Genomic DNA, 72,089 nt, shown 5'->3' with positions numbered 1-72,089 from the left:
TGCTGAACTACTTCACCTTGATTACCTTTTGATGTGTTAAAGATAGGGTATAAATACTTATAACCTATTTTATCTTAATGATTAGTTTCAAGTGGTTCATAAAGTAATGAGTGTCACGTGTTCGTAAACTTGTTATCCTCAGATAAACAGGCATCAGATTTGTTTGCAGTTTTGCTGCATAGTACTACTGACCCTATAAAATTATATCTTAACTCTGAAGCTACGAACAGAGTGATGACTCGCTGAACCCTGCCATCTATTCGTGTAAGTCAATATAACTGATGAATTGAAGGTATTTGTAATAATAAGATGCACTCTCTCGTTCTATACAAGGATACAGCTATATGCTGTACTGTTTTACATGTCAAAGATAATTGAAGCGTAAAAAGAAAATCCTTTGGTAAGTTCCAGTCCCTGTTGTTCATTATTAAAGGTGTACTGGATTACTTAAGTCCCTTGAACTTGAAACAGAATTTGAGGATTATTTTCATCTCACCTGTTAAACTTTTTTTCTTGGGCGAAGTGTCATTAGTGACGAGTTTTGAGTAACATCTGCACCTTCAGCACTTCATTGTTAAATATTTTTTCTAAATTGACTAAACTCAATAATATATTTATATGGCTCTGCCATCCTGTTAAGCAATGGAAGTCATTTCCATAGAAGCCTTGAAATGTTTACTTTCGATAATTCTTTTAAATTTCATACCTATATTAAAAGCAAATTAAAGCGCGAAAAGAGCGCTTAAAGGTGATCCAGGGCTACGAAGGACGCCGAATTTAGCAGACAGCGCTGCCACCCCTGGCAGCAACAATAGCTCTAACCTTGCAAGACGTCCAGTCGACAGGCACTTCATATCACGTTTCTTCAGTTCTAATCGTAGTTCATCAGTTGAAGCGAGTTGCTAGTGGTGGAGGCAGTCTCTTGGCAGCCTACGGCCACGCCAGATATTTTCAACGGGTGACAGATCTGGAGAATGTGCTGTCCAGGTCAAAGGCTGAAATGCAACGCTTGCTGACGAACTAAATGGCTATGCGTACCAGAGGTGATCGTGTTGTTTAGTCAATGGCACCGTACACCACTACGCTAGGTTCTGGGACAATATGACGATGACGAAAGCAATTCGTCACCGTTCGTTCTCCTGCGAGACTACACGTGGAGATATATCCACCCTGATGCTGTAAGCAGAGCGAGAACAGATATGAAAAAAACGACGTGTGCCAGTCACTTGTTCAGTGTTTTCGCTGGGCGGACCACACACTGCGCATCTCTTTCTGCCGCCGTGTCAAGGAGAGGCGGAACTACGGTCGTCGTGTTGACAATCCCAATATGTCTGTACTCTCTGGCGCTAGTTGTGTGGACCGTTGAGCTCATGCACGTCGTTAAATAATCCATATTCGAACATTGTGGGTCCCTACCATCGTGAGCAGCAGTAACATGGAACGATCAACTGCATTCTCGATACATTGTTGCTCTCGAATTTCGATACATACTGGTCGCCCTTTCTCCTCCTCACACGAGGCATAACACGACACTGTCACAAACATTCTATATTTAAATGCTGTTTCTGAATAAGAAACTGGCTGTGTGATCTTTCATTATATACGTAATACACTCGGCATTTGTTACCCCTACGTGCCTTGTGCGGCAGCTTTACACTGCTGACCGTCTGCGTATCGAAGCGAGCAGTACACGTCAAGCAGGCTCGAGGTTCGTTGCGCGCCGCCTTCATGGTGCCGTGATTTTGATGGCCGGTTGTGCAACAAGGCACTATGAGTCAAAGCAACTGACTAATTTATTCAATACAGGTATAGCAGAGGGATAACCGGAAGCGACGTTGTTTAGAGTATCTACCATATACTGATGATATTAATTTTGGATGAATAAATTAGCACAGTGTAGAAACAAGTGAGAAGCAAAATACCAGTTGAATGGCTGGCATCTATAAAAGTAATAGTGTAGAGTAGTTTGTCAAGCATTGGCCTACTAGCCAATATCCGTTACAAACTGTCCTCGTAGTCGTTATAAATTACACTTTCTCTAGCATAAATACACGTTTTATCCCTCTGTGGATTAGTGTTTTCTTCGAGGTATTTTCTTCATAAATAATTGTTGTTGTTGTTGTCTTCAGTCCTGAGACTGCTTTGATGCAGCTCTCCATGTTACTCTATCCTGTGCAAGCTCCTTCATCTCCCAGTACCTACTGCAGCCTACATCCTTCTGAATCTGCTTAGTGTATTCATCTCTTGGTCTCCCTCTACGATTTTTACCCTCCACGCTGCCCTCCAATGCTAAATTGGTGATCCCTCGATGCCTCAGAACATGTCCTACCAACCGATTCCTTCTTCTAGCCAAGTTGTGCCACAAACTTCTCTTCTGCCCAAACCTATTCAATACCTCCTCATTAGTTACGCGATCTACCCACCTAATCTTCAACATTCTTCTGTAGCACCACATTTCAAAAGCTTGTATTCTCTTCTTGTCCAAACTATTTATCGTCCATGTTTCACTTCCATACATGGCTACACTCCATACAAATACTTTCAGAAACGACTTCCTGACACTTAAATCTATATTCGATGTTAACAAATTTCTCTTCATCAGAAACGCTTTCCTTGCCATTGCCAGTCTACATTTTATATCCTCTCTACTTCGACCATCATCAGTTATTTTGCTCCCCAGGTAGCAAAACTCCTTTACTACTTTAAGTGTCTCATTTCCTAATCTAATTCCCTCAGCATCACCCCACTTAATTCGACTACATTCCATTATCCTCGTTTTGCTTTTGTTGATGTTCATCTTATATCCTCCTTTCAAGACACTGTCCATTCCGTTCAACTGCTCTTCCAAGTCCTTTGCTGTCTCTGATAGAATTACAATGTCATCGGCGAACCTCAAGGTTTTTATTTCTTCTCCATGGATTTTAATACCTACTCCGAATTTTTCTTTTGTTTCCTTTACTGCTTGCTCAATATACAGATTGAACAACATCGGGGAGAGGCTACAACCCTTTCTCACTCCCCAACCACTGCTTCCCTTTCATGCCCCTCGACTCTTATAACTGCCATCTGGGTTCTGTACAAATTGTAAATAGCCTTTCGCTCCCTGTATTTTACCCCTGCCACCTTCAGAATTCGATAGAGAGTATTCCACTCTACATTGTCAAAAGCTTTCTCTAATGCTACAAATGCTAGAAACGTTGGTTTGCCTTTCCTTAATTTTCTTCTAAAATAAGTCGTAGGGTCAGTATTGCCACAAGTGTTCCAACATTTCTACGGGATCCAAACTGATCTTCTGCAAGGTCGGCTTCTACAAGTTTTTCCATTCGTCTGTACAGAATTCGCGTTAGTATTTTGCACCTGTGACTTATTAAACTGATAGTTCGGTAATTTTCACATCTGTCAACACCTGCTTTCTTTGGGATTGGAATTACTATAAATAATTACAAACCAGTATTCTTATTAACTTTTGACTTTGTAGCATTTCTGTGTCTGGGAACCACAGCGTTCACTTCCTAACGTCACTTACTAATGACAAGACGAGGAGTCAAGTACAGACAGTCTTATTTATTAACGTTTCTTCACATGTAATTCACATTTCATTGACAGTTGTAGCAGCGACCCTCAGTAGTAAGTTGTTATGCAATTTATTCAGAGTTTGTTTCATTATCTTCATTCTTTAACAACTTTAATATTGTAATTCAGGGGAAGCATTTCGTGCTCTTTCGGCGCGCTTATAGTGTGGGCTGAGCGAAGTGTTTGGGGCTGGCTAGTAAGGAACTGCCGGGTGGAGGCGAATGAGCACGCGGTTAGCACTGACTGCACAGTTCGGGGCAGGCAAGGCCTTAAGTATTAACATCTTATTCCCTCATCGATTATGTACAGAGTGCGGCTCTTAAATCCGAACACATGAAACTTTTTTAAAAGCAAATTTATTAAAATAGAAATGAATATCCTGTTACATATAAGTAGAGTTATCTTTCAGGAGTATCATTACTCAGTATAACCCCCTTCGGTTGCAATGGACGCCTCCAGTCTTGTCCTGAAGCGATCGCACGCACTATTTAAAAGAGGGCTGGCCAAATATCCGGACTATTCGGGAGGGGGGCTAGAATTCCTTCGACCAGAACATGTCAACGTTATCCGAGAGCCAGTTTTGGACTAAATGCCTCGTATGAGGTCCTCCTCTGCCATGCAACGCATTGCTTGCTCGCTGACATTCAGAACTGACGCCAGTTTCCTCGGTGTTTGCCCCGGGTCCTCCGAAATCACCGCACGAGCCTTTCCGATGACTGCCTCAGTTCGTGACAACGCGTTTCCTCGAATGAGGTTTCCTCGCCGGATTAGCGGAACCTTCCCCGGACTTCTCCGAAGCTTTATACTTGGCCACAACATTGTAAACAGTTTGTCTCGGGTATCCGAAGAATGTATTTCAGTGGGTGAACGCTCAGCGCGAAGACTTTTGCTAATTGCGGCTCTGCTTCGGTTGTATTCCGCACTTATCCGTAAAATCTCTGCCATTTTAAGGTTCTCACTGTTGACTAGATGCCTATGGCTTTCAATAACGTCAATCGCGGCCTCCGGCGGAACTACGATATGGCGGGAAATTTAAATTGAATTTGTCCAGAATTAAGCGCCTTACCCTGTAAATATTAACGTACCTCGACTCTGCGTGCAGTACGTAGCAGAATGAGTAAAAAGCAAGTAATTTTTGCCAAGTTACTTATGTAAAGTCTATGAACTAGTATTAACAGTGTTGACTGGGTGAACTGTATTAAGTGACTTTGTAGTCTAACATTCATCGTATTGGTAGTTAGTTGTCTACCGGATTGTCTGCTACGTCAGTCCATTTAATTTAAGCCGGTCGCTTCCCTCAACTAAATATGACTCGAATTAGTTGCGTTCAGCACCTCAGCCCAATCGCAATTTTCTTTCAGTCTCAAATCAAGAGAGCTGAACTCCGTGACTGTCGCTTCTGCGCAGGCTATTAGATGAACGCACCAGGTTGGTAGACAGTAAGGACTTTAGTGGTCTGCCTTGATGCAGCAGAGCATTGCTATGGCTCCTTGCATGCTCTGCATTCAGACTACAAATGTGAATAGGCGCATATAACCCGTTTCGGCACAGAGGAGGGAAGACGCAAGACGCTAGGATGCTAGTTCCACAGAACATTGAGTCTTGTTTCCATCTGGCTGCAAAGGTTAATTACCTCCCGAACAATTAGCTTTCTCTGCCTCGTGATGACTGGGTGTTGTGTGCTGTCCTCAGGTTAGTTAGGTTTAAGTAGTCCTAAGTTCTAGGGGACTGATGACCATAGATGTTAAGTCCCATAGTGCTCAGAGCCATTTGAACCATTTGAACAATTATCCCCCACACGATAATAGCATCCCCTGTCGTATCGTTTCGCCGTAACTTTTGCCAAATTTAAAAAGAAAGTTAACCATTCGCTTGCCTGATTGCATCAACATGATTCAATAATAGAAAAAAGCCACTCTTCGCTATGCTTGAGACAATGGCCTATTAAGGTGGATAAGAGTACTCTTTGTCCACGATAAGACGAGTTTTTACTACTGCTGCCAGTAGCGGGGAAAATCAGCACTAATTGGAAGATATTCATTTGTCTCTGAGCGCTGAGAGTGTTTCCGGTGTGTCACCTCTGCTTCCGTATAAACACAAAACAAGGTAATGGTGCCAGCACTGAGGAAAGAAATCTCCGCTCCACAGTCCTCATGCGTGGCCAAGACATGCCTCCTGCATTTCCAGACGGCCACCGCAAGAAGGATCGTCTTTTCGTTGCCAAACAACACTCAATTTGTCAACAGATCTAGCGACACAAGCGTGTGGGAGCAGTTTGGCGAGTAACGTTGTCATGTCTCGTAAGTTCTCGTTGTCCAACTGCGGACCTCACCTGTGATGGTGAGACACCACTTGCTCGTCCGGTGACGCCGACGTCTCCGACAGACGACAGCGACGCCGAGGCGAGCGCCGCCACCGAGAACGCACCAACCACCGTCATCAGCCACCCCGCTGCAGTCCTGCCAACACAACGCCACCAAATTAAGCTCATATTCACACTCAACAACTGGAACACATCTATACCCAGTTGTTATTCGCTAATGCAACACACTGCTACCTGCCTTAGCAGGGGACTGCTACTGTTACTAAAGTCACGACCTGCAATGTGATTTATTTTCATTCTCATAGAGGCATGATTGATCAATGTGTCAGCATCTCAATCCAAGTTTGCTTTTTCGAAAGCGAACGAGCCTGTTTGAGGGAGGCAATCGCGACCAAATGAGCTAGTAACTGCTATTACACCCGCAGTCATCGTTTTAAAGAGGAAGGGTGGAAATTTGTGCGAGTACCTTTCCGATATTCCTAGCGGCTAGGTATCGAGAACCGCGCACGCAGAAACTGAATAAATCATTTTTAAATTTATGAATTTGAAACATGTCCCTCAATGCGAATATTTTGCAGACACTAACTGTCTGATCCAAGCAGACCAAGTGGTGTTTTGAAGAGGTGTATGTGTGTGTGGGGAGGGGGGGGGGGGAGGGGAGAGGAGGGCTTTTATATATTTCAGAAATGAACATCTGGTTCTACCCATTAGCAGAAATTTGAAAAATATTTAAGTGGCTCATAGCAGTTACATGCCCGATAGGAAACACTCAATGTTGTTGTTAGATTATTGCACTAGAAGTTGCCTAGAATTGTAATTTTTTATACGTAGCTGACATGTGACAGTAAAGTACTGGATCAGAGTAAACAAAATGCACTTCACAAAACACAAAACATATGACTACAATATCAGTGAGCCAGAGAACCAGTGAGCCAGAGAACCAGTGAGCCAACTCCTAGACCTAGCTGTTACGATAATTGGATATGTGGAATGGTCATATAGGCTAAGACTTGGTTGGGTAAAATGCATGGGAGACTTCGGTTCATTGGTTGAATACCGGAAAAATATAGTCTACATATGACATTTCTTACAAAATACTCGTGCGAACCATCTCAGAAAATTGATCTGGTGAATGGGACTCATACCACATAGGGCAAACTGGGGATATTGATCATATAAAAGAACAAGCAGCACGAATGGTAACAGTTTTGATTGACCCACGGAAATTCTGGTAAACCTGTAGTGGGTGATACATCAAGATAAACGCCAACTGTCTTGTGACACTCTCTAGTGTTTTAAGAACCTATGTGAAGCTCTTGTAGACGTAGCTGCAGATAGTGCAATACGACATTTTGTTTTTTTTTTAGGCACGGAAGAGAAACATCCAGAGGCTGAATTTCTCCAATGGTTCCAGGTGGTACGAACTGCAATGTCGCACACTTTTCAGAACGGATAGTTGCTCTAAATGGGTATGATTTTTATACGCAGACCAGAAGCCAAGGAAAAGCAGGTTATTTCGACCAGCTATAGGCCAAAAGCACTGCTCATATCATAGTTTTAGTTCTCTTACGCCCATTTTTCCATACTTGCTTGGTATGACGTAAATATTCTCTAATGCCTTTGCAGGATCACGCACACGAGAACGAATCTTAGTGGGTAGAACACCTAACTTGTCACGGAACGATAAATAACTTTTCAACCATTTTACCATTCAGAGTAACAGTCAGCATAATTGTATACCCTTCTGTTAAGGTATTGTTGTTACTTTATTTTGATATAACTCACGGTACCTCTAATTTTAATAGTTCGTTTGGTATGCATTTTCTTCTATTGCCGACTGATCGGAGTTGAAAACAAATTCCTTACTGTGCGATGGGATAAGTTTGTTGTCTCATCAACAAATTTTTCGGGCTGATTTCGCAGTTTGGTGTGCATGTCAAATCGACGCTTTGTTAGAAATTTCGTCTTCCAATCCTGTAGCACTTAAGTTATGCAACCATCCACTGCTTCCCTTGAAATCACTGTAATGTATGTCGCTCGCAGTTTTATGCACATCCTTGAAACGTGCGAACACCAGTTTTCATAACACGTGCTCCCTGTCCTCCCCTGAATAACCGTATTTTTTCTTATGCACTACGGAGTCATACTGCAGCCGACTTATTCAAAATATGTTACTAAGCTGCGGATGATGTTTCATGTACGTAACTATTTCAGTACACGCTCCTTGGACAACGATTGCCCTCCACTATGTTTCACTGGAGACGAGTTTTGCGGTTCCTCTCCGACAAGGATGATTTTTTTTTTTTTTTTTTTGTTTGTGGTTTTAGGGCGCAAAACTTCTATGGTCATTAGCGCCCAGCCCGTGACGTAGAAAACAGGAAAAAAACGAAAGTTAAAATCAGCAGCAATGGGAACAAAGTCATAAAATTTGAGAAACTAAAGGCAGAAGGAATGCTTAAAAATCCACTATAGAAAGGGGTTGGTTGTCCCCCAAAAAAAAGGCTTCAAATGACTGACGTCATTTCACTGTCACTAATAAACTGTAGAACGCGGTCAGCTGAGCGCGTGTCATCTGCTAAAATCGACGAGAGATCGGGCGATAGCTGTAGATGGGAGCGTAACGGATTAAAATAGGGGCAGTCAATTAAAAGGTGTCTGACCGTCCACGGCTGAGAGCAGTGGGGACAGAGTGGGGGAGGATCACCGCTTAAAAGATGTCGATGACTAAAAAGACAGTGCCCTATCCGGAGTCTAGCTAAAATTACCTCCTCCCGACGACGCGATCGGGAGGAAGAGGTCCATGCGCAAGGAAGGGCTTTCACTTCCCGCAATTTATTATGGGGAAGTGTTGACCAATGCGCATGCCATAAATGAGCAACTTGGCGACATAAACCGCTCCGTAGGTCGGTAAACGGAAGAGACTGAATAGCTGGCCGAGGAAGAGAGACTGCAGCCTTGGCCGCTATATCGGCCGCCTCATTTCCACAGATACCAGCGTGTCCTGGGAGCCAGAGGAACGCCACTGAGACGCCCCCAGGTGGAGCAAGCGCAGACAGTCCTGAATCCGGTGGACCAGAGGGTGCACAGGGTAAAGAGCTTGGAGACTTAAGAGAGAGCTGAGAGAATCTGAGCAGATTACGTACTGTATCCGCTGATGGCGGCGGATGTAGTGGACAGCCTGGAGAATAGCGTAAAGCTCCGCAGTATAAACCGAACACTGGTCGGGAAGCCGAAAGTGATTTGGGGTGTCGCCAACAATATAGGCACCCCCTACACCTAACGATGTTTTCGAGCCATCGGTGTAAATAAATGTGGCTTCCGTCATTTGTGCACATAGAGCAGCAAATGCCCGACGGTAAACAAGTGTAGGGGTACCATCCTTGGGAAATTGACATAGGCCTCTGAGCAAGTCGATCCGGGGACGGAGCCAAGGCGGTGCTGTACCCCAAGTTGTCAAGAAGGTTTTAGGAAAGCGGAAGGAAAGGGAATGGAGCAGTTGACGGAAGCGGACTCCCGGGGGTAGTAGGGAGGAGGAGCGGCCTGCATACCCGACATCAAGGGAGGCGTCGAAAAAAAGGTCATGGGCTGGATTAGCAGGCATGGAAGACAAATGGCTAGCATAACGACTCAGAAGGGCTGCCCGCCGATTGGATAGCGGAGGTTCAGCAGTCTCAGCATAAAGGCTTTCCACAGGGCTGGTGTAAAAAGCTCCAGACACTAAACGTAATCCACGGTGGTGGATAGAGTCGAGACGCCGAAGAATAGACGGCCGAGCAGAGGAGTAGACTATGCTTCCATAATCCAATTTCGAGCGCACTAAGGCGCGATAGAGGCGGAGAAGGACCACTCGGTCCGCTCCCCAAGAGGTGCCATTCAGGACACGGAGGGTGTTAAGGGAACGCAGACAGCGAGCCGAAAGATAGGAAACGTGGGAGGACCAGCACAGTTTTCTGTCAAACATAAGACCCAAGAATTTAGCGACGTCGGAAAACGGAAGGTTGACAGGACCTAGATGTAACGAGGGCGGAAGAAACTCCTTACGTCGCCAAAAATTAACACAAACGGTCTTACTGGGTGAGAAACGGAAGCCGGTATCGATGCTCCACGAGTGGAGGCGATCGAGACATCCTTGAAGACGTCTTTCAAGAAGGCTGGTCCGTTGAGAGCTGTAGTAGATCGCAAAATCGTCCACAAAGAGGGAGCCCGAGACATCAGGAAGGAGACAATCCATAATTGGATTTATGGCGATGGCAAACAGTACAACACTCAGCACGGAGCCCTGGGGTACCCCGTTTTCTTGGGAGAAAGTACGGGATAGAGTAGTGTTCACCCGCACCCTAAATGTGCGCTCTGCCATAAATTCGCGAAGATAAAGGGGCAGCCGGCCTCGAAAGCCCCAAGAGAACAGTGTGCGGAGGATGCCTGTCCTCCAACAGGTATCGTATGCTCTCTCCAGATCAAAAAATATTGCTACCGTTTGGCGTTTCCGGAGAAAATTGTTCATGATATAAGTGGAGAGAGCAACAAGATGGTCAACGGCAGAACGATGTTGTCGGAATCCGCATTGGGCTGGTGTTAAAAGACTGCGGGATTCCAGCCACCAAGCTAAACGGTAATTCACCATACGCTCCAAAACCTTACAGACACTACTCGTGAGAGAAATGGGGCGATAGCTAGAGGGGAGATGTTTGTCCTTTCCAGGTTTCGGAACGGGAACGACAATAGCTTCCCGCCATCGCCTGGGAAAGGTACTGTCAGTCCAAATGCGATTATAAAGGCGAAGGAGGTAGCGCAGGCTATGGTTTGATAAATGCAGCAACATTTGGACATGGATACCATCCGGTCCTGGGGCGGAGGAGCGAGAAGAAGAGAGTGCATGTTGGAGTTCGCGCATGGAGAAAACAGTATTGTAGCTTTCGCGATTTTGAGAGGAGAAAGCGAGATGTCGCACTTCCGCTGCACGTTTCGTCGGGAGAAACGCTGGCGGGTAATTTGAAGAGCTCGAAATCTCAGCAAAGTGCTGACCCAATGAGTTAGAAATTGCGACGGGGTCCACTAAGGTATCATGCGCGACAGCGAGCCCAGAGACCGGGGAGAAACTAGGCGCGCCTGAGAACCGTCGAAGCCGACTCCAAACTTCCGAGGAGGGAGTGAAGGTGTTAAATGAGCTAATAAAGAATTGCCAGCTTGCCTTCTTGCTATCGCGGATGACGCGACGGCATCGCGCACGGAGCTGCTTGTATCGGATACAGTTGGCCAAAGTTGGATGGTGACGGAAAATGCGAAGAGCACGTCGCCGCTCACGTATTGCGTCACGGCATGCCTCGTTCCACCAAGGAACTGGGGGGCGCCGGGGCAATTCGGAGGTGCGTGGTATTGAACGTTCCGCAGCTGTGAGAATAACGTCGGTAAAATGTGTGACCTCATCGTCGACGCTGGGAAAGCGACGGTCATCGAATGTCGCTAGAGACGAAAAAAGTGTCCAATCGGCTTGGGCAAACTTCCAGCGTCGCGAGCGCATATATGGCAGTTGAGGCTGCAGTCGAAGGACACATGGAAAGTGGTCACTCGAGTGTGTATCATCAAGGGCGAACCATTCGAAGCGCCGGGCTAGCGGAACAGTACCGACCGGAAGGTCCAAATGAGATAAATTTGCCGTGGAGGGAGACAAAAATGTGGGGACCCCAGTGTTGAGGCAGACTAGATCCGCTTGGTGGAAGACGTCTAGCAATAGTGAGCCACGTGGACAAGGATGTGGAGATCCCCAAAGCGGGTGGTGGGCATTGAAGTCCCCAACCAGCAAATAGGGGGGTGGAAGCTGATCAAGAAGATGAAGGAGATCAGCTCGTGCCAGTGGTGTAGACGATGGAATGTATACCGTACATAGAGAGAACGTGTATCCAGAAAGGGAAAGACGGACGGCGACAGCTTGGAAGGAACTGTTTAAGGGGATTGGGTGATAATGGAGAGTATCATGGAGCAGAATCATGAGTCCTCCATGGGCTGGAGTGCCTTCAACAGAGGGGAGGTCATATCGGACGGACTGAAAATGAGGGAGAACAAAGCGGTCATGGGGACGCAGCTTTGTTTCCTGAAGACAGAAGATGACCGGCGAGTAGGATCGTAAGAGGATCGACAATTCATCCCGATTGGCGCGAATGCCGCGGATATTCCAGTGGATAATGGACATAGGGTCAACAGAAAATGGAGAAACGTGACCAAGGGCGCTGTCAACTCAACGACTGCTCAGAGCTTGCGACCGACAGCATGGAATGGCATTCAGTCGAAGGCAGAAGATCCTGATCCATAGGTTGGTCAGGAGCAGCTCCTGCCACCAACGATCGGCCAGTTGACCGGCCACCAGCAGTGCGCCTCGGCGACACGGAAGATGGCCGAGGGCGATTTCCGCCAGGTGGTGCTGTAGTTGGGACACGCCTTGGCGGAGAAGGAGAGGAACTGTGTTTCTTCGTAGCCTTCTTGGAGGTATGATGTTTAGATGAAGGAGGAACCGATGGTTGTGAAGTTGCAGTACGTAAAAACTCTTCTCGAGAATGCTCTTTTTTCGAAGACTTGGCGTCTGACTTTTGGGCTCGAAATTTAGCAGAACCCGACGAAGGGTGAGCCATAGAGTGGGCAGGCGAAAGTGGTGAGGTTGAACGGGCGATCTTTGCGCTGGCCGATCTGACGACCGTGGTACTAAATGTGAGGTCGCAAGTCTGCGTGGCCGCCTCCTTTGTTGGCCGAGGAGAAGCAAGGACAGTGCTGTATTTTCCTTTCTGAGGCACTGTGGGCTGTCGACTGGCGAGTAACTTTCGAGCAGCAAAGGTCGACACCTTTTCCTTCACTCTTATTTCCTGGATGAGCTTTTCATCCTTAAAAACGGGGCAATCTCGAGAGGAAGCAGCGTGGTCACCCATACAGTTGATGCAGTGAGGGGATGGAGGTGGACAAGCACCCTCATGGGCATCCTTGCCACACGTAACACATTTGGCTGGATTGGAACAGGACTGGCTGGTGTGATTGAACCGCTGACATCGATAGCAACGCGTAGGGTTTGGGACATAAGGGCGAACGGAAATTATCTCATAGCCTGCTTTTATTTTTGATGGGAGTTGAACTTTGTCAAATGTCAAGAAGACAGTGCGGGTTGGAATGATGTTCGAGTCAACCCTTTTCATAACCCGATGAACAGCGGTGATGCCCTGGTCAGACAGGTAGTGCTGAATTTCTTCGTCAGACAATCCATCGAGGGAGCGTGTATAAACGACTCCACGCGAGGAATTTAAGGTACGGTGCGGTTCCACCCGGACAGGGAAGGTGTGGAGCAGAGAAGTACGCAACAATTTTTGAGCCTGGAGGGCACTGTGTGTTTCTAACAACAGGGTACCATTCCGTAATCTGGAACAAGACTTTACAGGACCCGCAATTGCGTCGACACCTTTCTGAATAATGAAAGGGTTGACCGTGGAAAAGTCGTGACCTTCGTCAGACCGAGAAACAACAAGGAACTGTGGCAACGATGGAAGAACCGTCTGTGGCTGAGACTCAGTGAACTTACGTTTGTGAGCAGACATAGTGGAAGGTGAGGAAACCATTGCGGAAGAATCCCCCATGATTACCGGCGTCTCCGATGGCGCGCTCCTCCCTTGTGGGGGCCCTCACCGAGGGCACACCCGCCTTAGGTGATTGTTCACACCTCAGGTCACACCTCCCGACAAACGGACGGAGGGATCAATCGGCACTTTCGGAAGGTATCAGCTCGGGTAATCACCCCTCCCTGGGCCTGGCCTTTACCAGGGGGTACGTACGTGTCCTACCTGTCTACCCGGGGCGGGGAATTACGCGTTACCCCGTCACCGGCTACGCATGGAAGTGCGTGGGTCGGCCTTCAGACACGCACAGGGAGGAAGAAAGAGAAAGGGAAAGGAAAGAAGAGGGGGTCTCAAACGCTGCAGCGGAGAAAAGGGTAAAGAGAAGAGGTAAGGAAAAGAGAAGGACAAAGGAAGGAAGAAGACATACAAGCAAGGAAGAAGAAGAATGTGGTACATTTACAAGCGTCCGTCTCCGGACGTAGGCGCAAACCATACTCCCAGAGGGGGAGAAAGTGAAGGAAAGAACCAGTGGTGAGGGGGGGGGGGTGAAGACAGGGGATGGGGAAGGATGCGGAAAGGGAAGGTATGCAGCCCGGAAAGGAAGGAAGGCCACATTAGCTCGGGGCCCCGTGCTCGCTACGCACGTATCCACAAAAGAGTTGTGGATCCCCTGGGGGGGACGAGGATGATGAACTACGTGCCTCGACACCTATTTCAGTATCACGTTCACTTGTTAAGCACATATCGTCGTCATTGTACTGCTCACGTACATTGTCCGCACAGTCGAGCGTATACTACGACACACATTCCACTGACTGACCTCGCACAAATGCTAATATTTCATCTGATACTCCTCTCTCACTCTGCGAAATTCGTTTGGTTCCTTCCCGATGAAATGTCGATTTCAGCAACAGTTGTAGATAAAATGTAATGTATTCTCTGTTCATCGTTACCATTGTTCTGCCGTGTATCAACACCACTAGCACTGTAGCATTGTTATGTGTGGCTCGTCGACGAAGCATTTCAGATCCGCTCCGTAGCCCCACTCTATGCTCACCATTGATCCTCCAGTCCCGTCTCCTGTTGCCATTACAAGGTAACATTGCCGTTTAATTTTATCCATATTTTGCTGCTGCAAATGTGACTGTATTCACTACACTGGAATTGTAAATTAAAACACGCCTTCAGTCACAAATGTTCGTGTTTTTGAAGTATGCGATGCATTTCAGCTCCTGGCAGTCCATCGTCAGGTGTAAGTTCTCTTAATAAACTATTTTTGCTCGGAGGTGAAATGGATTTTCCTGTCATGAAAACGTTTGACGTTAGGTAATGAATTTCGAAGGTCAAATGCGGAAAATATGTGCGAAATAATGAAAATGAACCATGTAAACTTATCACATAATTCAAGAAAAGCGTTTTTCATTTTTTAACACTTTCATACATTGGTTTCTCCATCCCCTTCATGCATATCACTTCAATCAGAGGCACATTTGTGTACACATTTTTGTGCGGATAGATTGTAACAACTATGGATATTACCTATAATAGAAATATCTAACTTTTTCTGTTTTTACTTAATGTGACTTCTGCATAACGATGCTCTTTAATGTAACATCGGTGTAAATGTTTTATTCTTTATTTATGATAATTTATGTAATTGTAATTAATCTATGACTATAAATTCAAAAGTAATGCGCTGTAAAACAATTTAAAAGCTAAAAATTTAATTGTAATACAGGTTCATGCACAGGGGAAGTAGGTTTGTAATCATGTAAAACTTTGAAGTCCCTCCGCAACGGAACTGGCTAGGCGGGAATAAGAAAGGTGGATTTGGCGGTCGAACTGCAGGACTCCCGTGTCTTGTGAACTGAATGAGGTGAGAAGAACTCCAAGATTTTATAATATAGCCTCGGATGCGAAAGTAATGCGGCTTATGCGTGGCATACTTTGGTTTTACTATAAAAATCCGATGCTAAGGAGAGAATTTTCAGAGCTCTTCACATAGGAAGAGCCATGGATACTTTGCCAACCTTTTTCTGAATTGTGCAGGAGATCGACGCTGCCATCACCTTCAGCTCAAATTATCAGCCGAGTACTGTATAACTGCATGGACCAGTTATATGGTTCCGTTTTCAATAATAATTTTGTATTCTGTAAACTGTGTCGAACGAATGTATTTTATTCTTAGTCATTTACCTAATCAGGATCCTATCCCAAGTGCTAAGTTGAATCCAACTTTCCTATTTTACTAAAGTGAAAAGCAATTATCTTCTTTAAAAAAATTAATAAACTTTGCGGAGTTGTAAAGCAAGTAATCATTTAGTGAGCATAAGTTTTAAAATACTCTACGTAGTTTTCATAAATGGACAGTTAAAGTTTCAAAGTGTAACTACTAAGAGAAGATTTAAAGTATACAGTTCGAAGATTTTTTTATTGAAATAATTTACAGCTTCATGCGTTATGTACTCAGGTGTGTTTCCCATATTGTGTTGTGACTAAAGTGTTCAGTCTCTATCTGAGCCCACAGACAGATTAATTTATGGATCCCCATGCTAATAGTTAGATTTAAATGTCATATTACTGTAACATCAATCAAGAATAAATTCAAACTGTGCTAGATACAGGTAGCCACGGTCCACTTGAGTTAAATAATATAAGGAAGTGAATGTTTCTTGAGAATGCAAATAGTAATCAGTACAAAAGATACAACTACGTCACAACTATTTCAGTAGTAGCAATGTGCTATAGTTAAACTGACAAAAGAACTTGTCTAAGTCAGTAACGCTACGCCATTAGTAATCATTTACGTACAATTATGACCATCTTCCTACTGTAATGTGCAAATAGTAAGTGTTATTGAGAGCTAGCTATTGCCAAAACGCATTCATACTACTCCTGTGTACTTCAAGTCAAATCACTGGTACATCTCTTGCTACATTGAGCTACTGTCTTATCAGCAAAACGGAAGTGCAGTGTCAAGTAAAGTCAATACCAATAGTTAACTTTCTTTATGAACCATGCTAACACTGGGTACAGCCTTACCTAATGAGGCTGGTGACCGTTTACTTTTACGTAATTACAATTTACTTGATTACTAATAGGACCTTGGTTCGATGTCCATTTGTTTTGCTATTTTTCCTCTCAATAACGATCTTTCCAGAGTCGAAAAACAGTCTGATACCTCTCCATTGCACACAGTCACGGTAACAAAAATCCTTTCACAGAAATAACGTTATCGGTATACTGCTAATTTAGTAGTAACCGGCTGTGTTACAAGATGATGATGATGATGATGTACATGTTGTGATCGAAGATGAATTTATTCGTAGTTATTTGAGATCTAATTATTAAACAATTGACATATGCAAACTTTAGAAGAGGTCTTTAAAATTGCTAAAATGTGGCTTGCGAAATCTGTCTGTTCATTTAACATAGATTCTTTTTTTCTATTTTGTGGAGGTATATCTCCAGTTCTAATACATTTAGGTCTTAACGTTGGCTTCATTATGTAGTGCTACCAAATTGTTTTCTAGATTGTTGATATGTTCCCTTTCCAACATGATTTTCCGAAGTGGTTGAGACAAAGCATTTGTGTGTTCTTCAAAACGGATTTTGAAGTCTGTGCCAGTTTTTCTCTACATAGTAGGCAGGACTACTGGTGCAACTAAAATAAAAAAAATGTAGAAATTCTAGCAGGTGACGGGTTTGCGTCTTTTGATGTAACTAACCTATTTACGAATGAACCGACTGAAGAAAAAATGCAATCTTCGGAAGCTTAGAAAAACATACAAAATTGTCAACTGCAGAAATATCGAAGTCAATGATACGTTGCAGCTAATATTATCACTCAGTTACTTTAAATTTAAAGGGAACGTTTACCAACAAAAGAGGGTCTTGCCATGGGCAGCAGCATATCAGGTTCGTTGGCAGATATGTTTCTCAATCATCTTGAAGGCTCAAATGGCTCTGAGCACTATGGGACCTAACTTCTGAGGTCATCAGTCCCCTAGAACTTAGAACTACTTAAACCTAACTAATCTAAGGACATCACACACATCCATGCCCGAGGCAGGATTCGAACCTGCGACCGTAGCGGTCGCGCGCTTCCAGACTGTAGCGCCTAGAACCGCTCGGTCACCCCGGCCGGCAATCATCTTGAAGGTCAGATCCTTAAAGAAAACAATAGACTCGAAAGTAAAATAATGTAGTACTGGAGTTATGCTGTTGGTACCTTGTTGCTATCCGACTGAACAACAGAGGAGAGTGAAGAACTACTAGCATTATTCAATTCTTTCCACAAAAATAAAAAATTCAAATGAACATGAGGACAACAAAAGCATAAATTTCCTGGACCTTAAAATCACCAAGCAGCAACAAAAACGTTAGTTCAGCACACACAGAAAACACACACAGACATAACACTGGCCAACTCATCGTGCCATCCCACTACACGCCGAAATATGCTGTACTGTATTTATGTCCTCGCTTCACAGAGTACAACCACTTGATTTAGAATAAAACAACCTCAGGAATGAGCTAGATACAATAAAAAGGGTTGTCATGAACAATGGCTACACAGCCAAAAGAAACTGAATTTAGACAAATATACAAAAGTAAGACGACAAATGGTCACACTGAAAGAAGAGAGAATATTTACCATTATCCCATACCTGGCCTCATATCACAAAAAAAATCGCTAACCTCTTCAAAAAGACAAATACGAGTATAACAGCTGCATTCTCAACTAATAAGTCAGGAAATTTACTCGTCCATAACACAAAATCAAATCCACAAAAATTCAACAGCAGTGGAATGTACAAAGTATCATGCCCTTGTTGTCCAGCCTACTATGCAAGGAAAACAGGCAGAAACTTCAAAACCAGTTTTTCAAGAACACACGAATGTTTTCACGCTCAACCACTTCGGAAAATCAGTTATTGCAAAACCTATGTGGGAAACGAAACATTACCAGCAGTCTAGAAAACAATTTGATACTACTTCATAATGAAGCCAACAGTAAGACCCTAAATCTGTTAGTCACCTGGAGATATACCTCCAATAAAATAAAACAAAAAGTTAGAATCTATGTTAAATGAACATATTTGGCAAGCCACAGTTATTTTAGTAATTTTAAAGACCTGTTCTAAAGTTACCCTGCATATGTCGTTTAATAATTAGATCTCTAGCACTACTAAGAAATTCATCTTTGATCACACTACGTACATCTGTGGAGTGTTAACGAAAGTGTGACGAGTGAAGCTATATGCATGACAGGATGGAAAAACCAATGTATGATTGTGTTAAACGCTTTTCCTGGATTACGTGGTAAGTTTACACTGGTCATTTTTTCCACTGTTTCGCACATATTTTCCGCATTTGACCTACGAAATTCATAACCTAACATAACTTTTCATGACATGGACATACATTTCACCTCATTCACGAGTGAAAATAAATCATGTATTAAGACGACTTACGCCTGATGGTGAACCCACAGGGTCCGAAATGTATCACGTATTTAATAAAGCACGAAAATTTGTGACTGAAGGAGTTTTTTTAATTCATACCTCCAAAATTGTCGCTGCATGGTAGACAGTATTTGCGGCGTCGAGTGCCGTAAACACCATTGGCCTTTTGCGACCTTGCACTCAAGGGGTTCCTTGTTAGTTCTTTTCATTTCAAGCGACCAAATAAATTCGTGCCATTATCGTTTATAGAATTTCTATTAAAATTTACTGCACTGCTAGAAACCGAGCAGAACATTACATTTTCATAACTTTACAATTGCATTTTAAGCCATTTTTTCACAATCCTATCGTATACAGTCTAAGTGATACTGATTGTTTTTGAATACATAAAAGATTTATTTCTCCAAGATCATTTCTGAATAATTAAATGTCATGAATCAGCCTACATAGCCGAGGACACAGAGTGGAAAATCCGTGTGACACTACTGCCGCTCGAGTGTCAAAATCCACCAATTTCCACGTTTGGAAGGCGGTCATGGCCAAACACCAGCGTCAGATTTTTTATTAAACGAAAGAATATTGTGGAGTTCTGTTAAAAGAAAAGGCAAAGATTTGGATGCAATTTCTTTAAATACTATTTGTAAAGACGTAAGTAAAAATCAGACAACGCAGACCACGTTAGCTACCGAGCGAGGTGGCGCAGTGGTTATCACACTGGACTCGCATTCGGGAGGACGAAGGTTCAAAACCCGTGTCCGGCCACCCCGATTTACGGTTTCCCTAAATCGCTTCAGGTAAATGCCGGGATGACTCCTTTGAAAGGGTACGGCCGACTTCCTTCCTCATCCTTCCCTAATACGATGGGATCGATGACCTCGCTGTTTGGCACCCTCCCCCATATCAACCAACCATTAACGTTAACAAAGAAGGATGTGAGGGAAACACGCACTTTTTTGAATAGTTCAGTCGTTGCTCTTGTGCAGTGGATCCCAGCCTTTCTTAGACCATTTACCCACGAGTGCAATCCGATATTAGCCAGCACCCCCTCCCCTCCCCCTCCTCCACGCCCACACCTAACTACATATTAGAATGAAAAAGAATTTTATTTGAACAATTTTCGTTTTAAGATAACGAAAGATAAATGATATTTCGTTTTTGTAGGTGTTTTAGTAAACCACAAGCTAATGAGTCAACGAGACAATTGTGACTTCTTATTTGTAGCATCCTCTTTTTATCAAATCATGAAGCCATTATCTGTGTATCGCAAGCGCTACCTGCAACTATTTTACAGAAAAGAAAGCGAACTATCCACTTTGGGGGTAGACATTTGTTACAGAGCACGCTACCAGTGCTCCACTTGCTTCACTCATAGTCCCTCCCCCCCCCCACTTAAAATCACCCAGGTTAAGATGTGTTCACGATACTTACTCTTCGTAAATCATTTGATTACTGGTTCCTTCCTTCTGCAATGGCAGAAATTGAAAGACTTCAGGCTGTCAATGCTTTATTCCTCCTCTCCAGGGTCACTAATAACAGTAATACTGTGGGGGCCCCATAGCGGTATAGTAGCCGTTACATAATTACTGTTGTGTTGTGCTGTCAGCTTGTTCCTTAACTGTAGCGAAGTGAATAACGCAATTTTTGGTCCATCGAGGGAACTACTTACAACTCGGAGAAGGGATTTTCGTAAAATATATAAGCATATGAGAGATATGTCTCAAATTTACTGTCATAGTGACAAAGTACAAAGTATGTGTGCAGTGGTTAAGTACGTAGGGTAGATATTCGTAGATGTTCATATATTCGTTTCAGATTGGGTCACATGTTAATACTAGTATTTGCAAAAATTATTGATAGCTTACGTAATCAGTATTAAAATCTTACAAAAACGTGGTAATAGTAAAGAGCTTTTAAAAATAATTTAGCTTCGTGACGGAGAGAGTTTAACCCTTTTGTCTTTATCTCTCATAAAACGTCATTTTACCCCTCAAGGTTAAATAACCCCCAGGATGGGAACAACTGCTCTAGTGCAGGAGTTCCCAAACATTTCTCCTGACGGAACATTTTGAGAAATCTGCTACTCTGATGGAACACCTTATTTTGAAGGTTAATAAAAATTTTAAAATGGAAGACGCTTGTTTTATTGATTGATTAATTCAATTTTAAATCATAAAAAATAACAGAACACAGTTTGGGAAACCCCGCTCTGGTGTAACTGGTGTTTATGAACCATAAGTCACAAAAATGTACAATCTACCAGAACTGTGACGTTTTCTCGGCTTGGAAGAATTTAAAATGACCAAAGATACGAGCATTGTATTCACTCCATCTCGTCCGAGCTATTCGGAGTTGTGTTCATTTATTTTTTCGCGAAATCCTGTAGAACTATTCAAATCTGTACAGAGAACTCTAGAACTATAGTATACCTATTAAGAACTCTGAAAGAATGAATATTTATCCGAAGTCGGGCACCAGCTGCACTTGCCTCTGTGCGGCGTGTGTACCAGGAGAGCTGTGACAATCGCAGCCACGTATCGCGGAGTAACACCAGTAGTAGGAAGAGCCTAACCGACAGGAACCAGAGTCAAGCGTTACATCTTGTCAATGACAATCAACTTCAACCCTAAAGCACGGGTTCCCAGACTTTGTCACTGCCCACTACTTTACATTTTTAAAATTTGGAAGTATCGCCGTATCTTGTACACTTTGTGGTAGGTTGGGGGCGGGATGCGGAAGGACGACTGCCGCGAGGAATGTTATGGGAGGAATAATTTTCGCCATCTTGCTCAGTGCTGACAACATACAATACCGTATTTGCGCCATGCCGATCAAGAACTATGTATAGTAGAAATATGACAAGTAGTAAGATTTCATGGAAACACGTTTCACAGGGTCGTGCATGTTCACACGTGGTACTCGTTTGTAGGAAATAATATGAAAGTAAATTAAGGCGGTCCCAATAAAAATATTCATCGAGTAAGAGAGGTATAATATTTACAATATTTGTCAAACTTATACTTGCAATTAGGTGTTCGTTTAGATTTTTTAACTGCATCCCTGGAGGCAGGAACTTCCTGTCTTAACAATCGCTTCATGGTTAACTTTGAACACTTCCACATACGTCACACAGCCTAGTTTAACTTCACAATTGTACACTACTGGCCATTAAAATCGCTACACCAAGAAGAAATAGAGATGATAACTAACACTTGGTTTAAGAATCATGAAAGAAGGTTGTATACATGGAAGAACCCTGGAGATACTAAAAGGTATCAGATAGATTATATAATGGTAAGACAGAGATTTAGGAACCAGGTTTTAAATTGTAAGACATTTCCAGGGGCAGATGTGGACTCTGACCACAATCTATTGGTTATGACCTGTAGATTAAAACTGAAGAAACTGCTAAAAGGTGGGAATTTAAGGAGATGGGACCTGGATAAACTAAAAGAACCAGAGGTTGTACAGAGATTCAGGGAGAGCATAAGGGAGCAATTGACAGGAATGGGGGAAATAAATACAGTAGAAGAAAAATGGGTAGCTTTGAGGGATGAAGTAGTGAAGGCAGCAGAGGATCAAGTAGGTAAAAAGACGAGGGCTAGTAGAAATCCTTGGGTAACAGAAGAAATATTGAATTTAATTGACGAAAGGAGAAAATATAAAAATGCAGTAAGTGAAACAGGCAAAAAGGAATACAAACGTCTCAAAAATGAGATCGACAGGAAGTGCAAAATGGCTAAGCAGGGATGGCTAGAGGACAAATGTAAGGATGTAGAGGCCTATCTCACTAGGGGTAAGATAGATACCGCCTACAGGAAAATTAAAGAGACCTTTGGAGATAAGAGAACGACTTGTATGAATATCAAGAGCTCAAATGGAAACCCAGTTCTAAGCAAAGAAGGGAAAGCAGAAAGGTGGAAGGAGTATATAGAGGGTCTATACAAGGGCGATGTACTTGAGGACAATATTATGGAAATGGAAGAGGATGTAGATGAAGATGAAATGGGAGATATGATACTGCGTGAAGAGTTTGACAGAGCTCTGAAAGACCTGAGTCGAAACAAGGCCCCCGGAGTAGACAATATTCCATTGGAACTACTGACGGCCGTGGGAGAGCCAGTCCTGACAAAACTCTACCATCTGGTGAGCAAGATGTATGAAACAGGCGAAATACCCTCAGACTTCAAGAAGAATATAATAATTCCAATCCCAAAGAAAGCAGGTGTTGACAGATGTGAAAATTACCGAACGATCAGCTTAATAAGTCACAGCTGCAAAATACTAACACGAATTCTTTACAGACGAATGGAAAAACTAGTAGAAGCCAACCTCGGGGAAGATCAGTTTGGATTCCGTAGAAACACTGGAACACGTGAGGCAATACTGACCTTACGACTTATCTTAGAAGAACGATTAAGGAAAGGCAAACCTACGTTTCTAGCATTTGTAGACTTAGAGAAAGCTTTTGACAATGTTGACTGGAATACTCTCTTTCAAATTCTAAAGGTGGCAGGGGTAAAATACAGGGAGCGAAAGGCTATTTACAATTTGTACAGAAACCAGATGGCAGTTATAAGAGTCGAGGGACATGAAAGGGAAGCAGTGGTTGGGAAGGGAGTAAGACAGGGTTGTAGCCTCTCCCCGATGTTGTTCAATCTGTATATTGAGCAAGCAGTAAAGGAAACAAAAGAAAAATTCGGAGTAGGTATTAAAATCCATGGACAAGAAATAAAAACTTTGAGGTTCGCCGATGACATTGTAATTCTGTCAGAGACAGCAAAGGACTTGGAAGAGCAGTTGAATGGAATGGACAGTGTCTTGAAAGGAGGATATAAGATGAACATCAACAAAAGCAAAACAAGGATAATGGAATGTAGTCTAATTAAGTCAGGTGATGCTGAGGGAATTAGATTAGGAAATGAGGCACTTAAAGTAGTAAAGGAGTTTTGCTATTTGGGGAGCAAAATAACTGATGATGGTCGAAGTAGAGAGGATATAAAATGTAGGCTGGCAATGGCAAGGAAAGCGTTTCTGAAGAAGAGAAATTTGTTAACATCCAGTATTGATTTAAGTGTCAGGAAGTCATTTCTGAAAGTATTCGTATGGAGTGTAGCCATGTATGGAAGTGAAACATGGACGATAAATAGTTTGGACAAGAAGAGAATAGAAGCTTTCGAAATGTGGTGCTACAGAAGAATGCTGAAGATTAGATGGGTAGATCACATAACTAATAAGGAAGTATTGAATAGGATTGGGGAGAAGAGAAGTTTGTGGCACAACTTGACCAGAAGAAGGGATCGGTTGGTAGGACATGTTCTGAGGCATCAAGGGATCACCAATTTAGTATTGGAGGGCAGCGTGGAGGGTAAAAATCGTAGAGGGAGACCAAGAGATGAATACACTAAACAGATTCAGAAGGATGTAGGTTGCAGTAGGTACTGGGAGATGAAAAAGCTTGCACAGGATAGAGTAGCATGGAGAGCTGCATCAAACCAGTCTCAGGACTGAAGACCACAACAACAACAACAACAAACGGGTATTCATTGGACAATTATATTATACTAGAATTGACATGTGATTACATTTTCACGCAATTTGGGTGCATAGATCCTGAGAAATCACTACCCAGAACAACCATCTCTGGCCGTAATAACGGCCTTGATACACCTGGGCATTGATTCAAACAGAGCTTGGATGGCATGTACAGGTATAGCTGCCCATGCAGCTTCAACACGATACCATAGTTCATCAAGAGTAGTGACTGGCGTGTTGTGACGAGCCAGTTGCTCGGCCACCATTGACCAGACGTTTTCAATTGGTGAGAGATCTTGAGAATGTGCTGGCCAGGGCAGCAGTCGAACATTTTCTGTATCCAGATATGCGGCCGTGCATTATCGTGCAGAAATTTAGGGTTTCGCAGGGATCGAATGAAGGGTAGAGCCACGGGTCGTAACACATCTCAAATGTAACGTCCACTGTTCAAAGTGCCGTAAATGCGAACAATAGGTGACCGAGACGCGTAACCAATGGCACCCCACACCATCACGCCAGTATGGCGATGAAGAATACACGCTTCCAATGTGCGTTCACGGCGATGTCGCCAAACACGGATGCGACCATCACGATGCTGTAAACAGAACCTGGATTCATCCGAAAAAATGACGTTTTGCCATTCGTGCACCCAGGTTCGTCGTTGAGTACACCATCGCAGGCGCTCCTCTCTGTGGTGCAGCGTCAAGGGTAACCGCAGCCACGGTCTCCGAGCTGATAGTCCATGCTGCTGCAAACGTCGTCGAACTGTTCGTGCTGATGCTTGTTTTGCAAACGTCCCCATGTGTTAACTCAGGGATCGAGACGTGGCTGCACGATCCGTTACAGCCATGCGGAAAAGAAGCCTGTCATCTCGACTGCTAGTGATACGAGGCCGTTGGGATCCAGCACGGCGTTCCGTATTACTCTCCTTAACCTGCCGATTCCGTATTCTGCTAACAGTAATTGGATATCGAAAAACGCGAGTAACAATGTCGCGATACGATAAACCGCAATCGCGATAGGCTACAATCCGACCTTTATCAAAGTCGGAAACGTGATGGTACGCATTTCTCCTCCTTGCACGAGGCATCACAACAACGTTTCACCAGGCAACGCCGGTCAACTGCTGTTTGTGTATGAGAAATCGGTTGGAATCTTTCCTGATGTCAGCACGTAGGTGTCGCCACCGACGCCAACCTTGTGTGAATGCTCTGAGAAGCTAATCATTTGCATGTCACAGTATCTTCTTCCTGTCGGTTAAATTTCGCGTCTGTAGCACGTCATCTTCGTGATGTAGCAATTTTAATGGCTAGTAGTGTAGTAGGCGAGAATCAGCTCGTTGTAATACGCAGACTACCTTTCCAGACGCAAGCTCTTCGTATCACAGTGCCATTTTACGTAATACCCACCAAAGCAACAGTAACGACAATAAACCGCCCACTGCATAATTACTACTGCAGAGCCACAAATTGGTACACACGTGTAGGTTGGCAGCAGTTCCAAAGGGGGCACGGAAATTTTGGAATAACCACCGACAAGAACTGATCAAAATATCGCCGACGTTAAAAGAAGACGAATCATTTCCAGCAAGGGTAGCGACGGGGAGATTACAATCCGACCTTCTGTGTCCGGTCAATACCGACTCAAAGGAAGGCCTCGGCGCCTGTTGGTGACGTCACGTCAGCTAGGCACGGCGAACGCCAGGTCTGTTGCAGGCATACTCATAATGGTGGTGTCATATTGGTGCTCTTCTTTAGGTATCTTGGTTGACTATGGGGTGAGGAGCACTGAATGTTAATGAAATGTCTTGCGATTGTGAACGTTGGGGGAGGGGGTGGGGGACAGAAGAAGAGGCAAAATAAAGATCCTTGTTTTATCAAATAAAGTTTTTTTATCTTATAAACTTTCTCCTTTCAGTTACAAGAGGGGAATATTTATCTTTTCTAATGTGCATGTTTAAAAAAGTTTAAGCTCAGCAGTATTTTCGATGTATGAAGCTATTTTGTTTCGTGTTTAGAATTCCTTTCGTTGAAAACGACTGTAATCTAATGACTGGCAACAGTTGGACATTTACACATGTAAATTAGTTCACATTTCCAGTGACGATGCCAAACGAAAATAAATAAATGAAGAAAAGAAACGAGTTGATTGTAAGGGGGTTGGGGTAAGTTTCGATAACAAAATGGATCAAGTAAATATAGTTACTTGAATGTAAAATTTCAGAAGATTGCAATGGGGTAAAGCATCTTCTCATATTGATCTACGATTGTTTCGACAGGATTCAGTAATACAGAATTATGATCTTCATTTGTAGCTTTACGATAGTAAGAAAATCTTCCATCTAAATAAAACTGCAGAATCCAAAACATTACCAAACGTTTTGTCCAAAAATAAGAGATTTATAGTGATAAGCACGCCCAGGCGTTTCTGCCTGCAACAGACCTGGCGTTCGCCGCGCCTGGCTGACGTGACGTCACCAACAAGCGCCAAGGCCTTCCTTTGAGTCGGTGTTGGTCCGGTCCGTAACCAACATTCCCTAATAAATCCACTTTTCTTAACATTCTACAGATGCTCCCTTTACCAGTTTTGTCACTATCATTTTATTTTAAAAATAAAGCAAGAGAATAATCTGTTTACTTGTAGAGTGCCACCTGAAATGTCATGGCGTACTATGTGGTACACGCACCACCGTCTGAGAATCGATGCCCTACTGGAATTGCTTCTGTCGGTAAGTACAGGTCCAGCTCCAACAGTTTCCGAAAATTTCAAAAGGAACTGAATGGAATGGGCGTTTGGTGTCGGGAGAAGGTCTTTGAACACAGCATCACACAAAGCTGTGCGTCTCGAATTGTCCAAAGAAAACAAAGTGGACGGTAGCTGACTTGAGGCGGATTGCGTGCACCGACGAGTCATCATCATTGGCCTCTTTCTGTTGTGTACATAGCTCCGCGTAGTCAGCGCGTACACAACTTTCCCACTAGAGCGCGCCCCGCTAAGCACAACAGCGCAGGCGCAGCGCTCGTCCGTCTCCGCACTACGAGATGGCGCTGTCTTAGAGACGGACCAAATTCTGCTTCCGTCGATCCGCGTATTAATATGTAACGCAGCCAATGAGATTCCTGCTAACGTAGAACCTTTTCTCCTCGCGTATCACACTCATGCAGTAATACCTGAACGCACGAGGTATTATAACGAGTGTACAGACCTCCGATCAGTCAGTCTGCATTTGTCTGCACCAGTCTGTACCAGTCTATAGTCAAGTTTCAGTCTGCGCCTAATCAGATTACCATATTCCTGTACATAGCCATGAAGATAAATGAATAGACACTTTGTCAAGTATCAGAGATACGTGAGAATAAGATTAACGTACCAAGACCTAAGGAACTTCAGATTGTCAATTGTAAACAGCATCCAGAATCAAGTTACGTAATTTCTATGCTTTTTCTTATTTTAATAAATGTATGTGTAATCAAGTTCTGTTTAAAGTTGGTCACCGTCAATCTGCTACTCTAAGTGTGCAAGTGGCATTTCTATCGTCTGACCTAATGGCAGAAGATAAACACGCCACGATAAGACCACGAGACGTATTGCTGACACTCGCCTACTTCGTTAGAGCGACAAGTCAAATAATCTGATGGTGTGTGTACTGAAGGTCTTACAGTACGCACACCACACTTTCCAAATGAAAGACATCGAGTACATCAGCGGCCCACTGATACGTTCCAACTACAGTGTCTGGAGGACATAATTCTGGCCGGCGGTGATTTTGTGATGTTTTGAGTTTTTTTTTTTTTGTCCCGTGACTTGGTCCCACTCATTCAGGTTACCGTTGATATGAACCATGACGTTCATTTCAACATTCCCGCTCACCAAGTGTTCCCTTTCTTCTGGCAATGAACATACTCGCAGTTTGGTAGCGTACGGAATCTAATCATCAATGATGGTTTCGGCTGGATACGGTAAACCTAAAGACACTTGTACATACCTTCCCCCTCCGATATGCGACCATTACCAAGACTAGAGGCGGTGTTAGCATTCTGATTCTGTAACGTAGCGTTTACAGCAGTCAAATGAAATAAGTTAGAGAGTAATAGAAAATAATAGCCATTTTTGAAAAAAAGAATCACGCAGAACAGCAAATGGTAGGTCCAGGTAGAGAAGTTTGGTGAAAAATTTTTATGGTTTGACATCAGGATGGAGATTTTGATCACTAATGCAAGGGGAAAGGGGACAAACTTAACAAGTCACTCACGAATCAAATTAATGAAGGCGTACTGAGAGGCGAAGATAGCTTGAATGAAATATGGATAACAGCTCAGTAAGACAGCTAAGAACGTGTTGCATCCTACTAGGTGAGTTTGACAAATCACACCGTTAAATACCGGAAGTACTGGAAACCAGTACCCGGACAAGCAGCGCGCAAGCTGTGTACTTACATCTCACCGGCTATGGTGGAGCATTAACCGTCGAGAGCCCTTTTATAGCGACGTCCCCCATCCCCCGCCCCCTCTCAGTTAACTGGGAAGCCACCGGCGCTGCCGCTTGTTAGTGACCGAAGCCTCGCCAAATCAATTTCCGCCACCGGACCTTCCGCACAGCAAGAACGTTGCGCCTGTTCGTCGTCAAACCCTGCAAGACCAGCGATAATTGGTGCTCACCTACCAGTTAATGGAAAAACAAGAAGGTCCTCCAGAGCAAACTAGGGCAGTGGATCTCAAGTGTTTATTTTTCAGAATCTCCAAGAAGCAGCCGGACTTTTCTCCCTTCTGTTTAATGCAGTGATTCCCAATCTGGGGATAAATATATCCTGAGTGCAAAATGAAATTTTTTGAGGAGTAGAAACGGAAGGGTCTGACTGTGTTTCGGTCACAAACCTAATTTTTTTTAAGAAGATCGTTACACACTTTGTACTTTTTAGCGTGCATCTATGACAGTAATACTGAGACCTATACATCTCATACGCTTAAATATCTCACGAAAAAGCATTCTTCGAGTTGTAGGCAGCTTCCGCAGTCCAACAGAAATTGCTTCATTATTCGCTTCGGAAAGAGAGAACCATACTAATTGGCTGCACAACACAACAGCAACTATGTAATGGCTTCTACACAACTGCAAGGCCAACACATTATTATTATTATTATTATTATTATTATTATTATTTCCTTCAATTTCTCAGACGTTAAGTCCGGTTAAAAATGGAGTGACGCGGACCTTGATCAAGCATCACTTCCTTTTAACTGTACGGTATGTGTTATATTGCATTTAGGAACTTTCGGGTAATTGAACATGTATCAATAATTACGGATTTCTGTAGTTGTATATATATGTTTGGATGTAGCTGTATTGCATTGATGTACTGGTGGATATTGTGTGGTATGACTCCTGTAGTTGATAGTATAATTGGTATGATGTCAACTTTATCCTGATGCCACATGTCTTTGAGTTCCTCAGCCAGTTGGATGTATTTTTCAATTTTTTCTCCTGTTTTCTTTTGTATATTTGTTGTATTGGGTATGGATATTTCGATTAGTTGTGTTAATTTCTTCTTTTTATTGGTGAGTATGATGTCAGGTTTGTTATGTGGCGTTGTTTTATCTGTTATAATGGTTCTGTTCCAGTATAATTTGTATTCATCATTCTCCAGTACATTTTGTGGTGTATACTTGTATGTAGGAACGTGTTGTTTTAAAAGTTTATGTTGTAAGGCAAGCTGTTGATGTATTATTTTTGCGACATTGTCATGTCTTCTGGGGTATTCTGTATTTGCTAGTATTGTACATCCGCTTGTGATGTGATCTACTGTTTCTATTTGTTGTTTACAAAGTCTGCATTTATCCGTTGTGGTATTGGGATCTTTAATAATATGCTTGCTGTAATACCTGGTGTTTATTGTTTGATCCTGTATTGCAATCATGAATCCTTCTGTCTCACTGTATATATTGCCTTTTCTTAGCCATGTGTTGGATGTGTCTTGATCGATGTGTGGCTGTGTTAGATGATACGGGTGCTTGCCATGAAGTGTTTTCTTTTTCCAATTTACTTTCTTCGTATCTGTTGATGTTATGTGATCTAAAGGGTTGTAGAAGTGGTTATGAAATTGCAGTGGTGTAGCTGATGTATTTATATGAGTGATTGCCTTGTGTATTTTGCTAGTTTCTGCTCGTTCTAGAAAGAATTTCCTTAAATTGTCTACCTGTCCATAATGTAGGTTTTTTTATGTCGATAAATCCCCTTCCCCCTTCCTTTCTGCTTAATGTGAATCTTTCTGTTGCTGAATGTATGTGATGTATTCTATATTTGTGGCATTGTGATCGTGTAAGTGTATTGAGTGCTTCTAGGTCTGTGTTACTCCATTTCACTACTCCAAATGAGTAGGTCAATATTGGTATGGGATAAGTATTTATAGCTTTTGTCTTGTTTCTTGCTGTCAATTCTGTTTTCAGTATTTTTGTTAGTCTCTGTCTATATTTTTCTTTTAGTTCTTCTTTAATATTTGTATTAGCTATTCCTATTTTTTGTCTGTATCCTAGATATTTATAGGCATCTGTTTTTTCCATCGCTTCTATGCAGTCGCTGTGGTTATCCAATATGTAATCTTCTTGTTTAGTGTGTTTTCCCTTGACTATGCTATTTTTCTTACATTTGTCTGTTCCAAAAGCCATATTTATATCATTGCTGAATCCTTCTGTTATCTTTAGTAATTGGTTGAGTTGTTGATTTGTTGCTGCCAGTAGTTTTAGATCATCGATGTATAGCAAATGTGTGATTTTGTGTGGGTATGTTCCAGTAATATTGTATCCATAATTTGTATTATTTATCATGTTGGATAGTGAGTTCAGAGCAAGGCAGAACCAGAAAGGACTTAATGAGTCTCCTTGGTATATTCCACGCTTAATCTGTATTGGCTGTGATGTGATATTATTTGAATTTGTTTGGATATTAAGTGTGGTTTTCCAATTTTTCATTACTATGTTTAGGAACTGTATCAATTTAGGATCTACTTTTTATATTTCCAGTATTTGTAGTAACCATGAGTGGGGTACACTATCAAAAGCTTTTTGGTAATCAATGTATGCGTAGTGTAGCGACCTTTGTTTAGTTTTAGCTTGATATGTCACCTCTGCATCTATTATCAGTTGCTCTTTACATCCTCGTGCTCCTTTGCAACAGCCTTTTTGTTCTTCATTTATAATTTTGTTCTGTGTTGTATGTGTCATTAATTTCTGTTTAATGACTGAAGTTAATATTTTGTATATTGTTGGTAGGCATGTTATGGGGCGATATTTAGCTGGGTTCGCTGTGTCTGCTTGATCTTTAGGTTTCAGATATGTTATTCCGTGTGTAAGTGTATCAGGGAATGTGTATGGGTCTGCAATGTAACTGTTAAATAATTTAGTTAGATGTGAATGTGTTGAGGTGAACTTCTTTAACCAGAAATTTGCTATTTTATCATTTCCAGGGGCTTTCCAATTGTGAGTAGAATTAATTGCTTGGGTGACTTCATGTTGCAAAATTATCACTTCAGGCATTTGTGGTATCATCTTGTATGTGTCTGTTTCTGCTTGTATCCACCGTGCATGCCTGTTATGTTGTGCCGGGTTTGACCATATGTTGCTCCAGAAGTGTTCCATATCTGTTATGTTTGGTGGATTGTTTATTTTAATGTGTGTGTTATCTATTGTCTGGTAAAATTTCTTTTGGTTTGTGTTGAATGTTTGGTTTTGTTTCCTTCTATTTTCACTTTTTTTGTATCTTCTGAGTCGTTTGGCCAATGCTTGTAATTTCTGCTTCTTTTCGTCTAATTGCTCTGTCGCTTCTTGCTGTGAGATTTTACCTAACCTTTTTCGTTTTTTTCCGAGATTTCATTTCTTATAAATTGTGTTAGCTGTCCGATGACTTTTCTCAGTTTTTCTATTTTGATCTGTAGCCTGTGTTGCCATGCTGGTTTTGTGGGTTTCTTCTGTGTGTTGGTTGGTTCTGATCTCTGCCTAGTGTGTATATTTAGTGTAGTGAGTGCTCCTATATAAACCAGTAGTTGTAACTCTTCCATAGTTGTGTTTTCATTTATTTTGTTGTGTATGATTGTGTTGATAGTTTTTATTGTTGTCCGACTTGTGGGTTATTTGGTGGTCTATGCAAGAATGGTCTAATGTCTGTATTTGTGTCTTTGTATTCTATATATGTTAGCTGAAATTTTTCTTCTATATCTAACACCTGTGTCACTTCGTGTTCTATTTGTGCTTGTTCTGGTGGCTGTCTTAAGATTTCGTTTTCCTCTGATTGTTTAATTTGTGCGTGGTGTTCTTTGTTTGTTTGCTCTGGGATGTTTGAGTCCATTACTGTATTTTCTTCTTCTTCTGATTGCACATTATTTTGTTCCAGTATTTGTTGTACTTGTTGTTTGATGTTTTCTAATTCTGACTGGGGTATCCTGTTATTTTTTATTATTACACGGATCTGATCAGCTAGTCGTTGTTCTGTTAAAAATTTTAATTCTGGGTATCTGGTAATAAATGTTGTGTATACTTGTGATCTGTATCCAGTTGTGTTGGTTCCTAGGTTTATTGCTTGGTAATAACAGAACATGAGGTGTCGATTAACTTCATCTGACCATCTCATCCTCTGTCTTTGTTTTCCTTCTAGGGTGGTTGCAGGAAGCATATCCTGCAAAACACCTCTATTTGGATTTAAATCATTTTCCAGTTGGCTAGCAGTGTCTTTACCATTGTGGGCGGGCATAGGGTTCAAGCGTCATCCCCGACCATGACGGCGCTTGTCCGAGGCTTCTTTAGTTCTGTCCTGAACCAACTAATCACACTAAAAGGGGGGTTAGCCCTATTAGTGGTTTGTTCTTTTCGTCGCCTTTTACGACTGGCAGAACATACCGGAGGCCTATTCTTTTCCCGGGCCTCCACGGGGATTATTATTATTATTATTATTATTATTATTATTACTATTATTTAGTAGCACTGGTGTTGTACAAAGCATTTGCAGACTGAAGTCTCCCAATTCATGCCAATTCAGAAGTAGAGTGTCCAACAATCAAGTTGTGTACAGACAGCAAATATAGTCCACATTTTTAACCTGCTTGCTTTTAAATGGGGGCGTCCATGAAGCAAATGTCGCAAGGGAGAGGAATTATGCAGAGGAAACATGTTTTTTAACAAGTGTGTATCGTCAACATGTATAGTTAGCTTTCTTTTCTGAGGAGGATTTGTAGGCAGCTCTGGTGATGCATTGAGAATTGCTTCCTCTTTCCATGAAAAAGATGTTACTAGAAAACAGTAGCACCAATTGTCTCATTCACTCATTAATTTGCGGTTTAATAAATATGTACAAAACTAATATTAGTTTGTCTCTCGTCATTTTAAAAATAAAAGTGCTCAAAGAAAATGCGTTTTTATCCCAAGCATTACATCTACATCTACATTTATACTCCGCAAGCCACTCAACTGTGTGGCGGAGGGCACTTTACGTGCCACTGTCATTACCTCCTTTTCCTGTTCCAGTCGCGTATGGTTCGCGGGAAGAACGACTGCCGGAAAGCCGCCGTGCGCGCTCCAATCTCTCTAATTTTACATTCGTGACCTCCTCGGGAGGTATAAGTAGGGGGAACCAATATATTCGATACCTCATCCAGAAACGCACCCTCTCGAAACATGGACAGCAAGCTACACCCGCGATGCAGAGCGGCTCTCTTGCAGAGTCTGCCACTTGAGTTTGCTAAACATCTCCGTAACGCTATCACGGTTACCAAATAACCCTGTGACGAAACGCGCCGCTCTTTGGATCTTCTCTATCTCCCCTGTCAAACCGACCTGGTACGGATCCCACACTGATGAGCAATACTCAAGTATAGGTCGAACGAGTGTTTTGAAAGCCACCTCCTTTGTTGATGCACTACATTTTCTAAGGACTCTCCCAATGAATCTCAACCTGGCACCCTCCTTACCAACAATTTTATATTATCATTCCACTTCAAATCGTTCCTCACGCATACTCCCAGATATTTTACAGAAGTAACTGCTACCAGTGTTTGTTCCGCTATCATATAATCATACAATAAAGGATCCTTCTTTCTGTGTATGCGCAATACATTACATTTGTCTATGTTAAGGGTCAGTTGCCACTCCCTGCACCAAGTGCCTATCCGATGCAGATCCTCCTGCATTTCACTGCAATTTTCTAATGCTGCAACTTCTCTAGTGCTAATATTGATGATGACTGGGGCCCGGGGAAGGAAGGGGTGGGAATGGTGCTAGCTAATATCTAATTGCATTCCTTGACAAGGTATCAGAAAGGTTTAAATTACAACACCGAGAAGGCGGCCTGCAACAAAAGGAAAATTGGGCTGAAGCGCACTGTGAGCCTGAATACCGAAATTATTACAGTTTTTGTGCAGCCACACAGAGTAAATACTACGTGCACAACTGAAGGTTACGTGGCGTTATTTTAATTCAGAAATCGCATCTGAATATTTGTTGTTTATGAGAAGATTTTGTTATGCTTCATGTAACATTCAGGAACGTCTACCAGCACGTGCAGGTATTTGAAAGCGAACGGATCGTTTCCTTTCGATACTGCGGTTTGTTGTTCCACGATACTGCTGCTTGCGATGGTTGCAATCCCAGGACTGCCAAGCGAATATGGAATCGTCAGGTTCAGGAGGGCCATACTCACAAGGGGAGGCCGCCAATTGTGAAATTCAGATTCGATTCATACTGCGCATAATAAAAGCTCATGGGCAGAGGTGTAATGTGGCAAAGCACCAAGATGCACTTCTCAGCCGTTGTCGAGAAAATCGACAGTTAAAAGAAACCGTTGCGGTGAAATACTCTCTACGATTAATAGTTTTATACAGCGTCGTGGCGCAGCGGTAAGCGCTCGGGTTTGTAATCGGAAGGTCGGTAGCCGGATCGAATCTCGCGCCATACAACATTTTTTTATTATTAGTTTTTTGTAATTCAAATTATATATATATATATATATATATATATATATATATATATATATATATATATATATATATATATATACTATTAATGAATTGCTTATGCATTTTGGTGAAGGCGGATCGCTCTCCAATTGTACCGCCTCCATTTTTCCGTTTGTCTCAGGGTGTACCAAAGCTCTCACGTCCGCACTGATTTTCGACGATGTTAAAAGTTGCGCTAGGGACCGCATCTACCTTCTTTCGAAGTTAGCGGGCAACTACGCTTTTATGCGGCGGTTCGTTTCGGCCCATTCAACATCTGTCCTTCAAGTGTAACGAGCGAGTAACGGAGCTTATATTTCATACCTGCCACAGTAAATTTGTGTTCGTGGGGTTTCTATTCTAATTCGAACGTTTGACTTACGCTATACGTATCCGTTTCGGAATATCGTTTCTACGTCTTCCGTTAACTATACGTGGTTAACATTATGAAGACAATTAATAACATTTGTGAAATAAAACTTCGTTTGCGGAAAACATAAGCGGAAAACATAATGATGTTCGAAGTCGCCAGTTTTTCCACGACAAACGACCTTCAACAATTTATTATATGCATAATTGTTGCAACTGATTGCCGGGAATTTATATATATATATATATATATATATATATATATATATATGTGTGTGTGTGTGTGTGTATAGACACATTTGAATAACAAAAAACAAATACTAAAAAAATTGCATGACGCGGGATTCGATCCGGCGACCTTCGGATTACTAACCCGAGCGCTTACCGCTGCGCCACGACGCTGTATAAAACTATTAACCGTTGAGAGTATTTCACCGCAACGGTTTCTTTTAACTGTCGATTTTCTCGACAACGGCTGAGAAGTGCATCTTGGTGCTTTGCCACATTACACCTCTGACCATGCGCTTTTATCATGCGCAGTATGAATTGAATCTGAATTTCACAATTGGCGGCCTCCCCTTGTCAGTGCCAAGCAGGGAGTCAGTGGCTCCGTACGACTAGCGCACGCGAGGATAGAAATATTAAAAAAACGTAGAATTTTGTGAGGAGGAAAAATGCTATCGGAGCACAGGAAATGCGAATACGCCCCTGTTTAACAGGCTCTGACTGAAAAACGGGGTACCAGCTGCCTCACTCTACCGTCCTCAGCACCTTTAAAAATTTTCCCAAAAATTGTGGCATGCGAACATATTGGCGCTCTTTTTAACATGCAACTCACTCCCGCGAGCTCCCCTAACTACAACCGCCTCACACCCACTAGTCCATAGCTGATGTGGCTCACCCATTCACTCCCAATTACCCATTCTCACTACTCATTCAGCCTAACTCATTGTCATTATATATCTCTTAATACTGTTTCCTCTCACTGTCACTATCTCACTGCTAAATTCTCACTCACTTCTCCCCAGTAATGCTGTCTCTTCTCGTGGTCATACTCTTTCTCGCTGACCTTGTCATAGACAGTCTCAGTCACTGGCTCTCACCCACTCCCACTTTCTGCTTCTCTTTTTTCCTCTCCCACTGGCACAGTATCCTTCACTCTGTGTTCTTTCAGTGTCAACTACTTTCCACTACCTGTCTCTACACACTGTCTCCTCCTCTCTTAGAATAAAAAGCTAGAATATGTCCACTTACCAAAATTTTTAAAGTTACTGGGGTAGCTGGTACCCCACTTTTCAGTCAGGGTCTTTTAAAGAGGAGCATATTAGCCTTTTCTGTGCACCAGTAGGAACAGTTTTCCGCTGGTTCCCTTCTTTTCCCTGTCACAGCAGGGCATGACACATTTGGAAATAACCTTACGAGTCAGTAAAATTTTACATCTTAGGCCGGATTTTACGTGCACTAAAATTTTGTATGTGATTCAGTACTGTGAGATGGGGTTCCGAGAACCCTTCTGATGATAACTGAGACACTTTAGAGTGTATTTCTCCGTTCAGCGTCACTTTATAAACTACGTTTTCACCTCACACAGGATTTTACGTGCGTATTTTATGCGTACAGGTAGGGTAAATTTGAACTTTGTATCTCGGACACGGATAAAGATATCAAGAAAAGTTTCAATGTTGTTGGAGATTGGGATTTTAGAAAAGTATCGTAAAAAATGTCAGTCATCAGTTGTGTGTAGCCGTCTTGGAATCGCGTCTCGCTTCTGGTACTAAAAAATGGCAAAAAACTTTTAGGTAAGTTTGCTAAAGAAACGCCCACGAACTAACGGTGCCACCATAAGCTCCTAAGGCGCACCGTAGACCTAAGTAGGAGAAATTGTGTAATATTCATACTTTGTAATGTAGGATGGTGACACTAAAACGCCCTCCTGTTGGGTATGGTTGGCTGGTTTAAAAGAGGGGGAAAGGAACCAAACTACGAGGCCATCTGTCCCTTGTTCCTAATAAAATAATGCCACAAGTGTGAGAATAAAATAGACGAGACATATAACACAAAACGGAAAGAAAGGAGAGACCACAAGCACGAAGGAAAGGTAACGAACACTAAAAGGAACAAAAGAAGACAAGAAAACAGAGAGATGCAAGAAACAGAAGAGAATAAAACAAGGAAGCAGATTACAGTGGCTGGCCGACCACGAAAATAAAAAGGAAAAGCCAGCCACCCTGCAACACATTAAAACCTACACCCTAAAAGCAATAGGGTGGAGGACACAGAGAGACAAAGGACACGCGCTGAAACTCAGATCGAATGATATCGCTCTGCAATGTTACGTCCAAATATTTAATCGACGTGACTGTGTCAAGCGCTACACTACTAATGGAGTATTCAAACATTACGGGATTCTTTTCCCTATTCATCTGCATTAATTTACATTTATCTATATTTAGAGTTAGCTGCCATTCTTTACACCAATCACAAATCCTGTCCAATTCATCTTGTATCCTCCTACAGTCACTCAACGACGACACTTCTCGTACACCACAGCATCATCAGCAGACAGCCGCACATTGCTATCCACCCTATCCAAAAGATCATTTATGTAGATAGAAAACAACAGCGGACCTACCACACTTCCCTGGGGCACTCCAGATGATACCCTCACCTCCGATGAACACTCACCATCGGGGACAACATACTAGGTTCTAATACTTAAGAAGAGAGGTAATAGACACTGGGACATTCCCAAGACGATCACAAGCATGAAGAGCTGCAGATTGGGCAGCAGAAGGAGCTTTGGTCAACACGAAGCCCGACGGCATTTTAGTGAGATACTCCACTTCACCAAATTTGCCTTCGATATTCTTCACAAAAAACAATGGCTTTGTGGCGGTGAATGTGTCCCTGTCAGTCCTAGTACAAACGAGGTAGCAGGGCAAGTGTTTCATCCTGAGATGGCGAACCCGGCCCTCCTCCATGATGTAGCCAGGGAAGGGAAGGCTACCGCGTCAAACAAGGCAGCGTTCAGTGATCATTCACCATTCGAAAAGAGAGCCATTTGTGAACAGCCAGATTTTTGCGGCTTGATGTGCTTCATGTTCAAACATCCGTTCTGATATGACATGGCCGCCGTTGCTGGGATTTCCAATGCTGCAGGAAGATGTGTAACCACTCCTTAGCATACACGAGAAGGGAACAGCTCAGGTATCAGTAGTGTGATCCGTGTGGCTCAGCCAGATGGGTACACAACAGCCCCACCACATGGACTGGCTGCCCGTGCTGGTGACCTAGCAGGGTGGAGTGGGGTACGACAGGTAAGGAAGGTGGGAGAGGAATCCACACCTCAGACAATGGGAAGGGAGCCCCTCCCCAAACAGCTCACACTAAAATCAGAAAATTTAGAAGCAGTCAAACCTCAAGTGGAGACTTAAATGCCGAAAAGGATGAAAAAGAACAGGCTGGAGGAACAAAATTTCGAGCAGTGCAGGTAATCAGGAGTATGGCCAGGTGGATATAAATCAGAACACTGAGAGAGGGGAAAGAGGGCGCAACGGGGAAGGAGAGAGGATAGCGAGGGAGGGGCTGGGTGAACGAAATGCAGCCAGAAAAGGAAGAATGGGCTCCAATAGTTCAGTGCCCATGAGGGCCACGCACAAATTCATGAAAGAACGGTGAGCCCCCTGGGGGAGCTCTGGATGGCGTCCCATACTTTTGTAGAACAGGTGGAATGGCTGCTTGCCATGACCTTTCCTTGCTCTCCTTAATTATGTTCTTTCCAACGAGAGTGCAAGGGAACAGTAGAACAACCATAGACAACATTTTTGTTCATTCCTCATTACTAGAAGGGCATTCTGTTAGCAAAAAGGTGAATGGCCTTTCAGATCATGATGCACAAATTTTAACTTTAAAAGATTTTTGTGCTGCAACACGTGTTAAATATAGTCATAAGCTCTTCAGGAAAGCTGATGCAGTTGCTGTAGAGACCTTTGTAAACCTTATAAAGGAACAAGAGTGGCAAAATGTTTATAGTGCTGATACAGTAGACGATAAATATAATGCTTTCCTCAAGACTATTCTCGTGCTCTTTGAAAGTTGCTTTCCGCTAGAACGTTTGAAACAGGGTACTAGCACAAACAGGCAGCCTGGGTGGCTGACTAGAGGGATAAGAATATCTTGTAGAACAAAGTGGCAATTATATCAAAACGTTAGAAACAGTCAAAATCTAAATGCAGCAGCCCATTACAAACAGTATTGTAAGGTGCTTAAAAATGTTATTAGGAAGGCATAAAGCATGTGGTATGCAGATAGAATAGCTAAGTCTCAGGATAAAATTAAAATCATATGGTCAGTCGTAAAGGAAGTTGCTCGTCTGCAGAGACAGGTCGAGGATATAGAATCAGTGCGTAGTGGGAATGTCCGTGTTACTGGTAAGTCGCATATATCGTTCTTCTAAAGGATAATTCCGTGGTGAGAGTACAAACTTTGATGGACGAAGACGAAAAGTAAATGTATTAATTTAAGGTAAGGCGCTTTGGTCTGGGACGAAAGAGTCTAAAGCTGAAAGTGAAAGTCGTTCTGATTGATAGCTCTGTCGATGAATTATTTTTTTTTGTGTTTAAGGGCGCTCAACTACTGAGGTCATTAGCGCCCAGTCACAATTGTTAGAGCACATAGAATCTAGTAAAACTCAAGGGGGGGGGGGGGGGGGGAGGGGGGACACCAGAAAGTTCTGACAAAGATGCAGATAAAATAAATGAAAGAGTTAGATGGCTTTGGATAAGCCAGTCAAAGTAATAAAACGAAGAACACGAGCAACTGCTCGAGTGTCATCAGCTAAAATATACTGTAAAGTAGATGGCAGAGACAGGACAACACGAGATTGACTAAAACGGGGACACGACAATAAAACATGGTGCACTGTTAATACATGACCACAAGGGCACTGCGGGGCTGGGTCACCGGAGAGCAGGTAGCGGTGGCTAAACCGACAATGCCCAATCCGCAACCTGGTCAGAAGGACCTCCTCTCGCCGAGATGGTCGGGAGGAGGTTGTCCAAGCAGTTGGGAACGGTTTTACTGCCCAGAGCTTGTTTCCTTGAAGGGAGGACCAAGCATCCCACCACAACGACACAAGCCTCTTACAAACAACCCCACTAACATCAGAAGGCGGGACACAATGGGAGGCTGGCCGAGGCAGGAGGACTGCAGCCTTGGCTGCAGCATCAGCAGCCTCATTCCCAGGCACTCCTACATGGCCGGGAACCCACAGAAAGCTGGCAGGAGAGTTCCATCAGCAAAAGAATGGAGGGATGCTGGATCCGATGCACCAAGGGATGGACCGGATATGGAGCTCCAAGGCTCTGAAGAGCACTGAGTGAATCAGAGCAGAGTACATACGATGAATGGCGGTGGCGGCTGGCATACTGAATGGCCTGATGGAGAGCAAAAAGCTTGGCCGTAAAGCTGGAACATTGGTCGAGGAGCCGGTATTTAAAGGTGACGGCCCCGACGACAAAGGCACAGCCGACACCATCGTGAGTTTTGGAGCCATCAGTGTAAATAAAGGTGTGACTGGCAAGTCACTCACAAAGTTCGACAAACCGTGAGCAATACACTGCAGCCGGAGTACCCTCCTTCGGGAGCGAGCTGAGGTCGAGATAAATATGAACCGGAGCCTGGAGCCAAGGTGGAGTCGGGCTCTCACCCTCTCTGAAGGTGGTAGGGAGGGCAAAATCCAATTGTCGAAGCAGGCGACGAAAGCGGACTCCAGGGGGCAGCAGGACAGACACATACAACCCATACTGACGGTCGAGAGAATCAGCGAAGAAGGACTGATAAGAGGGGTGGTCGGGCATTGACAACAGCTGGCAGGCATACCGACAAAGCAGAATGTCGCGCCGGTAGGTCAATGGTAATTCGGCAGCTTCAGCATAAAGACTCTCGACAGGACTAGTGTAGAAGGCTCCGGTCGCAAGACGTAACCCCCTATGGTGGATGGAGTTGAGATGGCGTAAGAGGGATGGCCGAGTAGACGAATAGACGAGGCTCCCATAATCCAGCTTCGATCGGACTATGGACCGATACAAGCGAAGCAGGACAGTGCAATCCGCTCCCCAAGATGAACCACTAAGAACTCTGAGGACATTAAGGTAACGTGTACAACGAGCAGCCAAATAAGAGACGTGCGGAGACCAACAAAGTTTCCTGTCCATTGTGAGCCCTCGACACTTAGTTGTTTCCACGAATGGGAAACAACGGGACCGAGATGTAAGGATGGCGGAAGGAACGCTTTATATCGCCAAAAGTTGATGCAAACCGTCTTCTCTTCAAAGAACTGGAAGCCATTTGCCACACTCCATGAGTATAGGCTGTCTAGACAACGCTGAAGCCAGCACTCCAGGAGGCATGTTCTCTGGGCACTGCAGTAGATCGCGAAGTTATCGACAAAAAGAGAGCCTGAGACATTAGGTGGAATGCAATCCATAATAGGATTGATCGCTATGGCAAAAAGGGCGACGCTCAAGACAGAGCCCTGAGGCACTCCGTTCTCCTGGAGGAAGACGTCGGACAAGGCGGAACCCACACGTACCCTAAACTTTCGGTCTGTTAAAAAGGAATCAATAAAAAGGGGCAGGCGACCGCGTAGACCCCACCTGTGCATAGTGCGGAGGATACCTCCTCTCCAACAGGTATCATAAGCCTTCTCCAAATCGAAGAACACGGCTACCGTTTGGCGCTTTCGCAAAAAGTTGTTCATGATGAATGTCGACAAGGTCACAAGGTGGTCAACAGCGGAGCGGCGGCGACGAAAGCCGCATTGAACATTGGAAGTAGCCGTCGAGATTCAAGAATCCAAACTAACCGAGCGTTAACCATGTGCTCCATCATCTTACAGACACAGCTTGTAAGAGCAATGGGGCGGTAACTAGAAGGAAGGTGTCTATCCTTCCCGGGTTTGGGTATAGGAACAACGACAGCGTCACGCCAATGCATGGGTACTTGACCTTCAGTCCAGACATGATTGTAGGTACAAAGAAGGAAGCTTTTGCCTGCCGGAGAAAGGTGTGCCAGCATCTGAACGTGAATGGCATCTGGCCCCGAAGCAGAGGACCGGGACAGTGCAAGTGCACGTTCGAGTTCCCGCATAGTAAAGGGGGCATTATAATGTTCCAGATTCAGCGAGTGGAAGGAAGGTCGCCGAGCCTCTGCTGCCTCTTTCCTGGGAAGGAAGGCAGGGTGGTAATGGGCGGAGCTTGAAACCTCCGCGAAAAAGCGGTCGAAGGCGTTGGAGACATCCACAGGATCAACAAGGATCTCATTACCAGAAGTCAGGCCAGGTACCGAGAAGTGGGCCTTAATGCCCGACAGCCGGCGCAGGCCACCCCAGACGACAGAAGAGGGAGTAAAACTGTTAAAGAAGCTGGTGAAAGAGGCCCAACAAGCTTTTTTGCTGTCTTTGATGACTCTACGGCATTGCGCTCGGAGTCGTTTGTATCCAATACAATTCGCCAACGTAGGATGGCGGCGAAAGGTGCGTAAAGCTCGTCGTCGAGCACGGATAGCGTCTCTACAAGCCTCATTCCACCAGGGGACGGAAACCCGACGTGAAGAAGAGGGAGTACGAGGAATGGAACGTTCGGCAGCATTGATGATAACAGCCGTGAGGTATTCGACCTGACTGTCACAACTGAGAAAATCGTGGTCCGGAAAGGTCACCAGGGAGGAGTAAAGTCCCCAGTCAGCTTTCGGTATGTTCCAGCTCGAAGGACATAGGCATGGGGTGTGGTGTAGGAGACGAACGACACAGGGGAAGTGGTCGTTCGAATAGGTGTCAGAAAGGACATACCACTCGAACCGACGGGCAAGAGTGGTAGAACAGATCGAGAGGTCCAAGTGGGAGTAGGTATGAGTGGAGTCCGAGAGGAAAGTCGGGGCGCCAGTATTGAGGGAGACAAGATTGAGATGGTTGAAGACATCCGCCAAGAGGGAGCCTCTCTGACAGGATGCAGGAGAGCCCCAAAGGGGATGATGGGCATTGAAGTCGCCAAACAATAAAAACGGCGGAGGAAGCTGAACAATCAGGTGCATCATGTCAGCCCGACTAACTGCGGATGACGATGGAGTGTAGATGGTACAAACAGAAAAAGTAAAGGCAGAAAGAGTAATATGGACAGCTATTGCTTGGAGTGGGGTGGTCAATGGGATGGGATGGTAATAGACATCGTCCCAAACGAGCAACATGACCCCACCATGAGCTGGAATACCATCCGCAGGGGTGAGGTCAGACCGCTCCAAGGTATAGTGGGTAAAAGCAATACGGTCAATTGGGCGCAACTTGGTTTCCTGGAGACCAAGGACGAGCGGACAGTGCAGGCGGAGGAGCAGTTCTAATTTCTCCCGATTAGATCGAATACCTCTGACGTTCCAATGTAACAAAGCCATCGCTAGTCAGAAAAAAAGGGGGAACGAAACGGATGAAGAGCTGGTCACCTCGATGGCCGTGGAGGGCCAGGTTTCGAGGGAACAACGCTACAACCGGCGGCAGGCGGATCCTGTTCCATCGAGTCGTCGCCAGCTGTGGCCGCTTTCCCGCGTTGCGTAGGAGGGGCAGCATCATTCGTCGACGAGAGGCCAGCTGAGCGCCTGGCAGCAGAGCATCCCGGCGAAACTGAGGACGGCTGGGAGCAGCGACTCATGGATGGAGCATCAGACGAAACGCGCCGGGGTGGAGAGGGGGATAAAGATTTCTTCTTGGAGGCCTTCTTGGAAGTCCGATGAGGCACGGGGATGGTGGGCTGGACCCGAAGAAGGTCCTCACGCGCGGGGTCCGTTTTGGAATGCCGGACCTTGGAAGCCGGGGTCCGGAACGTTTCCCCGAAGGATGCCTGAGAAGAGGATCGCTTCTCAGGCGTCGGAGGGGGAGGAGGATGAAGGGTGGCCCCTGGGGCAGAGGGGGCAGGGGCCACGAGGGAGGAGGATTTGGAAGGGAGGGATTTGGGAGGCGGAGGTAGAGCCCCCGGATGGGGTGAGGAGGTGGAGGGGGGACAGGATAGGGGTGAGGATACTGTGGAAGGAGTGGACACGACTGAGGCAAACGAAGTTGTCAACGTCACGGGAAGGAGGCGGCCTCAGAATAAGAGAGATGATCCAAAGTTTTTAATTCTTCTCCTTCTGATACGCGGGGCAGTCTAAAGATCTAGGCGAGTGGATGCCAGGACAATTGACGCACCGAGGTGGTGGGGTGCATGTATGTTCCTCACGAAGAGGACATCCACAATCACCACAAAGGGGCTCAGCCTCACACCGAGACGACATGTGCCCAAAGCGCAAACACCGAAAGCAGCGCATAGGAGGCGGGACGTAAAGTCGCACGTCGCGCCGGTAGCACATCACCTTTACCTTCTCCGGGAGAACGTCCCCCTCGAAGGCGAGGATAAAGGCTCCAGTGTCGATGCGACAGTCTTTGGGGCCACGCTGAACCCGCTGGACGAAATGCACGCCTCGGCACTCCAGGTTGGCCCTGAGCTCCTCATCAGATTGCAGCAGGAGGTCCCGATGAAAAATAACCCCCTGCATCCTATTCAGCGCCAGATGTGGGACAATGGACACTGGGATGTCCCCTAGGCGGTCGCACGCCTGGAGCGCCGCCGACTGTGTGGCGGAGGTGGTCTTTATAAGAACGGACCCCGAACGCATTTTACTGAGAGCCTCGATTTCCCCAAAGATGTCCTCAATGTGCTGGACAAAGAACATGGGCTTGGAGGTGGCGAACGTCCCCCCATCGGTCCGAGAACAGACTAATTAGCAGGGGAAGTACTTCGCCCCAAGGTGGCGGGCCTGTCCTTCCTCCCAGGGAGTGGCCAAGGGGGAAAGGGCAGGAGAACCAGAGACAGTACATTTCTTTTTAAAAGACTCGGCCGCAGAGCGACCTGATACATGTTGACGTTTCATCTGCGAAACGTCCGCCCCGATACCACCCACTCCGACCAGGGGCTCTCCCCACATGCGCCACCCAGCCTCAGCAAGGGCCACCTGGCAGAATGACCGTTGCCGGGAGTCCTGATGCCCCAAGGAGACGGGCATCTACTCCTTGGCTGACGTGGGGAGGGTGCAGCTCAGGTATCGGCAGTATAATCCCTGTGTTGTCAGGGGCTACAACCTAGAGGGTACATGACGACCCCACCACAATGGGCTGGCTACCGTGCTGGATTTCGGGTGCCATGGAAAGTCCATCATGATCGTAGGTGCAGATGGGGACGCACTATGGGCAGAACGTTTTTTTTTTTTTTGTGGTTTTAGGGCGCACAACTTCAACGGTCATTAGCGCCCAGACTACGTGAGGAATGCACCGCGAGTCACAAGTTTAAAACAGCAACGAAACGGAAAACACGATAAAAGACAGACTGACAGGCATAGGATTAAAAAAGGAAAACAGCAGAATCAAATGTCCTTTGAGAGGGTTGTCAAATTGATAAAATGAAGAACGCGAGCAGCTGCTCGTGGGTCATCCGCTAAAATGGCTTCTACAGTACATGGCAGGCCAAGATCAAGACGCAGGGTGTTAAAATCCGGACAGACCGTTAAAATATGGCAGACCGTCAGCAATTGCCCACAGGGGCAGAACGGCGCCGGCGCAGCCGTCAGCAGATGGCGATGGCTGAACTGGCAGTGGCCAATTCGTAACCGGGCCAAAACGACCTCCTCCCGCCGAGAAGGGCGTGAGGAGGACGTCCAAGCCACGGGAAGAGGTTTCAGGGCCCGAAGTTTGTTGTCTGTAAGTGCAGCCCAATCGGCATGCCACAGCGATAAAATGCGCCGACAAATTACCCTGCTACAATCTGACGAAGGGACACAACAAGATGCTGTCCGAGGCTGGAGGACCGCAGCCTTGGCCGCGGCATCTGCAGCTTCGTTTCCAGGGATACCGACATGGCCAGGAACCCACATAAAGCTAACCGGAGAACCGACATCCACCAGCTGCTGAAGAGAGCATTGGATCCGGTGCACGAAAGGGTGAACCGGGTACGGATCACTGAGGCTCTGGATAGCGCTCAGGGAATCGGAGCAGATGACATATGCAGAATGTCGGTGGCGGCAGATGTAAAGGACAGCCTGGTAGAGGGCAAAGAGCTCAGCTGTGAAGACCAAACAAAGGCCATGGAGCCGGTATTTGAAACTTTGTGCCCCAACAATAAAGGAACACCCAACCCTGTCATTGGTCTTAGAGCCATCTGTATAAATGAAGGTCATATTAATGAACTTCGAACGAAGTTCGATAAAACGGAAGTGGTAGACTGAACCGGGGGTAACCTCCTTCGGGAGCGAGCAGAGGTCAAGGTGGACGCGAACCTGAGCCTGGAGCCAAGGTGGCGAGTGGCTCTCGCCCACTCGAAAGGTTGCAGGGAGTGAAAAATTAAAGTGTTGAAGGAGGCGACGAAAGCGAACTCTAGGGGGTAGCAGGGCAGAGATATACAACCCGTATTGACTGTCGAGAGAGTCATCAAAAAAGGAACGATAAGACGAGTGGTCGGGCATTGCCAGTAGCCGACAGGCATACCGACAAAGCAGTATATCGCGCCGGTAGGTGAGTGGCAACTCACCAGCGTCAGCATGAAGACTCTCGACGGGACTAGTATAAAACGCTCCGATCGCAAGTCGTAAACCCCGATGTTGTATGGAGTTGAGGCGGCGTAAGATGGATGGCCGTGCAGAGGAGTATACGAAGCTCCCATAATCCAGCTTGGAGCGGACGATCGACCGATATAGACGAAGCAGGACGGTTCGATCCGCTCCCCACGACATACCACTGAGAACACGGAGGACATTTAGAGAACGGGTACAACGGGCAGCCAAATATGACACATGTGGAGACCAACTAAGTTTCCTGTCAAATGTAAGACCTAAAAATTTTGTTGTCTCCACGAATGGGAGAGCAACGGGACCGAGTCGTAAGGACAGTGGGAGAAACTCTTTGTAGCGCCAGAAGTTAATACAGACCGTCTTCTCGGCAGAAAAACGGAAGCCATTGGCGACACTCCAGGAGTAAAGACGGTCAAGAGAACGCTGAAGACAGCGCTCCAGGAAACACATACGCTGCGCGCTGCAATAGATGGTAAAATCGTCTACGAAAAGGGAGCCTGATACATCAGCTCGGAGGCAATCCATTATTGGATTGATCGCTATGGCGAAGAGAGCGACGCTCAAAACTGAGCCCTGTGGCACCCCATTCTCCTGGTGAAAGGCGTCTGACAGGACAGAACCCACACGTACCCTGAACTGTCGATCCATTAAAAAGGAACGAATAAAAACAGGGAGGCGACCGCGAAGGCCCCATGTATGCATGGTGCGGAGAATGCCTGCCCTCCAACAGGTGTCGTAAGCCTTCTCCAAATCAAAGAACACAGCCGCGGTCGGGCGCTTCCGCAAGAAGTTATTCATAATGAAGGTCGACAAGGTAACCAGATGGTCGACAGCAGAGCGGCGCCTACGAAATCCACATTGTACATTGGTAAGTAGGCGTCGAGACTCGAGCAGCCAAACCAATCGAGAGTTAACCATTCGCTCCATCACTTTACAGACACAGCTGGTAATCGAGATGGGTCGATAACTGGAAGGCAAGTGCTTGTCCTTCCCCGGCTTAGGAATCGGGACAACAATAGACTCGCGCCAGCATGCGGGAACATGTCCCTCAATCCAGATGCGATTGTAAGTACGAAGAAGAAAACCTTTACCCGCAGGAGAAAGGTTCTTCAGCATCTGAATATGAATAGAATCAGGCCCTGTAGCGGAGGACCGTGATCGGCCAAGTGCGTTTTCGAGTTCCCGCATGGTGAATGGGGCATTATAACTTTCACGATTCGAGGAGCGGAAGTTAGGTGGCCTAGCCTCCTCTGCCTGTTTGCGGGGGAGGAAGGCAGGGTGGTAATGAGCGGAGCTCGAAACCTCGGCGAAAAAGCGGCCGAAGGCATTGGAGACATCCTCAGGGGCCACAAGGACGTCATTCGCGACCGTCAAGCCAGAAACTGGCGAGTGGACCTTAGTGCCAGATAGCCGGCGCAGGCTACCCCAGACAACAGAAGAAGGAGTAAAACTGTTGAAGGTGCTTGTGAAAGCAGCCCAGCTGGCTTTCTTGCTTTCTTTAATAATACGACGACACTGAGCACGTAATCGTTTATAATTGATACAATTCGCCACTGTAGGGTGGCGTTTAAAGGTGCGTAAAGCACGGCGACGAGCACGTAAAGCGTCTCTACATGCTGCAGTCCACCAGGGGACCGGTACGCGATGTGGAGAAGAAGTAGGGTGAGGGATGGAATATTCAGCAGCAGTGAGAATGACGTCCGTGAGGTGTGCGACCTGACGATCGCAGCTTGTGAAGGTTTTATCCTGAAAGGTCGCCCTGTAAGAGAAGAGCCCCCAGTCTGCCTTGGAGATGGTCCAACTAGAGGAGCACGGAGAGGGGGTATGCTGCAGGAGATGGATAACACACGGGAAGTGGTTGCTCGAATATGTATCAGAAAGTGCATACCACTCAAACCGGCGTGCAAGTTGGGGAGTACATATAGAGAGGTCTAAATGGGAATAGGTGTGAGATGTGTCCGAAAGAAAAGTAGGGGCGCCAGTATTGAGGCAGACAAGATTGAGCTGGTTGAAAAGGTCTGCTAACAGGGAGCCCCTCGGGCAGGATGCTGGAGAGCCCCAAAGGGGATGGTGGGCATTGAAGTCTCCAGTTAACAAAAATGGTGCAGGTAGCTGAGCAATAAGTTGCATCATGTCTGCCCTGGTAACGGCAGATGACGATGGAGTGTAAACGGTACAAGTGGAAAATGTAAAAGTGGGGAGAGTAATGCGGATGGCTACTGCCTGCAGGCCGGTGTGCAACGTGATGGGATCGTAGTAGATATCATCCCGGACCAGCAACATAACCCCTCCATGGGCCGGGATACCTACCACAAGGGGTAGGTCAAAACGCACAGAGGTGTAGTGTGCCAAGGCAATTTGATCGCATAGGCGTAGCTTCGTTTCCTGGAGGGCTACGACGAGCGGACGGTGCAAGCGGAGCAGCAACTTCAAGTCCTCTCGGTTGGAGCGAATGCTGCGAATATTCCAGTGAATAAGTGCCATCGTAAGAAGAAAAGGAAGACGAAAGAAGGGGTCACCTCGAAGGCCGCTGAGGGCCTGGCTTCGAGCGAGCACTGCCGCCGCTATCAGTAGGCGGACAGTCATCGTCCATGGGGTCTATAGGTTCATCGGCCATGTTGGGAAGATGGTCGGGAGGGGGAGCTTCCTCCGCCGGTGAACGGCCAGATGGTCGGCTACCAGCGGTGCGGCCAGGCGAAACGGATGACGGCCTGGGGCGGCAACCGCTGGGTCTCGCAGGAGAAGAAATGCGCCGTGGCGGAGAAGGAGAACTGTGCTTCCTATGAGCCTTCTTGGAAGGACGTTTGGTGGAAGTACCGGTCGAAGGCTGGGAGGTCGAAGTACGTAGGAAGTCTGCACGGGACGGTTCCTTCTCGAAGGCCCGTGCATCGGACTTCTGGGTCTTCGTCTTGACAGAAGCTGATGAAGGTGCTTGTGTCTGAGGGGTGACGGGAGGAAGAGGAGACGTTGACCAGGCGATCTTAGCACTGGCCGAACGGACGACCGTGGTGCTGAAGGTCAGATCGCATGTCTGCGTTGCCACCTCCCTGGTAGTCCGAGGAGAGGCGAGGACAGTACTGTATTTCCCCGCTGGGAGCAGCGTGGGCTTCCTACTAGCCAATAGCTTGCGAGCAGCCGAGGTGGACACTTTCTCTTTGACCCGAATTTCTTGGATGCAGCGTTCTTCCTTATAGACAGGACAGTCGCGGGAGGATGCGGCATGGTCACCCTGACAGTTCACACAACGAGGAGACGGAGGTGGACAGTCACCCTCATGGGCATCCCTGCCACAAGTGACACATTTAGCCGCATTGGAACAAGACTGACGAGTGTGATTGAAATGCTGACACTGGTAGCAGCGCGTAGGTGTCGGGACATAGGGGCGAACAGAAATAACCTCGTAGCCCGCCTTGATGCGCGATGGCAGTTTAACACTATCGAAGGTCAAGGAAAGTGTCTGGGTCGGTACAAGGTCATTGTTGACCTTTTTCATGACCCTATGGACAGCCGTCACGCCCTGCTCAGCGAGGAATGATTGAATCTCCTCGTCAGTCAATCCGTCGAGGGAGCTAGTATAGACCACACCACGAGACGAATTCTTTGTTCGGTGAGCCTCCACCCGCACAGGGAACGTGTACAGGAGTGTGGCCCGAAGCAGTTTTTGTGCCTGAAAGGCGCTCTCAGTTTCTAGTAATAAGGTACCGTTACGCAACCTGGTACAAGATTTGACAGATCCGGCTATAGCATCTACACCCTTCTGGATAACGAAAGGGTTGACAGAGGAAAAATCCTTTCCGTCCTCAGATCGAGAAACGACGAGGAACTGTGGGGCAGGCGGTAGTACTTTTGTCACTGTTGGCTGGTCACGTTTCCGTTTTTGGGCAGAAGTCGAGACAGATTGAGTGAAATCCATTGCGGAGGAATCCCCATGATTGCCAGCGTCTCCGATGGCGCGCTCCTTCCTTGTGGGGACCCTCTCAGAGGGCACTCCCGCCTTAGGTGAATGTTTACACCTCAGGTCACACCTCCCGAGAAACAGACGGAGGGACCAATCGGCATGGTCAGAAGGTATCAGCTCAGGCAATCACCCCTCCCCGGGCCTGGCCTTTACCAGGGGGTACGCGCGTGCCTTACATGTCTACCCAGGGCGGGGAATTACGCGTTACCCCGTCACCGGCTACGCGTGCGAACGCGTGGGTCGGCCTTCAGGCACGCACAGGGAGGAAGGAAGAAGAGGAAAAAGAAGAGAGAGAGGGAGAGAGAGGACAGACTGTCTCAAACGCCGAGGCGGAGACCAGAGAAGGCAAGGAGAAGAAGGTAATGAGAAGGCAATGAGAAGAAGGCAATGAGAAGGCAATGAGAAGGCAAGGAGAACCAAGGAGAAGAAGGCAAGGAGAAGAAGACAAGGGAAAGAGTAAGGAAGACAGTGAGGTGGAAAAGAGCAAAGAAAGGAACCAAGCAAATGAAGGAAGAAACGAGAAGTGAAAAAGCAAAGTGACTGCAAATAGAGGTCGTGGAACCGTCCGACTCTGGACGCAGGCGCTAACGACCCCCTTGAGGCGGTGGAACTCCTTTTAGTCGCCTCTTACGACAGGCAGGAATACCTCGGGCCTATTCTAATCCCCGGACGCGCAGGGGGATGGGCAGAACGTGTGCAACCCATCAGGCGTTTAGGCCCAATTGGAGGAATAGTGGGTGTGGTTACAACGCCGTTACAATGCTGAGTTCCAAGGTCTTAGTGCACTGAGGACCAATGATACTCCACGTAAGGTGTCCTTCCCCAAAAGGCTCGTACTTCTGTAGAATTTTGAAAAAAGGAGGTCAAACCCCAAGGGGGACCATCACATGGAAAGCCGAAACGGTTGAAACTCCTTTTAGTCGCCTCTTACGACAGGCAGGAATACCTTGGGCCTATTCTTACCCCGGACCTGCAGGGGGGCTGGCAATGGAATACATGTACTGGTACTGTTGTTGCTAAGATAGTGGGGTAGGCAACTTTCAGAGGCTGTGGTATGGACCAAAACGAGAAAATGTCTATAAAACATGGGCTCCAAAAGATACCTTAAGAGCCCATGTTTAGTGGACATCTTTTGCTCGTTTTGGTCCATGAAAATTATCTACTTTATAATCTTATAAACAACAGTACTGATACATGTATTCCATTGTCAGAAGTATCAATGATTTTCGCCTACAGCTTTCGACTCTGCCGTTTCCAGACTAGGGACCCTTATGTAAAATTGATACATGTACGCTTCTCCATAATACTTTAAAGTCTGTAACATCACCACACCCTGTACGGATCGTTATCGGTAGAGGAAAGTACCAGAAGGCTTCGGTACTCAAGATGACATCACAACTGGTGGCAGACTGCAGTATGCAGGTCAGAGTAAGTGCAAGCTCCCCAGTACTGAATACACCACTGACACATCAGCTACAGTTAGCTGTTGTATGCAGCTCGACAATAGTGGGGATGGTCAGAATGGCTGCACGCTTATGTGTGTAGAGAATTATGGGAGCAATTTCACTCAAATTAACGATGTTGGCGATAGTTCTATCCGTAACAGTTGCTACAGTACAGTAGAGTAATTTATACAGCTGAAAACTATTGGCATCACTGCAGTGAGGAACCATATGTATACTGAGAGCAAATCCCAAAGTATGGGGAAATTCTGACTGTAGGCAGAGTTTGGTTTAAAAAAAATAGCGACTGGAAAAATAAAATTGCGCGTATCAAGAGAGTGTGACGAAATAGGACACGAGCTGAGCTTATTTCCGCCACTACAGCTGCGGTAATTCATTTGTGGCGTTATTACTGAGGGAAAAATCTGGATATTATGCAACTGCACACGGTACATGAACAGGAGCGGGAAGGGGAACCCTGAAAGTGACGTGTCGTGTATTTACCTAAGGAGATCTGGCAACAATGCAGAGAGAGCTCATATGCACTCACTGCCCTCTTCTCCCCTACTAGCGAATGTATGAATTTAAGGATTTGAATGAAGCAAGAATTGAGAAACAGCGAGTAAAGAATGTAAGATTCCAAGAGATTATAGTTGAGATTGTGCAAGTAAGCTGCTGTTTAAGCTACAAATGAAGAAAGAAAATGGCTAACGTCGACATTGATATTCCAAGCTGTCGTTTAAATAACACACTGGACAGTGTTTTCACAGCATTACTGAAGAAGTTCAACCGCATGTCACCAGACGTTCGATGATTACCACAGTGGATGTTCAGAAGCAGACATACTTGTGATCAAGCAACAGCCACTATATTCTGTAATTGAATTTTTTTCTGGAAGTGGAGTTGTAGACTTGTGAACATGATACAATCACATTGAGGCCACAAACTGGAAACATTTAAGTGCTATAAGGTGGTGTTTGTAATGTCAGTGTTGTGTAATACATTTTGTCTTATCTTAGTTTTACTAGTGGTTTTAATATAGAAGGTGTGACGCCATCTGTTCGGTGACTCGACGGACTCCCGTATGGACGACATAGTAATAAGCATCCTTGGCTTAAAAAAACGAAGATTTGAAAGCAAATAAATCACCAGGCCCAGATAGAATCAGAATTCTATTTCACAAAGAGTACTCTACGGCATTCGCCTGCATTTATCGTGAACCTCTCGCCCAGCACTAAGTGCTGAGCAACTGGAGAAAAAGCACAGGTGACTCCAGTATGTAAGAAACGAAACAGAATTGACCAGAAAAGTTACAGACGAACTTCCCTAACTTCGTTTTGCTGCAGAATCCTTGAACATATTCTCACTTCGATTATAATAAACTTTGAGACAGACGCTTATGTCCACGAATCAGCATGTTTTAGAAAGTATCACTCGTGGGTAACTCAGCTTGCCTTTTCTCGCATGATATACTGCGACCAGTGGGTGAAGAGTAACACGCTGATTCCATATTTCTAGATTTCCGGAAAGCATTGTCAGATCATGATGCACAACTGATTAACTTACAAAACCTAATAGGGTGTACAGTTCGGAAACCATTAAGTAAAAGTGTGAGGTTGCTCAACCCGGTATCTATAGACCACTTCAGAGAAAGCTTAAGAAATGGGATGTGTACATTGAGCCAAATACTGATAAATGCAACGTGTCTCTTGATAGATTTATATCCCTTTTCTAACACTGTTTCCCAAAGAAAATTACTAAATGTAGCACCACACACTTTTCAAAGAAACCTTGGATTACTACAGGTATTAAAGAGTCTTCAGAAAGGAAAAAACTGTATGAGACAGCAAGAACTAGTAAAGAGCCAGAAGTAGTTTTACACTATAAAAATTATTGTAACGTACTGAGAAAAGTTGTAAGGAAATCAGAAAATATATGTGTTAGAGATGAAATTAACGACTCTGGCAATAAAATAAAATCAATGTTGACCGATGTTAGAAGGGATACAGGAAAAGTAACCACTGGGGTAGGTAGTATTACTATTAAGGAGAACAAGACCATCCTAGCCAACAGTACACAAGTCCAATACAAAAAGTTGGTGAGAACAGTTCAAAAGAAAAAGCCAGGCAGTACATAGCAGAGTGTTTTGAAGAAAGTCAGATTAACTTTCACCTAACAACCTCTTGTGAAATAAGTAAAATTATTAAATCTTTGAAACGTAAATGTTCTGTTAGAGTAGATGACATCTCTAATAAGATATTAAACCAATGTGGAGCAATTACAGCTGATGTTCTGAGTCACATATGTAATGCATCACTAACTCAGGGTTTTTTTCCCCAGACAGGTTAAAATACGCCATTGTCAGGCCTCTCTATACAAAGGGGGACACCACAGATGTCGGTAACTACCGGCCATTATCCATGCTTACAGCATTTTCAATAATCTTCGAGAAAGCAACGTATTCAAGAGTGGTTAGCCATCTCAACAGTAATGGGATACTTAGGAAACCACAGTTCGAATTTCAAAACTGCTGTTCCACTGAGACAGCAATATACAATTTCACTGTCCACATAATAGAGTCTTCAAATAGGAAAATGTCACCAATAGGAATTTTCTGTGACTTGTCCAAAGCATTTGATTGTGTGAACCATGACACTGTTACAGAAATTACAATTCTATGGTATAAATTGAATAGCATGTGAGTGGTTTAAGTCACACCTAAAAAACATGGAGCAAAAGGTTTTCTTATATGGGTCAAATAATTTAAATAAGTTTGTCACTTCATCTAACACGGCTCAATCATGGGTCCCCTTCTGTTCTTGATATGTGTGAACGACCTCCCTGCCTATCTGAAACAGGAAGCCGAACTGACCCTGTTTGCTGATGATGCAATCATCATTAATCCAGTAAATGAAACTCCAATTGAAAATGATACAAATAAGGTCTTTGGAAAAATCATTAACTGGTTTTCTGCAAAAGGGCTTGCTCTAAACATTGAAAAAAAAAAACACAGTACGTCCAATTTTCTGCTGCAAAAAGTCCAGTTCCTTCAGTAAATGTAACACAAACAGATGTCAGTAGACAGGGTAGAGCATACTAAGTTTTGGGTCTACATATAGATGAGAATCTTAATTGGAAAATTCATATTTTGGATCTTCTAAAGCGACTATGTTCAGCAAGTTTTGCAATCAGAATAATTGCCAATTGTGAGGATATAGAAATTAGTAAGGTAACGTACTATGCATACTTTCACACTCTGATGTCATAAGGAATAATATTTTGGGGTAACTAAAAGAATGGTTCAAATGGCTCTGAGCACTATGGGACGTAATTTCTGAGGTCATCAGTCCCCTAGAACTTAGAACTACTTAAACCTAACTAACCTAAGGACATCACGCACATCCACGCCCGAGGCAGGATTCGAACCTGCGACCGTAGCGGTCACGCGGTTCCAGATTGTAGCGCCTAGAACCGCTCGGCCACGGGGTAACTAAACATTTACACAAAAAGTATTCTCTTCTCAAAACAACGTGGTTAGGATGTGTGGGGTTCATAGTCTAACACCCTGTAGGTATCTTTTTAAAAGCTTGGGAATTCTTACAGCAGCCTCACAGTACATTTACTCACTAATGAAATTTGTTTTCAACAACATGGTCCAGTTTAAAAATACAGTGATATTCATGATTATAATACCAGAAAAAAGGAAGCCTTACACTATTCTTTACTCAACCTATCAGGTACAGAAAGGGGTAAAGTATACTGCTATAAAAATTTTCGACAAATTACCAGATGAAATAAAATGTCTGACGGACAGCAGTAATAGCTTCAAAAATAAACTGACATATCTCCCTGACAACTCCTTCTATACCATAGATGAATTCTTGAATAGGAATAAATAAATCTATAAATACAGTATATGCATTTTGTGCCATTTGAGGGAATGGGGTAAATAATAGAAATATTAATCTTTAACTCTGTATTGTAATATATAATCTTGTTGCATAGGTCCATTGCTTGTGCACTTGACACGTTCCCTATCATAACGGCTACTGTACCGTACGATTGATAAATGGAACACGCAACCAACTAACTAATATGGTGACCCACTGCAGGCTATTAAAGGTACGAGCTTATTCCAAAGTTATCAGATATGTGAGTGGCTCAAAGACTTCTTAAGTAATAGAACCCAGTATGTTGTCTTCGACGGCGAGTGTTCGTCAGACAGAAGGGTATCGTCAGGAGTGCTCCAGACAAGTGTGGTAGGACCGCTATTGTTCTTTATATACATAAATGGTTTGGCGCACGGGGTGGACAGCAGTCTGCGGTTATTTGCTACTGATACTGTAGTGTATGGTAAGGTGTCGAAGTTGAGAGGCTGTAGATACGTATAAGATAACTTAGACAAGGAAGAACAAACCTGTGAAGTTCTGTTAAGGTATTACTTGTATCCTGCTTAAAGCAGTCAAGTCGTTTAAAAATCTGGATATAATGTTGCAAAGCGATATGAAATGGAACGGGCATGTGAACAGTGGTGGGGAAGACGATATGTCGACTTTGGTTTATTGGGAGAATTTCAGGAAACTGGTTCACCTGTAAAGGAGACCACACGTAGGACGCCAGTGCTACCGATTCTTGAGTACTGCTGGAGTGTTTGGGATCGGTACCAGGTCGGATTGAGGGAAGACCTCGGAGCAATTCAGAGGCTGGCTGCTAGGTTTGTTACCTGCATGTTCGAACAACTGAGTGTTACGGAGGTTCTGCGGGAATTCAAATGGGAATGCCTGGAGTGAAACGACGTCCTTTTCGAGGAATGCTATTGAGAAAATTTAGAGAACCGGCATTTGAAGCCGATTGCCAGACGATTCTACTGCCACCAACATACACGGCGCGTAAGGACCACGAAGATAAAATACGAGACAACAGGGCCCATACGAAGGCGTACAGATAGTTTTTCCGTCGCTGTATTTGCGAGCGGAACAGGAAAGGAAGTTAGCAGTAGTGGTACAGCGTACCCTCCGCCACGCACCGTACAGTGGCTTGCGGAGTATCGATGTAGATGTTTACTCAGTAACAGCAACGAATTTCTTCATGGGTCTCCCATTTCATGACGGACTATGCCTTACACTTATAAGTGTCTCTGTGGTCATGTGATTTAAAACAAGCGAATGTGACTATACAGAAAATACATTCCACGACAAAAGAAAACACTACGAAGTAATTATCCGAATGAATTTTTTGTCAGAGTATATTAGTACCACCTGGATATTACTTCGTATACAGATCGGAATTCATTTGTATTTAGTAGAAAAGTTGTATATTTCAAGCTAATTTGTCACTCAACAGCGCCCATAGTTATTTTGATGAGTATTCGCGTAAAATCAAGAAAATCACCATTCCACCTTAAAAAATCTGTTACGTCAGAGCCGGCAGTATCAGACACTACCCACATACTGTCTGAAGGACATCTTTCTGCCGTTTGTTAATGTTTTATTTCTCAATGCATGATCGCAATTTCGGCTCTTTGGCCATTGTCAAGGCTTCAAACGTTGCTTTAGTAAAAAAAAAGCCGGCCGTTATAGAAGTATCGAGACATTCCAGGCCAGGGATTTGTCATCAAAGCCCGGGTCACGTCAGTTTGACTTTTAAATAAGAATCCTAACAGGAGTTTTTGGGTGGTATAAAATCACCACGTTAAAGCAAAAAAAAAAATGCACACACCCCGACTCAAGCTGAGACTCCTTTTTAAGCACCTGAGAATGGGCTAGGCGCCCAAACTGTAATAGTGTACTGAAAAATGAGAAATATCTTCAAAAAATTTATTTTGACCACAAACACCAGAAGTTAACCATCCACTTAAGCCACCAGGTAGGAGGTACTACTTTGCGTATATGTCTGGGTATCGATCGTAAAAAGTTGACAAATTTTTAGTTGTTCATTCCAAATCACATCTTTCACTATAACTTGTCTAGCGGAACATTAAAAGTTGCAATATTTTACAATCGGTAATCAATTAACGGAAAGATATTACAATTTCAGTTAGGAAAAGTATAATATTTTGTAAAGTTTACAGTTTTATAATGTATATATATGCACTAACCGCGTTGGCGCTTTGGATGCAGTTTTGCAGTAAAGATTAGCAACGAGAGAACATTAGAAAGCAAATAAAGTGAAAAGAAAGAAGCCGGTACAGGCGGAGTTCGGGTTCGCTCCGTCTGTCAAAAGCGCTGTCGGTGAGGCGATCACTGCTGTGAGATCACTGGACTTCCGTACCGGCTACATCGATCAGCGACAGCGTGGAGCTTCGCCTCCGGCTCCGATACAACTCAACTTACGACTCAAAATTTCACCTCCGACCCGTTTTTGAAACGGAGGTTTTACCGAAGCTAAAGGACCATCATTTCGTTCATCAGCAGGATAAAAAGCTGCCAGCAGTAAACCAATGACGGTCTAACGACGTTGTCTGCAGAGCTGCCTCGGCCCACCACAAGGGAATGCTGCAGTTTACAGATTGGCTGGGGGGCGACCGCGGCGGGGAGCAGTAATGGAGTTCCCTAATATCTTTCCGTAACAAGAATAATAAGGATGGGGAAATTGATAAACTCCCACAGATGACCTTCAGGTGAGGGCTACTGAACCAGTCAGTCAGTCTATATGCAGACTAGTGCTTGTCAGTTACTGTTCGAAGGGTTTGTGAAATGACTTAAGGTTATGCTTCATTATCTCCTATTTAATTTCGTAATATCTGGTTCCAACACAAGACGGTTTGTTCAGGCAGACTATCAGTTGACGAGAAGCTATATCCTCTTATTTTTCAGGACGATCCTAATTGCGAATAAAAACACCGAAAGGCTCCGCCAGGCCCGTTCGATAAATACACTAAACATTGCAGCAGGATTAGAGCTCAGACCGCACCAGTTTTCTATGCGGTTTTTTAACAGGTGCAGAACGTGTCAGGTCTTCCTTACTACCTGTTTCATGTCTTCACTCTCTTTTCTGTCGTTTCGTAGTATTGCCGCTAAATAAACAATGTCTCTCCCGGATTCTTATATTTCTGCGTCATTTATTTACCTATATTTAAGGAAAGCTAACTCTTCAAACTACAGTTAAGAGATCCAAAGGATTCTAGCACGTGACATATGTAATGTCTTCTCATCTAAAACACTGCAATGGCTCTGGTGTTTACCGTTTTCTTACCTAACACAAACTTCCCGTATCACTTATTAATTTTCCAAACAAATTTCTCTCATTAATTATTCCACGTTTTGAAATAGGCTTTTTCGAGTCCGCAGCCGAGTATCAATATTTTATGTCCTGTACTTCGACAACTGCTGTAATTTACTTTTGTAACTGCAAGCAAATCTGGTTCCACTAGCCACCATTATTGCTCATATCTCAACGCAGCTGCGACATTTCTGAGTGCCGTGCAAAGTTGAAACGAAACGCATTCTCTCAAAACCACGAGCTATTAAATCAGTATCAACTGAAAACCGAATGTGGCTAATGCACATCGTTGCCGACTTTGAGATTCTAGCACGCACGCTCTTGACATTTGTTAATCTTACTGTGAACCAGCTTTATCTGTGCTGTACCTGTATACTGGTACATTTGAACATTTTCGAAAAACTAAGAATGTTACAGACCGCCCTATCAAACCAGAAGTTGACGCTCGTGGTAACAATTTACGTTTCAGAAATTTTACTGATTTTTGAACGGGGTGCAATCAACTGTTTAAAGCAGCATTTTTCTTTGGAGTCGTGGGAGATCATTTCCTTGAAGTGGCCTCAAGTGTGGCCAGAATTTGTCATTTCCCCACAGTTTGTAAAAGCCTTGCAAGCTCTAGTGACGAAATACGTTTGTGGGAGGCACATTACGAACCATATACAACAGTCAACAAGACGTTAATAACTCTAGCCTACACCAAAATTTTGTGAATTTATAGTAATGGCAAAAACAAACAAATTATTTTAAGTAGGTGCATTTTTATATGAAATTAAGATGTTGAGACTTAGTTAAAAACCAGTCAAACCTATAAGACTGGTGGTTTGCCCACAAATCTGATTTTCAAAGAGATTTATTTTTCTCTTAACTGTGTGCTATGGGTCCTTATGGTTCTCACTACCTCAATTCATGTTTCATCGCCTGAACTTTTGGAGGTAACTTTTTCCTACGTACCGGAATTTAAGCCTATCGCTCATTTCTTTCCTGTCACCTTTTTTGTAAACTGTGCATCAATCACGAAAAAAAGTATTTTCCCCATGAGGGCTATCGAATGAGAAAGATCCGCTTAACCTGCAATTGTGGTCCAGCGCATTTCGGTACTCACAAGCATACTAGTGTTCAAAACGGTGTAAACTCAGGTAGACACTGCAGCATTTAATTGAGGATTAAGGTTTAACGCCCCTTCGATGGTGCCAAAATACAGAACGTGTTAAATTTTGCATTCGGTAGTCATACCTTCCACGCTGCCATACTTCTTTGTTAGATCGTTATCAGATTAGCGCATTACTTGGAGAATTTTGCTCATGTAAACTCGAACACGACTAGTTGCATTTTACAGTTTCGCAACATTCTGGAAGATAACACTTTGATGTTTCAGCGAACACTTTAATGCACGATCAACCATGTCAACTCAAAAATTAGCAGATATGATCAACTCCGTGAATGGTATTTACATTAGGAAGGTAAGGTTTAAAAAAAACCTGTGATTTAGCATATTTTTGTTCACAATTATTTAAAAACATTTGGTGCGATGAGTGTTCACTGATTTTGACTCCTTTCAATCAGAACCATTATCTTGTCACGAAAGTAACGTGAAAATCTGTTAATGCCCACTTCAATGACTTAAAATTTATTTCAATTGCTCAGGATGGGTGCTAAGCTCCTAACGTGTTTTCGTAACAAGATATTCAAATGGCTCTAGAATCTAAACCAGTAAAATAAGAATTGCACCAAATAAGATCACGACAACTTTCAATAAAGGACTTTTTGGCACGACCACATACCCCAATTTGATAATTTCGAGTATCATTTTGTATAATTGTTTTATTAGGTTGTGAAAGTTGTCGGATAGATCACGTTGATAGGTAAGTGCCTAAGGAAAAAAGCCGCCGCGTTCCAGTACGTCTAATACGGTCTTATCCTTAGTAAGTGGACAGTGTACACACCGTTGCAGACTATTAGATTCATTCTGGACACGCCCACACGAAATGTACTGTCGGACTCGAGCCTTCTTGAGAGGCATTATCTGAATAGCCATCGGCAGACTAGCTGCACTGGCGTGCCTCAAGATAGATATAGATATAACTATTCACTGAAATACATCAGTACATTATAAGATTAAGTATTACGTATTGCAGTCGTTCCACATACAATGCAGTTATCTGATAAAAACTGTACTTTTTATCCATGTAGTGATAAAAATGCCAAGTGTGAATATTTGCGACTAGTTAAGTCTATAGAAAATTTATGGTGTGTACGTTACGAAACGTGAAAACCAAGCAGTCTTTGGTAACACCACTTAAATACCTGGCATGTTATTTAAACATTTGAGAGTAAACATTTATAATTACGAAAAACACTACAACGGAAGGCAGGAGTTAGTCTTCAAAATTTTTACGTAAAACACTTGCACCTTTAATACTTGTCACTGTATGGTGCCAATGTAAGGTTAGTCTAAAAAACATCGATGTTAGAGGGAGGCCAGTTGCAATGCTTCCACGCATTGTGGGGAGATTAATATCAGAATATCACAGGTGGTACACACTAAGAAATGTACCTCGTTAAAACAAGTGTACAAAATTCGAGGAACCGGTTCTGAGGACGAAACAATATTTTTTTCCCCCTTCCGATTACCGTTCCCGTGGAGACTGAAGAGAAAATTACTCAAATGATAGCATATAAAGCGGCCTAACTATTACCTTTGTTCTTCCCGACATTCCATCTGTGAATCGTTTGGGAAGGAATCCTAAAACCACCCTCGGCCAAGCACTTTATAGCTACTCAAAAAAAAACCAGTTTTTATTGGTGCTCTAAACTTGGCAAAACGCGCAATGAATCCGAAAATATCCGAGAGAAACTGAAGTATTAATGGGGCCTTCGACACCTACCACGCGCACGTATTTTAACAGCACAAGACCAGTCATTCTATATTACAAACGTAAGGGAAAAATAGGCAAGCAGAAATTTTACTCAAATTTAGATCTTCAGTTACGGTGAAAACCAGTAACCCACCCATCACTAGACTCCGCGTCTTACACACGCGGCGTTCCTCTCTGCTCGACTGTTGGTCCGCTGCGGCCAGCTTCAGGCTCCTAGTTCCTTCGGCGAACGTCCGGCGGCGCCCCTACCTGCGCGGTGAGAGGCTGTGGCGACCTCTTCCCAACTCTGAGTTTAGGGAGGCGGTCTATAAGAAGTGTGGCCAGGCTGCCGTGTGTCACACTCCAGCCTTGCTTCGCCAGTGGGAGGAAAGTCCAGAGTAAGTATTGTTTGGATGTTTATTTGTAGTCTCGGAGGATTTGCAGTGGGAGGTCTATAGATCTCGGTTAGTAGTTTCTGTAGTATTCTGTGCCTGAAATGCATGGAAGAAAATTATCTAATTGCATTACTTACGTAATACTACATTTCGAGTTAATTCCCATTCAATCATAAAGAAACTCAAATTGAACAACCTAGTCAGCATAGATTTTATTTTTTTCTTGTTTAATACAAATAAAACTAAAGCCACATAATTGGAACATATGTGTCCAAAGAGGTGAGTATTCTACCTCTTCCTGCAATCTTCATCTTATACGCGCAGTTTGTCGCGTTCACACAGGGCCTCAAAACTTGCTTCTAAGCTTCAGGTTATTGATTTAACAAACTTCTCAATTTTCTATTACACGTGACTTCCTAACTAACACAGAGTTGCTAAGTGTAGACTCCCAAAATAATTATACTGATACTTGTTTCTAGAAAACTAACATACCCAATGCACAACTTCACGAACTTAGCTCTAATGCAAACTAACGTTGTTAATTTAACATAAAATCTAATTTTTTACCGGATGCTGGTCTTAAATAGGAAAAACTTCTTACGCAGGAAGAGCAGCAAATGGGTTCTCTGGTTCTGTTGGTTCTGATCACAGCGGGCGCCTTGACTGGGGTGACGGAGTGCACCGGCGGTTCCAACAGCGCAATGCAGGCGCCAACAGAACACACCGCTCAGGAAGGAAAGGTAAATCCCATCACTACGTACTAGCCCTCCTAAGTGCAGTTACTGAGGAAACGTCCATGACTCCAATGGACAAGGATCTTAAAACTTAGATACTAGTACAACTGTCGACAGACCCGTTCTGAAATGACTGCTCGTCACTGAACATTAAATAAAGCGGACTTTAAAAAAATTTAAAACGTCCTCAAGCGTACACCTTACCTATCCTTCAAGGACATAAATAAAATTGTCAAACTAAATTCCGTAGTTACTAGATTATTCCATCAAATCTTCGAACTTCGTTAAGAAATAGTACCCAACTTCCTTTAACTAGGAAAAATCCTCAGTTTAACTGCCGGTAGAAAAGACACCAGAAATACGTAGAAAGAATCGTAAAAAAGCTACCTAGCATGCTGCTGTTGGCTACGCCTTTCAGCACAGCCTCTCAGTGAATTGATCCAGGCATATAGTACCAGTTACGAACACTACTGTATCTGTACCCGATCTCAAGTAGCTTCGCTATCGTCAGCGACGACCTTTCAGCCGTTTGTAAACTAATGAACCAAAACTTCACGCGTGGTTGCTTACCCTACTCCCTAGACCGCGTGGCATAATTGCCTTCCTGGCGTTGACCTGAGAAACGGACTGAAAGATGCAGCCACAGCTTTCCTTAATAGCTCAATGTTTAGTTGAAATACTACTGCCTTCTTAAGCATAACTTAATATTTTCGCTGAGATAGCGTCATAAATTGCTATGGGTTTGAGATACCCCTTCAGCTTCCATGCCACTTCAAATAAGACTGTAAAGTTTTGGACTTAAGCCATTTTTCACGTATACTATGGACTTTTTAATGCCATTTGTCGTTGCTCATGATCCCTCCTTATGCTCCAGCAATAGATGTTGCGCGCTACTTAGTGCAGCAAGTTTCTTACGAGCGATTGTTGCAAACCTCCTAAAATAGCGTAATACGCTTCATTAATAAGAACGTAGAATGGAGTCATAGGAGCAGCGACGTACAAGGCATAAAAACCCATAAAATAATTGAATGACCTAAGTCCGAAATAGTACAGTGCTTCAAACAAAACGAACGGCAGGTGAAGGCATCATGAATTACCTCCAAGAAAATTAACCAATACGCGATAGGTAGCTCAAATTACTGCCTGATTAATTACAAATAGTTCTCTAGCTATCGCAACGTTAATCTAACGATAGCATTTCCTTTACACATGCTCTCTAGGGATTTAGGTGGAACATGTTACTGCGTTTATCGACACATACCATCTAACAAATAAGTGCTAAGAATACTTCTAACTGAACATAATGAGTAGATTTGAGGTACTCCTAAGGCGTCTGCCAAATTTAAGCAACGTACATATCGCTATTGAAACGTTGCGGACTCAAATTTAACAGATTGGCTCCTGTAATTACCTCAAAACTGCGTTCTGTAATTCAGTGTCCTTGTTCTTGGAGTACGTGCCACTTCGTGCAGTAAGATGATTATTCTTTGCAGGCTTCGTCAGAGTACCCTAAAGTGATGTTACTCCGGCCGATAACCACGGAGGAGTCCTCGGCAGAACCTTCGCGCCCGACTCCTATAAACAGTGTCTGCATGATGAAGGTTAACTGCGTAGACGCCAGTCCTATTGTCCACGACGAGGTTGTACTGCTAATCTAATAATAGCATAAAATTATAGTGGTCTTGTCATGATGGCATTTTTTTACTTCAGTCTGAATCGCTGTTGTGATATACTAACAATGGCGACCAGCTCTGTCTAAAACTTAGCGTCGTTATTAGTTGCAACAGTAAGATTAAAATTACAAAATTGTTATGTAACAAGCTGTGTACGCGTTTCAGGAGCTTCAGAGGGACGAAGAGTATCGGGACGCGCCAAGCACTGTTCAGGAAACACCAACAGCTGCAATGTCAAGTACCGGCTCGCCAAAGCCGGCACCACCTCCTGTCCCGTGCACTGTGGAAATACAAGTGGTGGGTGTGGCTTCCAGATCTAACCCCAGCTGTCTCGTACGTAGTAACATCTACATCTACATCTATACTCCGCGAGCCACCTTACGGTGTGTGGCGGAGGGTACTTATTGTACCACTATCTGATCCCCCCCCCCCCTTTCCCTGTTCCATTCACGAATTGTGCGTGGGAAGAACGACTGCTTGTAAGGCTCCGTATTTGCTCTAATTTCTCGGATCTTTTCGTTGTGATCATTACGCGAGATATATGTGGGCGGTAGTAATATGTTGCCCATCTCTTCCCGGAATGTGCTCTCTCGTAATTTCGATAATAAACCTCTCCGTATTGCGTAACGCCTTTCTTGAAGTGTCCGCCACTGGAGCTTGTTCAGCATCTCCGTAACGCTCTCGCGCTGACTAAATGTCCCCATGACGAATCGCGCTGCTTTTCGCTGGATCATGTCTATCTCTTCTATTAATCCAACCTGGTAAGGGTCCCATATTGATGAGCAATACTCAAGAATCGGACGAACAAGCGTTTTGTAAGCTACTTCTTTCGTCGATGAGTCACATTTTCTTAGAATTCTTCCTATGAATCTCAACCTGGCGCCTGCTTTTCCCACTATTTGTTTTATGTGATCATTCCACTTCAGATCGCTCCGGATAGTAAATCCTAAGTATTTTACGGTCGTTACCGCTTCCAATGATTTACCACCTATGGCATAATCGTACTGGAATGGATTTCTGCCCCTATGTATGCGCATTATATTACATTTATCTACGTTTAGGGAAAGCTGCCAGCTGTCGCACCATGCATTAATCCTCTGCAGGTCCTCCTGGAGTACGTACGAGTCTTCTGATGTTGCTACTTTCTTGTAGACAACCGTGTCATCTGCAAATAGCCTCACGGAGCTACCGATGTTGTCAACTAAGTCATTTATGTATATTGTAAACAATAAAGGTCCTATCACGCTTCCCTGCGGTACTCCCGAAATTACCTCTACATCTGCAGATTTTGAACCGTTAAGAATGACATGTTGTGTTCTTTCTTCTAGGAAATTCTGAATCCAATCACAAACCTGGTCCGATATTCCGTAAGCTCGTATTTTTTTCACTAAACGTAAGTGCGGAACCGTATCAAATGCCTTCCTGAAGTCCAGGAATACGGCATCAATCTGCTCGCCAGTGTCTACGGCACTGTGAATTTCTTGGGAAAATAGGGCGAGCTGAGTTTCACATGATCTCTGTTTGCGGAATCCATGTTGGTTATGATGAAGGAGATTTGTATTATCTAAGAACGTCATAATACGAGAACACAAAACATGTTCCATTATTCTACAACAGATTGACGTAAGCGAAATAGGCCTATAATTATTCGCATCTGATTTATGACCCTTCTTGAAAATGGGAACGACCTGCGCTTTCTTCCAGTCGCTAGGTACTTTACGTTCTTCCAGCGATCTACGATAAATTGCTGATAGAAAGGGGGCAAGTTCTTTAGCATAATCACTGTAGAATCTTAAGGGTATCTCGTCTGGTCCGGATGCTTTTCCGCTACTAAGTGATAGCAGTTGTTTTTCAATTCCGATATCATTTATTTCAATATTTTCCATTTTGGCGTCCGTGCGACGGCTGAAGGCAGGGACCGTGTTAAGATTTTCCGCAGTGAAACAGTTTCGGAACACTGAATTCAGTATTTCTGCCTTTCTTCGGTCGTCCTCTGTTTCGGTGCCATCGTGGTCAACGAGTGACTGAATAGGGATTTAGATCCGCTTACCGATTTTACATATGACCAAAACTTTTTAGGGTTCTTGTTTAGATTGTTTGCCAATGTTTTATGTTCGAATTCGCTGAATGCTTCTCTCATTGCTCTCTTTACGCTCTTTTTCGCTTCGTTCAGCTTTTCCTTATCAGCTATGATTCGACTACTCTTAAACCTACGATGAAGCTTTCTATGTTCCCGTAGTACCTTTCGTACATGATTGTTATACCACGGTGGATCTTTCCCCTCGCTTTGGACCTTAGTCGGTACGAACTTATCTAAGGCGTACTGGACGATGTTTCTGAATTTTTTTTTTCCATTTTTGTTCCACATCTTCTTCCTCAGAAATGAACGTTTGATGGTGGTCACTCAGATATTCTGCGATTTGTGCCCTATCACTCTTGTTAAGCAAATATATTTTCCTTCCTTTCTTGGCATTTCTTATTACACTTGTAGTCATTGATGCAACCACTGACTTATGATCACTGATACCCTCTTCTACATTCACGGAGTCGAAAAGTTCCGGTCTATTTGTTGCTATGAGGTCTAAAACGTTAGCTTCACGAGTTGGTTCTCTATCTGCTCGAAGTAATTCTCGGACAAGGCAGTCAGGATAATGTCACAAGAGTCTCTGTCCCTGGCTCCAGTTCTGACTGTGACTATCCCATTCTATACCTGGTAGATTGAAGTCTCCCCCTATTACAATAGTATGATCACGAAACTTCTTCACGACGTTCTGCAGGTTCTCTCTGAGGCGCTCAACTACTACGGTTGCTGATGCAGGTGGTCTATAGAAGCATCCGACTATCATATCTGACCCACCTTTGATACTTAACTTAACCCAGATTATTTCACATTCGCATTCGCTAATAACTTCACTGGATATTATTGAATTCTTTACTGCTATAAATACTCCTCCACCATTGGCGTTTATCCTATCCTTGCGGTATATATTCCATTCTGTGTCTAGGATTTCGTTACTGTTCACTTCCGGTTTTAACCAACTTTCCGTTCCTAATACTATATGCGCACTATTTCCTTCAATAAGAGATACTAATTCAGGAACCTTGCCCTGGATACTCCTGCAGTTTACCAATATTACGTTAACTTTTCCTGTTTTTGGTCTCCGAGGACGGACGTTCTTTATCAACGATGATAATGTCCTCTCTGGTAAGCCGTCAGGTATTTTATCGTTTGGCCCAAGGGGGGGGGTCCCTCTAACCTAAAAAACCCCCGTGTGCACGCCACACTACTCTGCTACCCTAGTAGCTGCTTCCGGTGTGTAGTGCACTAACCACTCCTAAAGCTGGTTTCGTGTCGCCCTCCACACTACTCCGTAATGTGCAAGTGTCTCCATCGCTAACTCGAACTTGTACTTCGAACATACGTGGCATTGCACACAAGCCTTTTGCTCCCTTCGCTTGAGTTAACGAATTAACATCCTGATATTTCGGGATGTCTTATCAACTAACCCCCTTCGTTTGATAAACGTAAATTTCGAAGATCTCTCGTCCTCAGTATGATCTGTAGGTGGATAACTACTCGACTTAGCCATCTAATATTTGGCACAATGCAACACCGCAGTGCCAAACTTTAACTTGTGTTGCAACAGTTTCCCGTGGTACTACTAAATGTTTAGCGTTTCCAGAATGGTGGCTCTGAGCCGCCACCCGACAAACACCTACCCACACGTGAGCCTAACGCAGCTGCTGTGGGCGTGCTTTTCAGCTGCAGACGTTCCGCGGCCAGTGCGTGCGGCTGGGCCAGGACTTCGGCGGCTGCCGCGCGGGGCCGTTCGTGTCGCCGCTGCAGCCACCCTGCCATCCCCCGCCACAACACTAGCGGGCGCACCGCACCGCACCGCATCTCGTCACGTCCATCGGCTGGCTGTTGGCTCGCTTTTAAACTTACTGTTCAGAGTGTAAAATTTATTAATGGTTCTAAATATATTTAAGCTGCAGGAATTGATCTAGTCCTGAAACCTAACATGTTTTTTGTTGGAGAATTGTCCTCTCCTTGAAGCTGGATACCAGAACAACTGCGAGCCTCACAAGTGATCATAGCTGACGCTAAGCAGACGCACCCTCTTACCCTTGACTTTCCGCACGAGTCGGGTACGAACTGTTTAGAGTTTAACAATGTCTATTGAATACTGAACAGCTACGACTCCCTTGGATTGGCAGCTTGAAATAGTGCACTAAAAAAAAAAGAGCCAGATATTTAGTATTTTGATCTTTCATTGCAAAGAATAGGGGCATATTTCAAAGTATTTGAATGATACTGTAAGTGAAGGAGTTAGTGTCTCCCCTCCCCCCCCCCCCCCCCCCCCACCCACCCACTTCCGTTGCCACAAAACGTTGAATGTCACGTCTTTCCTGCTGCTCTGGAACGGTAGGTTAAGAAGACGGAGAGGTTAACGAGGTGTTCCAACTGAGCGCATAGTTCGCAGAAAGGAGTGACTAGACAGTTTCTGGACAACAATCGACTATCGGTCACAGAACAAAAAGTTTCATGCACTGATTATAGTCGTAGCAGAACATCGCTGTACTTGAGCCTTAAAGTGTAGAGTAATAAATTACCGCCAGGAAGTAATTACCGACTCCAATGTAGTCTCAGTTCGTGGGCACAGAGGTGTGGTAAACCCAGTCAACGTTAGAGCTAGCTAACAGCATACCGCTGAGAAGTTCATTAATTTCTCAAAATAGTGCCGTATTCAGACTGCCAATTACTTAAGCATGTGTCGAAGTTATAAATAACTAGTACACGATCTCCCACAAGAAAGTGCTGCTGTAATTACCCTCTACTTAACTGATTTTCTGCTTTGGTTAAATAAGGTTTCACGCAGCAGAAGGCCTCTTGACAAAAACAATTCCTCATTAAATATTTTGCCGACCAAACACTTAGTCATCGGTAGAAGTCTGTACATACACGCGATTTGTGCACCAAGATGTTAAACTGCTGTTCTGCACTCTTGAATATAAATGTAGCAACTGTTAAGCAATGTGGATCTTTTACTGTTCCCTAATGCAGCCTGCTATCCCATCGCTTTTGAAAGCATTACTAGAAATCTTAAGCTAGCCAAAACAATGTGTTACGTGTTAACAAGCATAACCACCACAAGGAAGATTACGAAATAGAGCAGAAATTGGCAGAAGCGGGATCGTACCTCATGAACAATAACCTATTTAACGTTTAAATGCCGTAACTCTCTTAATTTTAAATTTCTTTATTTCAAAGCAAAGACAAAACATCACTTTTTACTAATGATCGTTTTAATTAATGTTACTGATACTTTAAATATGTCAAATTGGTGGTATTTGTCGTTCTTACCGTACACGTAAAAAAATACGAAATCTAAATTAGAAAGTATTCTAAGTGCTTAAGAAATAAATTTCTTTTACAAATATTTCAAATCTACATATTTACAGAAAAGCATAAGAAAATGTTTTGTCTGTGCAAGGAGACGTTCAAAAACGAAACAATGGTGTTTGATTTGGGGTAGCTGTTTTAAAAGTGGACATTGACCACTGTAATGATCTGCGGAACAAGGACTCGGTTCACATACCACTCTCGTTGGACGCTGACGCTGCCCAGCTCACCCGGCGAGCTGAGGCGTAATTCCCGTGCCAGCGGAGACGACTGCCTCCGTTGCTGCCGAGTCGCAGACTGGTTGTGCTAGTCGCTCAACTCGACTGGGGCTATGTACTCACCTCGACAATCTCCACGACTGCATCTCTTGTCGCTATAGACTGGTGACAGTGTGAGACAGTGGGCAGATAGCTGTGACAACTGGGCAGTGAGTGCCTTTCCAGATACCTGCACGCCGAGCTCAACTTGTCAGCAATTTGATGTGGCTCACCAAAGTGATACATTCTGTGGAAGTATGTATGTGAAATGTGTGTGTGTTTTCGTCTACCAACTGCCCCAAGATCCATTTTCCTCTCCCTTCTCCTGTTCTTATCTTGTAACTTCTCTTTTCTTCTCTCTCGCCTCTGTCAACTGTGACGTATTGCGACCATAATTCCATGGAATCAAGAAGATAGCTGCCTTTCGGATTATCCTAGTCAGGCTGAAGCAGATTCCGAGTGTGTTCATACTTGCCAGGAGTCGGCGTTTACTAGAGGATTCCTAGAGGGTTATGTGTGTCAGTGAGCTGTGTGCATGTTCACCTACTTGTCCCTAGTGGGGTTATGTAGCGTTCAACAGACGTTTCTCAAGCCACTCGAGGAACCAGCTTCCCCACACCAGCTGTCAGCTGCTCCTGTTCCCCTCACCTGGGCAGGCCTTCGCGGTGCTGGCCG

This window comes from Schistocerca americana, chromosome 2 (assembly GCF_021461395.2).
Source record: "Schistocerca americana isolate TAMUIC-IGC-003095 chromosome 2, iqSchAmer2.1, whole genome shotgun sequence".
NCBI classification, from domain to species: domain Eukaryota; kingdom Metazoa; phylum Arthropoda; class Insecta; order Orthoptera; family Acrididae; genus Schistocerca; species Schistocerca americana.
Note: the sequence above shows the minus strand (reverse complement) of the source record.